Source organism: Molossus molossus, unplaced genomic scaffold (assembly GCF_014108415.1).
Source record: "Molossus molossus isolate mMolMol1 unplaced genomic scaffold, mMolMol1.p scaffold_m16_p_3, whole genome shotgun sequence".
Taxonomy (NCBI): domain Eukaryota; kingdom Metazoa; phylum Chordata; class Mammalia; order Chiroptera; family Molossidae; genus Molossus; species Molossus molossus.
The window spans coordinates 99,875,773-99,930,526 of NW_023425366.1; the positions used below are offsets into that span (position 1 = coordinate 99,875,773).

At 47.4% G+C, this 54,754-nt stretch overlaps 2 protein-coding genes and 1 non-coding gene across 6 annotated transcripts; 2 read left to right on the forward strand and 1 right to left on the reverse strand.

The window, feature by feature from the left end:
* Positions 1-458: 458 nt before the first annotated feature.
* Positions 459-31,188, forward strand: EIF4H (eukaryotic translation initiation factor 4H). Of its 2 annotated transcripts, XM_036280100.1 has the most exons (7): positions 533-620; positions 22,854-23,041; positions 24,799-24,863; positions 24,949-25,045; positions 25,349-25,408; positions 29,570-29,707; positions 30,006-31,188. In XM_036280100.1, the coding sequence occupies exons 1-7, from the start codon at positions 562-564 to the stop codon at positions 30,143-30,145; spliced, it is 747 nt and encodes a 248-aa protein (XP_036135993.1). In that variant the 5' UTR covers positions 533-561; the 3' UTR covers positions 30,146-31,188. The 2 variants fall into 2 exon arrangements, with proteins under 2 accessions (XP_036135994.1, XP_036135993.1); XM_036280101.1 differs by lacking the exon at positions 25,349-25,408 and having other exon boundaries at positions 459-620.
* Positions 9,797-9,987, reverse strand: LOC118642916. Its single transcript, XR_004961827.1, has one exon. It is a non-coding gene; the product is annotated as a U2 spliceosomal RNA (small nuclear RNA).
* A 7,812-nt stretch (positions 31,189-39,000) lies between the features above and the next one.
* LAT2 (linker for activation of T cells family member 2) lies at positions 39,001-53,470 on the forward strand. 3 transcript variants are annotated; one of them, XM_036280232.1, is made up of 13 exons: positions 39,001-39,149; positions 43,365-43,479; positions 43,906-43,945; positions 46,469-46,512; positions 46,677-46,728; positions 46,983-47,020; positions 47,272-47,307; positions 47,387-47,417; positions 47,967-48,022; positions 49,615-49,710; positions 49,960-50,031; positions 50,510-50,630; positions 52,502-53,470. In XM_036280232.1, exons 2-12 carry the CDS (start codon positions 43,386-43,388, stop codon positions 50,611-50,613), a joined length of 663 nt encoding a protein of 220 aa, XP_036136125.1. In that variant the 5' UTR covers positions 39,001-39,149; positions 43,365-43,385; the 3' UTR covers positions 50,614-50,630; positions 52,502-53,470. The 3 variants fall into 3 exon arrangements, with proteins under 3 accessions (XP_036136125.1, XP_036136126.1, XP_036136127.1); XM_036280233.1 differs by lacking the exon at positions 39,001-39,149 and having other exon boundaries at positions 43,386-43,479; positions 52,506-53,470; XM_036280234.1 differs by lacking the exon at positions 39,001-39,149 and having other exon boundaries at positions 43,386-43,479; positions 52,527-53,470.
* The last annotated feature ends 1,284 nt before the right edge of the window (positions 53,471-54,754 follow it).

Genomic DNA, 54,754 nt, shown 5'->3' on the forward strand with positions numbered 1-54,754 from the left:
CCAGCTCTGGGGTCTCCAACCTGGAGGAAGTGACCCTTTGGTGTTAGCCCGGAGCCCTTGGCCGGGAAGAGGGTGTCGTGGTGGGGCCAACCTGAGCAGGATTCCGGGTTCCCCCCAGTTCTGGAGTACGAAAAGCAGAAAGCACTGAGGGCCTGGCACCGGGTCCAAGGCCAGCCGGGAGGGTGGCCATCAAAAGGCGCACGGACCGAGCCACCGGAGGTTCCCAAGGGAGGGCAAGCCTCGCACCACGGGCGGGGCGGGGCGGGGGCAGGAGGCGGCTGCAGGTGAAGCTGCGGAGCTAGCACACAATGGGTCAGGGTGCGAGGCCAGGCACCGGAAAAACACGCCGGAGGAACACGTGCACCGCAGACCGCGCCGGGGCTAAAGCGCCCCGTCGGCCCAATCTGGGCGCGGCGCGGCGTACGTGCGCGCGCGCGCGCGTGCGTGCATGCGATTTGCGATCAGGCGGCGCTTCGGACAGCCCCGGCGGCAGGGCGGGGGGAGTTATATTGCGGGGTCCTTCTTCGCTCACCCTGGTTCCTTTCGGAGCAGAGACGGCAAATGGCGGACTTCGATACCTACGACGATCGGGCCTACAGCAGCTTTGGCGGTGGCAGAGGGTGAGGTGGCCGTGCGCGGACTCCGGCCGGGTGTGAGGGGCGAGCGGAGTCGGGGTCCCTTGGGCAGCGAGTGGTAGGGTCCCGGCTGGGCCGGCGGAGGCCTGGGAGAGACGCCTGGAGGGCTGGGGCCTGGAAATGGCGCGCTCGGGGAGGGGGCGGTTAGGCTCCCGGGGTCTTGCTCGCAGGGCGGATCCCTGGCCCTGCCAACGACGACGTGTCGTCTTCCCCCTTCCTTGGTCGCAAGGCCAAGCTGTAGCGGCACAGAGCGTCCGGAAAGTCGAGCTGCCGCTTCCAACCCCATCCCCCAGTACGGCAGAGCCAGCACGGGGCTCTGCTGCAGCACGGGATCCGGGCCGCGACCTACCCCGCTCGGGTCCCGGTCCCCGCCTCGGCCCTCCTGTCGTTTGCCTGCGCTGCAGGCGCCCTGACCCCCTTCGCCATGAGGCCAGCCAACTGGGTAAGGTCGGGAGGCCGAGAGGCGGACGAGCCCCTTCCCCTTACTTGTGAGGCAGGATTTGGCTGCTGCAGCCAGGGAATGGTCCGATTCACGTCGGGAGCGGGGAGACCAACCAAAACAAATACATCAGAGCATTTTTATTATTGACAGGTGCTACGTGCTTGCTGGCAGAGAATTTTATTTCTGCATGGTTTCTCGTTCTGACCTAAAGGAGGAATCGTATTTAGCTTCGTTCTGATTCTGGCCATATATAGATCATATATTTTTGAGGCGCCTTGTTTAAAAGAAACATCCTTGACTAGTGAACAAAAAGCTCGTGGCGTTTACTTCCAGGAACCCGCCCTGGCTTTTTTTTTTTTTTTTAAATACAGGTTACCTCATACAGAATTTAAGAAGATAGGCTATAAACATCTTCCTGTTTGTCAAGGACACACTTGGCCTTTGTGTGCTTTTACAGAAAGGATTATTTTCCCAGGATAATAGCACAATAGTACCTACTGAGGTGTCCAGTCTCCTGGGTTTCAATCCCAAAAGGATCTTTGTTTGTGTAGAATGATCTTTTAATGCCTTGGTTTGGGAATGGCTCAAACAGAGGCTTGTTTGGGTTTGGGAGTGTACCCAATATCATTCATTACACTATAACATGGAAGTGGAGCCACCTGTTATTTCAAAGAATATTTTATTTGCTAATAAAAAAGAAGTAGATGTTGGATGACATGTGAAATTGTTGCCTTTAGGGTAGGTATCTAGACATCAGATTTGTACTTGAAATTTAATAACTAGGGTTTTTTTTTTTTTCTACTTTCATTTAGAAATGCCCAGGGAAATGACTCTTTTTTGTTCGTTTATTTTTTAAATATATTGTTAATTGATTTTTAGAAAGAAAGGGAGAGAGGGAAAGAGAGAAACAATGTGAAAGAGAAACATTGATCAGCTGCCTGCCTCATACACCCTAAACCCACAATCTGGGTATGTGCCCTGACAGGGAACTGAACCGGCAAACCTTTCTGTGCTTGGGGGTGATGTTTAACCAACTGAGCCATACCAACCAGGGTGGGGAAACTAGTCTTAAACAGAGTAGTTCAATATGAGGCAGATCCAAGGAGTTTCAATTGGTTGGGGACTACAGTAAGTCATACTGAGGCTGGGGATTTTCTTTTTTTTTTTTTTTAATTATTCCTTTTAACTAATTTGTCATCTTTTTTGGTGACTTGACGTGTTCAAGTTTTAGTGGATGTCAGTTTTGGCATTTGGAATGACTTGAATAACACAAGTGATCAAAAGTAAAATTCTCTTGCCCTGGTCAGTGTGGTCCAGTGGTTAGAGCATCAGGCTGCGGAACAAAGGGTTGCAGGTTTGCTCTCCAGCCCTGGTTGGTGTGTGCATGTGGGAGGCAACCGATTGATGTGTCTCTTTCACACTGATGTTTTTCTTTCTCCCTCTTTCTCTTTGCCCCCAAAATCAATGGAAAAAATATCCTTGGGCCCTGGCCAGTTTGGCTCAGTGGTAGTGCGTTGACTTGTGGACCAATGAGTCTCAGGTTTGATTCCGGCCAAGGGCACATATCTCTGTTGAGGTTCGTCCCCAGCCCTGGTTGGGGTCGTGTAGGTGGCAACCAGTCGATGTGTCTCTCACACTGATGTTTCTCTCTCTCTCTTCTCCCTCTCTCCCTCCCACTCTATCTGAAGATCAATGCAAAAATGTCCTCAGGTGAGGATAAAAAAAAAAACAAAAAAAAACACCAAAACTTATGGAGACTGTGTAATTATAAAAGCCAAGTTTTTAGATTGTGACTGTACATTTCAAACTTGCATTCTTTTTACCTGTGACCCAAGTGGTTTAGAATTGAGGTATCATATCTAGCTAAGGTATTTTAGACTAGAGGGAAGGTGCCTTACAAAAGTACCAAACAAAGCAATATAAGACTGGCTTTCCATAGGTGGTATAATCTTCCATAATTCGTCAGCATTGTATCTGAACATAAGCAACAGCACCGAAACATTTGTTGGTGTGAACATACTCCAAATAATTAAAATTATTGTTAAAGATTATCTGGTCAACTATCCTACCATCTTGCTAAATTTCAAGAGATCCCAATAACAGGTAAAATTAAATTAATATTGGTGAAATTAAAATTACATTGACTCGCCTTGGCCGGTCTGGCTCAGTGGTTGAAGCATCGGCCTGCGGACCAGAGTCCCAGGTTCGGTTCCCGCTAGGAGCACGTACCAGAAAAAAAATTACACTGACTCGTCCTGTCCTGGCCAGTTTGGCTCAGTGGAAGAGCACCAGCCCACGGACCAATGAGTCTCGGGTTCAATTCTGGCCAAGGGCATGTACCTCAGTTGCAGTTCATCCCGGCCCTCTCTTTCCCTCCCACTCTATCCAAAGATAAATGGAAAAATATCCTCGGGTGAGAATTAAAAAAAAAAAAAAAAACACTGACTCTAGAAAAGGAAAGCTTTGGCACAGACTACAACACTACAAGTCTGGTCCTCTGTGAAGTTTCCAGACTCACTCCAGACACTATCTAAATGAAGACACAAATTTACCAACAGGTTTTTAAAAATCTGAGCAATGTTTTCTATGTACTTTTACATGAATATAAAGTCAAATGGAAAATTGCAAGGTTGTATGTAGAAGGTGCTTAATGGTAAAGGGACTTTTTAGTAAGAAGCTTAGCCCTGGCCAGTTTGGTTCAGCGGTTAGAGCATCAGCCTGTGGTCCAGAGAGCCCTGGGTTCGTCCCCAGCCCTGGATGGGTCGTGCGGGTGGCAGCCACTTGATGTGCCCCTTTCACGTCTATATTTCTCTCTCTCTTTCCCTCCCACTCCTATCTGAACAAAATGTGGGAAAATGTCCCCGGGTGAGGATTAAAAAAAAAAAGCTTAGGTAATATAGAATGCTAGCTACTGTTCTTTCATACCAGTTTTTTTTTTTTTTTAAATCCTCACCCGGGGATATTTTTCCATTTTTTGTTCAGATAGAGTGGGAGGGAGAGAGAGGAATGGAGAGAGAGAGAGAAACATCTATGTGAAGGGACACATCAAGTGGCTGCCACCCGCACGACCAACCAGGGCTGGGGACAAACTGCAACCGAAGCACGTGCCCTTAGCGGGAACCGAACCCGGGTCTCTCCGGACCGCAGGCCGACGCTCTAACCGCTGAGCCAAACTGGCCAGGGCTCATACCAGTTTTTGGAGTACATCTGGGCAAATGGCTAACATTTTCATTTGTCTTTTGATATTTAAAAATTAGCATCTTAAGATAATTTTACTTTTTTGTTGTTGTTAATCCTCATCCAAGGATTTGTTTTGTTTTGTTGTTCATCCTCACCTGATGCTATTTTCCTATTTATCTTCAGATAGAGTGGGAGGGAGAAAGAGAGAAACATTGATGTGAAAGGGACACATCGATTGGTTGCCTCCTGCATGACCCCAACCAGGGCTGGGGACGAACCTCAACAGAGATATGTGCCCTTGGCCGGAATCAAACCTGAGACTCATTGGTCCACAAGTCAACGCACTACCACTGAGCCAAACTGGCCAGGGCCCAAGGATATTTTTTCCATTGATTTTGGGGGCAAAGAGAAAGAGGGAGAAAGAAAAACATCAGTGTGAGAGAGACACATCAATTGGTTGCCTCCCACATGCACACACCAACCAGGGCTGGAGAGCAAACCTGCAACCCTTTGTTCCGCAGCCTGATGCTCTAACCACTGAACCACACTGACCAGGGCAAGAGAATTTTACTTTTGATCACTTGTGTTATTCAAGTCATTCCAACTGCCATTCAAGTGATTCCAGTCAGGGCACATGCCCAGATTGCAGGCTCGATTCCTGGTCGGGGGTATGCAGGAAGCAGCAAATCAATGTTTCTCTCTCTCAAAAAAATCAATAAAGCTCTAGCCAGTTTGGTTTATCAGTTAGAGCATCAGCCCGCAGACAGAAGAGTCTCTGGTTCAGGCGTGATCCCCAGTAGGAGGCAGCCAATTGATGTCTCTTTCTCACATAGATGTTTCCCTCTACCTCTCCCTCCCTTCCACTCTTATTTAAAAATTGATGGAAAAATATCTTCAGGTGAGGATTAACAAAACAAAAATCAATAAAAACATTTTTAAAAAAGAAAAGTTGATTTTAAAATTCTGTTTACCTATCAAATGGCAAGTTGTTTGGGTTTATTGTTATCCTTCTCTCCACTCCCCAGTCTCCCAGTGCTTGATTCCATTTCAAATCATCCTCTATGAAGAGTGTTACCACAAATACTTGGTTTTACCAAGAGGTTTCTGAGAGACAGTTCAGGCAACAGCCCTAGACTCAGAATCAAGCAGACCAGAGCTTGAGTGTAAGCTCAGCCATAATCTGGAACAACTTCCTTTACCTCTCTGAGCCTTATTTTCCCCACATGTAAGGTAGAAACTCTTCTATAGGGCTGTTGGGAATATCAAATGAGATATATCTAAAGTGCAGGGCACAGTATCTAGTACATTAAAAAATGTTTAATAATTGGTAGCTCTTGATTTATAATTTTTTAATTCTTAAGATATATCCTTTGTGGTTAATAGAGTGGGGAAAGTTCTGTTGATTTAACTGGAATGAGTTTTTACATTCCACTGGCTGTATGTGTAAATTCAAGTAAGAAATTTGTTCATCTTGGGTACCATAACTATTATAAATGAGTATTAAGGAATTCAGTCTTTTTGTTAATCCTCGGTATTTTTTATTGATTTTCAGATACAGTGAAAGAGGGGGAGGAGAGAGAGAAACATCGATGTGAGAGAGACATCTATTGGTTGCCTCTCACATGACCCCTTCTGGGGCCAGGGATCAAACCTGCAACCCAAGTACGTGCCCTTGACCAGAAATTGAACCCAAGACCCTTTGGTCCTCGAGCCAATGCTCTAACTGCTGAGTAAAACAGTCCAGGGCAGTAATTCATTCTTTGAAATTACTGGTTTGTTACAGAATCTGTGCTTGGAATGTTTAATATAAATGCCTCTGAGATTTCTAAGAACTTTCTTAGTGTATTTTTTACTTTTATATTTCTGTTTGAAATTAATCCTAGTATTCTATAATTCTTATAATTCAGTCTTCCCAGAAGCTTAGAACATCCAAAAAAGAATGTTTTGGGGGTTGTCAGTCCAAGATCAGATTTCATCTTCCAGTTTCCATCTTCCCTTAAGAAACGGAAGGAGCCCTGGCCGGTTTGGCTCAGCGGTTAGAGCGTCGGCCTGCGGTCCGGAGAGACCCGGGTTCGGTTCCCGCTAGGGGCGCGTACCTTGGTTGCAGTTTGTCCCAGCCCTGGTTGGGTTGTGTGGGTGGCAGCCACTCGATGTGTCGCTTTCACGTCGATGTTTCTCTCTCTCTCTCTCCCTCTCACTCTATCTGAACAAAATATCGAAAAATGTCCTCGGGTGAGGATAAAAAAAAACAAAACAAAACAAAAGAAACGGAAGGAGAGTTGGGTCAGAGAGCCTACTCTGCCTCTCAACCTTTTCATTAAAATCGTCTTTTTTTTTTTCTTTTTTTTTAATCCTCACACAAGAACTTATTTCCATGTTTTGTTCAGATAGAGTAGGAAGGGGAGAGAGAGAGAGAGAAACATCGATGTGAAAGGGACACATCAAGTGACTGCCTTCCGCAGGACCCAATCAGGGCCAGGAACAAACTACAACCGAGGTACATGCCCTTAGCGGGAACTGAACCAGGGTCTCTCTGGACCGCAGACCGACACTCTAACCGCTGAGCCAAACCGGCCAGGGCATCAGTTGCGTTTTTAGAGCCTTTTGAATATCTGGCTTTATAGAAGACAGTTGGTTTCTTATTCTTTCTTCTGAGAAAGGTTTTGATTGACATAGGTATATGAACAAAGATATATACATTCTGCAGCCTTAACACAGATAAGAAGTTGGAAAAGGGAGTAGTCCAGCCAGTGTTGCTCAGTGGATTAAGTGTCATCCCATGGACTGAGAGGTCCCTGTTTGATTCCCTGTCGGGACACATGCCCAAGTTATGGGCCATATCCTCAGTGGGGGACAGGCAGGAGGCAGCCATTTGATGTTCTCTCTCATTGATGTTTCTATCTCCTTCCTTCTCTAAAATCAATAAAGAAAAAAATATTTTTAAAAAGGAGTATTTTAATAGCCTTTTCAGGTTATTGTGGGTTTTTAAAAATATGTTTTTATTGATTTTTTTAGAGGAAGGGAGAGAGAAATATCCATGTGAGAGAGAAAAATGGGTCGGCTGCTTTCTGCATACCCCCTACTGGGGATCGAGCCCACAACCTGGGTGTGCGCCCTGACTGGGAATCAAACCAGGACCTCTCGGTCCATGGGACATGGGATGACGCTCAATCCGCTGAGCCACACTGGCCGGACAATTGTGGATATTCTTATTTGCTGCTATACCAAAACCCAACAAGTGTCAGTTTCCATTACTATCTCTATCGGTTTCATCTGGAAAATTTCAGGTATTGAGAGTCTATCAAGCTTATGTTGATGAATACAAGTTTGCTAAAATTCTGTTCTTGCTTGAAAGCCTTTATTTTATCTTTGGCAATAGGTACTCTTACAGTTGTTTTCCTTAAAGTAACAGGCTTACTTCATTTTCAAGAAAATGTCTGCCAAATACCAAAATCTGCATAACCAGTTTTTCAGTTCTTTCAGGTAAAAATTATGTTTTATGAAACGAATAGCTAGTTCAGCTTGTAACTCGCTTATGTGAGTACTTTTTCTGGAGATAACCATTGTGCTTCTACTGTAAGCAGCAGAAGTGCTTTGTCCCCATTTCATAACATGAGATATTAAAAAATGGCTCACAGTTTAATAAATAATTTTTACTGCTTGCCCATTCAATGTGCTCAGTGGTTAAGCATAGACCCATGCACCAAGAGGTCACTGGTTCGATTCCTAGTCAGGGCACATCCCAGGTTGTGGGCCTGATCCCCAGTGGGGAGCATGCAGGAGGCGGCCAGTCGATGCTCTTTCTCATCGATGTTTCTGTCTCTCCCTCTCCCTTCCTCTCTCTCTAAAAATCAATAAATAAAAAATAATAATTTTTGCTGCTTTATTGAAGCTGGCTTTTTTTTTTTTCTTTAAATACTGCAAGTGAAACATGAGTAATAATTCAGTGTGGTACCCCCTTCTTTATTCGTGCTAAGGCCAATTGTAACATCAGTGTAGGTCTCTGAAAAGGGAAAACTTAACAGGGTTACCACAGCTAGTAAGCCTACGGCACTCTTAAGTAGAAGAAAGGTATAGCTCTGGAGATCAGAGCTGGAACCAAAGGAAGTACATTTTTAGTACTCTTCAGAGACTGAAGATAGAAAGAATTGCTACTTGAGGTAATCTTAATGGAGGAACCTCAATTTGGTCTAGATTGGTTTGGAATTTACCAGTTGCTCATTTTACCTAACACTTAAAAATTAATCTGAACATTTTCATACATAAACAGAAGTAGAGACCCTCATGTTGCCCTTACCCAGTTTCTCTTTTGTGTTTGTGGTTTTATGTATAACGTGAAATTTACCACTTAAGTGTACAGTTCAGTGTCATTAATGTTCACAGTGATCACAATGATGTGTAACCATTACCACTCTATTTCCAGAACTTGTGCATCATCCCAAACAGAAACTACCCATTAAGCTAACCTACTCTCCATTTCTCGGATTTAACTTCATAAACATTTTTGCTATTCCTGTTTCATTTTATCTTCTCCATTGTGGGGAAAGGATGGAATATTTTAAAACCAATCCCAGCCATCCTATCATTCTATCTTAAAACCCTTGAAATACTTGAATATGTGTATCTAATTGAGAAATTTTTTAACTAGCAGTTTTTCTGTTACCCAGTTCATGTTCATTGTTTTTTCTGTTGTCTAAAATATCACTTCATATAGTTGGCTCGTTTGAATCTGCACAAATACTTGATTATAGAACACTTAAAACACAAACAAAAACAGAATCTAGTATAATGACCCACTTTATGTATCCATTACCCACTTTTTAAAAAATGGCCACTCTTATTTCATCTATACCTCTTTTCACCCTTCTCCCACATACTTCTGGATTATTTTAAAGCATAACTTAGTGTCATTTCATCTAGAAGTACTTCAGTATGAGTTTCAAAAGTAAACACTTTAAAAAATAAGTCTACAGTTTCACATCTGAAACTGTAATGTAGCAATAGCCCAGTAAATATTTAGATTTCTCTGATTAGTTCATATATTTTGATGTGCAGCTGATTTAAGTCAGGACCAGACAGGGTTTATACGTTGCATTTGGTCATTCTGCCTTCTAAGTATATTAATCGATAGGCTTTTCTCCCTTTTTTGGCTATTTGTGTGTAAAGAGGGGGCATGTATAGCTTTTTTTCCCAGGTACTTGTAATACATGTAATTCTTCTAATTCTGTGTGAGGTAGGTGTAAATTAAGATAAATTTGATGTTGGCATATATCAAATTATTAAGTATTCTTTTCCGTTTTTTTTTAGTCCTCACCCGAGGATATGATTTTTTTTCATTGATTTTCGGGAGAGAGAGAGAGACACGTTGATTGGTTGCCACAAACCCGACCAGAGCAGGGGATTGAACCTGCAACCTGGGTACGTGCCCTTGACTGGGAATCAAACCTGTTATTCTGTGGGCTGATGCTCTAAACACTGAGCCAAACCAGACAGGACTTAAGTATTCTTTTTCATATATATGTGTTTTAATACAACTAACTTAGGGTAGCTGGCTCGATCCCCAGTAGCGAGCATGCAGGAGGCAACTGATTGATGTTTCTATCTCTTGCTCTCTTCCTCTCTAAAACAAAAAAATTAAAACTTCTCTTTAAAGGAAAAAATGAACTATAGGTTTTAAACCGATAAGAGCAGATACTACACTTATTCTTAGTCAAAAGGCTGAGAATCACTTGAACTCCAGATTTTAAATGATGGTCTTTCTGTGACATTTTGTAGTTATCTAAATAATTGAAAATTTTAAAGTAAATTGTCTAGTTGTAAATTATTTGTGCATCATATATAAGCCAACATTGAATGAAAATGTGAAGTTTCATTTAAAATTAATTGGAGCTGGTTTGTGGAATGTCAAATCAAATAATAAGCATTCTAATTTTTTTTAAAAAAAGAACTTTTGGCCTGTAAGGTTCAGAACTAATCTGTAGGAATAGTTTCCACCAGTTTTAAGACAAACTTTTTTTGTGTGGCAGTATTCTCTGAGGACCAATAAATAGATCTGAGTTAAGATTTTATTTCCTCTGTAAAATCTGGGACTTTTGGATTGAGTAACCTTTCACCCACATGAAGTTATTAAATTAATAACCTATTTATTTGCTTTTATTAATGTCTGGGAATCCAACACTTTAGTATGTTATGATAAATGCCTTTTTCCTAGTAAGAAAATGTTCTAAAACACTATGTTAACCAGATGTCCCCCATATGTTCATTATTCATCTACAACAAGGCTTACAAACTGTCTATTGTGTCCTATTGGTCGATGGTGATATTAATTTAGTGGGTCCTGACAAGCATTTTTAAAGATGAAATAAAATAGAGAATAGTGTATATTTTACTGAGTTAGTGCTGTTAGGCAAGTTTTTATTTTTATAGTTAATATGTATGCATGTGTTAAGTCTAAATGTAAAATGTATTTCTTGGTGTTGGTCACAGCCATATTTTTAAAAAATACTTAAGTACCTAACTGGAGATGTCATCTAAATACATGGAACCCTCTGTTGTATTTAATTTTTTTTTTTTTTTTTTTTGCAATGCTGAAGTAGTTGCTTAGTCCTGTAACTTCATTGTTTCCACCCTGGTAAGTATTAGATAATATAATAGTTTGGGAGATAAAGCAGTGTACAAGACAGAATTCCTGTTTTAGAACTACTTTGCATTTCCCTGCTAGGCCTTTTTCTTATCTTACAGATGTGATTGAATTATTAAGATCTCACTCTGGCCGGTTTGGGTTTGGCGTAAGCTCAGTGGTTAGAGCAACAGCCTGCGGACAAAAGGGAGCAAAAGGGTCGAGGGTTTGATTACTGGTCAACGGCACGTACCTGGGTTGCAGGTTTGATCCCCACTCCCCAGGGGAGGCAATCAATCCATGTTTGTCTCTCTCCCTCCCTCCCACTCTATTTAGAAAATCAGTGGGGAAATATCTTTGGGTGAGGCTTTTTTTTTTTTTTTTTTTTAATCCTCATCCGAGGACATTTTTCCATTTTTTGTACAGACAGAGTAGGAGGGGGAGAGAGGGAGAGAGAGAGAGAGAGAGAGGGAAACATCGATGTGAAAGGGACACATCGAGTGGCTGCCACCCGCACGACCAACCAGGGCCGGGGACAAACTGCAACTGAGTGAGGTACATGCCCTTAGCGGGAACCGAACCCGGGTCTCTCCGGACCGCAGGCGGACTCTGTAACCGCTGAGCCAAACCGGCCAGGGCAGGGGTGAGGCTTTTAAAAAAATTAATAAATAATTTTTCACAGCAGAAAAGAGCTCCTTGAAATAGAGCACATGGAATAATTCAGCATAGATTCCCTCAACCCCCCCCCACACCACCCCCGCCGCCAGTGTTTACCAGAAACTTTCAGAGGCTTCCCTGTACATTCTGTAGTAAATGACAGTTATCGAGATAAAGGGATTTAATTTTTTTTTTTTTATCCTCACCCAAGGACACTTTTGCATTTATCTTCCCATAGAATGGGAGGGAGAGAGGGAGGAAGAGAGAGAGACACATCGACTGGTTGCCACCCATATGATCCCAACCCGGGCCCGGGTCAAACTGCAACCGAAGTACGTGCCCTTAGTGGGAACTGAATCCGGGTCTCTCTGGTCCATGGGCTGATACTCTAACCACTGAGCAAAACTGGCCAAGGCAGGGATTTAATTTTGAATGCTGATTGAAGACCTTGGAAAATGCATTATAGAGGAAGATTTACTTGGAAATAAAGTGCCTTAATCCAAGTTGCATTGGGCTAGTTTTTAAAAACCCTACAACTACAATTAGTGTGGCATCTTGGATGGGATCCTGGAATGGGGGGTTGGGGGGTAGGGGACTCTAGGTAAAAACTAAGGCAATCTGAATAGACTAAACTGTAGTTAATGGGTCAACATTGGTTCAACGATTATAACTGGTATATCTTATGTAAAGTGGTGTAAATGAAATAAGGGCTTGGCTTTTGAGAGCTTAACCTTTTTTTATGATTATCTGGAAACTAGATTACACATTTTGACCATTACTTTTCTTTTTTCTTTTAAGCATGCGCAGTGGGTTCTTGCTGTTGTTGGCTTGTATTTTACTCTTACAAAGGCAGTCTTAACTGTGATTGTTATGTAGGATCTAGCATAGTGCCACATGCCAAATTATATGTTCTAGTGTTTCTGGATGGCACCTGAAAGACTAGGGTTGTTCATCAGCCCTAATGAAATATTCCGTTACCACCTAGATCGCCTAATGATCCACGTACCAACGAGAGAAGTTAATACTTCTTGGTATCTCGGTATCGATCTCGAAGTTTTAATATTGACAACAACAGTGTGTACATTGTGTATAGTTTCTAATGCACCTAGAAATCTTTGTAAGAAATTATTTTCAGCCCTGGCTGGTTTGGTTTTGCTCAGTGGTTAGAGTGTCAGCCTGTGGACCAAAGGGTTGCAAGATTAATTCCTGGTGAAGGACACATACCTGGGTTACAGGTTCTATCCCCAGCCCTGGTTGGGGAGGCAACCAGTTGATGTGTCTCTTCCACATCAATGTTTCTCTCTTTTCTCTCTCCCTCCCTTTCACTCTATGGAAAAATCAATAGGAAAATACCCTTGGGTGAGGATTTAAAAAAAAAATTTTTCCCCCAGATAACTTAGTTATGTGTCCTTCATTTTTCATTAACTTTTGTAATTTGGAAATAAATCTTGAACACTTAATTTTCTCCTTCATCTACTTACTGCATCTAATCCCAGCCCTAATAATTTCTAATCTTTATATTTTTTCTTGTGGTCACCCTTTAGCCTCCGTTCGGTCCTACATATCTATGCTTATACACACATCATCTGGTTAAGAGTTCAGTGTTCTCCCTATCTACTATGTGGAGTCCAAGTTCCTAATGTTCCACTCTGCAGAGACTGCTCTTATGGCTGTCTCCTGAATTTTCTTCAGTCCTTTGTTTGGAATGGGATTTCTTCTTCCTAGATGCCTGGTCTCTTCAGTTGAATTATCAGCAACCTGAGGGCAGAAACTGAGTAGTAGGTTTGTGCCCACTATCCTGTATACGTCTTGGACATTCATATATTTAGTTGATCTGAGTGAAGAAAAGTGATTTGTCTGGAAAGGATTTTGATCATACTTAGTGTTGAAAGTTGGATTTCCTAATACTGAGGATATAATTTATTACCATAAAACTCATATATTGTTTTAAAAATCAATGTACTGTCCCCAAGGGACCATAAGAAGCAGTAATGAGCAGGGAGGATCATTGCTAAGTGGTGGGATGGTATAGCCTGGGAGTTTGCAGCACAGACCTTCAGGTGTCTATTCTGAGTGGGGAGGGGGGGCCTGCCACCTGTATTATCTGTTACCTGTTTCCTATCCCCTGCTGCTAGTCCACCTGCTTCTGCATGAATAGTATAGCCTTGAGCAGGTTTACTCTTCCTATAACACTTCAGAATTATAATTAAATTTTTAAAACTTTATTGTTGAATGTATTACAGATGTCCCCCCTTTTTTTCTCTATTGACATCCTTCTTTCCAATCCCACCCCCCTCCAGCCTTCCCCACACTATTGTCTGTGTCCATTGGTTGCTGGAGTCCCAGATATGGTGGCCTTCTGCTGCCCTGGGGAAGGGCTCACCAAAGGAACAACCGCCTCTGCCAGCATGCTTGTCTGTCTGGGAGAAACTGTTGTGGCGTGACAGAGTCAAAGAAAGACCACTGGAGAATTAAAGTCCAAATAAGCTGGCCGGCGTCTGATTCCAAACACCCCTGTGACAGAGTCTTCGGAATCAGCCCCCATGTGCTTTTATTACATGTGACTTTTATACCTTACAGAAAATAGGATCTTCTTGATACAATGTCCAGGGCCACAGCAATGCTGTATAGAATTAGTTTGCCTTACAGATAACAGGAACACCCAGGTATTTCAAGGTACATTGGGTCACACTTAGCCCCCAGCTGCACAGACACAGTGCAAGCCCGATTCCTTGAGATTGTGGGGAAGGTCAAGTTTCTGACTCAAGACCTCCAGTCTGTGGACTGTCAGACACGTAGCCGGCTCCCAACAATTTCTTGGTTCAGGGAGTATTCGAATTTACTGAGGTTATTTTGACTAAACAGGTTCAGCTAGAGGGCATACAATGACTTTCCCAATCATCAATTATGGAGCAGCACAGTAATTTACCAATCATCAGTTATGGGGTTATAAACATGCCAGCACAAAAGCCTGCCTCTCCAGCCCTCACCCCAATGCCAAATAACTCAGTTCTTCACTGTATGTCTCTGGTGCCTTTCAAACTGCCTCCCCAATGCTGGATCATGGAGGGTTTGAGTCCAAGTAAGTCCATCTGCGGGCCCTTAAAGAGGAGCTGCCTGGGGCTTCAGCAGCCTCAGCCTCCTCAGCCTCAGTTCCTGATGGTGTTTGCAGCTAGAATTTATGGGGACTTCTCTTCCTGGCACTGGAACCCCAAGCTGGGAACCCCTTACTCCTCAGGGAGGACCTTCGCAGCCGAAGTATCCTCCTGATTTTTATCTGCCACATGCGAGTGTGGGACCAGCCCATCCACGCCTCCACCCTTCTACCAATCTTGATGAGGCTGCTTCTGTAATTCCATAGTTGTAGAACTTCTAATCAGCTCAATTTCAGGAGGTTCTGAATGATGGTTGTTCTGTAGTTTAGTTGTAATTTTTCTTTTTTTTATCCTCACCCGAGGACATTTTTCCATTTTTTTGTTCAGATAGAGTGGGAGGGAGGGAGAGAGAGAGAAACATTGATGTGAAAGGGACACATAGTGGTTGCCACCCGCACAACTACCAGGGCCGGGGACAAACTGCAACTGAGGTACATGCCCTTAGTGGGAACCAAACCCGGGTCTCTCTGGACCACAGGCCGACGCTCTAACCGCTGAGCCAAACCTGCCAGGGCTAGTTGTAATTTTGATGTGGTTGTGGGAAGAGGCCAGTTACCACGGTTACCTACACCACCATCTTCACCAGAAGTCATTATTAAATTTTTTTAAAGTCATCAGTATTTATGAAGTATTTTTATGGTCAGTTTTAAACTTTATTATAAAATAAAGATTTGAAATATACCAGACATGGAAACTTGAGGTAGAGAGGTGATTTGGAAGAGATCCTACACCAAGCTAAGGTCTCAAATGAGTCTTCTCTCTGTGTTATTTCAGAAAGTGCTTTTATGTAATACAACTTATTTGTTTAGGTAGTAGTCCCCTCTAAATTTGAAATAGTGTCAAAGGTATCAGGAATTTTAATTCAAAGAATATTCTGATATTTGATTTTTATTTTTCATTATTGATTTTAGAGGGAGAAGGAGAGAGAGATAGAAACATCGATGAGAGAACATCAATTAGCCACCTCCTGCAGGCCCCTCACTGGGCCTTTGGCCCATAACCTGGTACATGGGTCAACGCTCAACCACTGAACCACACCAGCCAGGCAACATTTGATTTTTTATTTGGTTTATAATAAAATGTGTATTTAATTATATGCATATGTACTCTTGGATTTCTCAAGTTGTGGGCACACTGTAGACATTCTATAAATGTTAGATGAAATAAATTGAAATCTACCTAGATGGCCCCAGTCCCACTCCCCTGTAGTGTCTTCAGTGAACTGTCCATTGAAAAGCTAAGAATATTTAAGTCCGATAGAACTGACTGTGTCAGATAAGTATAGGGCAATATTTAGTACTGCTTCAGTAATTCTTGAAAGTGTCAGAGCAGTGATTTTTCAACATTTTTATCTCATGGCACGCATAAACTAATTACTAAAATTCTGCGGCATACCAAAAAAATACATTTTTTGCAGATATGACCCAAAAAATACGTTCAACTTTTATTCATTCATACTGGACAGCTATTGTTGTGTTGGCTGTTGTCATTTGTGTGCCCCGACTAAATATTTAGGTATTGCATGTTTTACAAATTCTTGCAACACACCAGTATGCCTCCTGCTGCACAGCTGTTGAAAATCATTGGTCTAGAGTATTAAGCCACTGGTGGTTTTGTGAGGCTAAGGTGAAATGAGCAAGTTGTTGGACTTGGGTTAATTAAGCTGTTGCCACATCTCTAGATCTTAAAGTACTGCTTCCCTAAAATGGGATTCTTCTATCTTCCCAAAGTTGGCTTCATATCCTACTACATTTTTACTAGCGTCCCCATCATCTTATTACCATTCATCTAGGTAGCAACAGTTTATCAAAGCTCTCCTGGCTCCCTATACTCGATCAGAGGTCATCTGACCCTATCTTTTCTGTTCTACATGGAGCACCCTCCATAAATTCTCATGTAAGCATTTAATTTGCCCTTTTAGCAAACCTTCTATTTTTCTGAAATTTTAAATATACATGTTGAATTTATTATCTCTGTATCCTCCTCTTTTTTTTTTTTTTTTTTTTTTATTTAATCCTCACCCAAGGACATTTTTGCATTCATCTTCAGATAGAGCAGGGTGGAGGGGAGAGAAACATCAATGTGAGAGAGAGAGAGACCCTCACGACCCTAACTGAGGCAGGGACAAACCACAACCGAGGTACATGCCCTTAGCGGGAACTGAACCCCGACTCTCTGGTCTGCAGGCCGACGCTCTAACCACTGAGCTAAACCGGCCAGGGCTCTGTATCCCCCTCTTCACCTTAAATTTTAAAGAAATCATTGTAGCTTTTTGCTTTTTCCACATACAGCAGCTTCTCAAATAATGTCATTTTGTTCTGCATGGGGTTTTTTTGTGTGTGTTTTTTTTAATCCTGACCCAAGTATATTTTTCTATTTATCTTCAGATAGAGTGGGAGGGGGAGAGAGAAACATTGATGTGAGAGGGACACATCTCCTGGTTGCCTCCCACGTGACCCTGACCCGGAATGAACCACAACTGAGGTATGTGCCTTTGGCTGGAATCAAACCCAAGATTCATTGGTTCATGGGCCAACGCTTCATCACTGAGCCAAACCAGTCAGGGCACAATTTGTTTTTTTTTAATCTTCACCCGAGGATATCTTTTCATTGATTTCTAGATAGAGTAGAAGGGAGGGAGAGAGAAACAATGTGAAAAAGACACATCGATTGGATTGGTTGCCTCCCTCATGACCTCCACCAGGGCCAAGGATCAAACCTGCAAATCAGATATGTGCCCTTGACCAGGAATTGAACCTGAGATCCTTTGGTCCACAGGCTGACGCTCTAACCACTAGCCTAACTAGCCAGGGCAATGTGGTTTCTTAATAGCAGGAGGAAGATGGGAGGACGAAGGAGGGCACAATGGGGAAAAAGGGGGACAGATGTAATACTTTCAACAATAAAAATAACAAATTAAAATAACATTGATGTGATGCTGTAGGAACTTAACTCTTGGTTTATATTAATTAGCCTATGGCACTCAAGGGCATTTTTCCATTTATCATCAGATAGAGTGGGAAGGAGGAAGGGAGGGAGAGAGAGAGAGAAACATTGATGTGAGAGAGATATATCGACTGGCTGCCTCCTGCATGAGTGGACTAGGGCCAGGAAAGAACTGCAACCAAGGTACGGGCCCTCGACTGGAATCGAACCTGAGAGTCATTGGTCCGTGGGCCAAAGCTCTAACTGCTGAGCCAAACCAGCCAGGGCTATATGTATATTTTTAATATTGTTTCTTATGTTTTTGTTTTTTTAAGAAAGATAGAAACATCAATTTGTTCCACTTATTTATGTTATTCATTGGCTGCTGCTGACAGGGATCAGACTCACAACCTTGGTGTTTGGGGATGATGCTCCAGTCAGCTGAACTATCTGGCCAGGGTTTGTTATGTGTTTTATTGCTTAAAGTCGCAGAATCTATCTATGATAAGTGAGAATTTACTGTATATGTACATATATACACACAAACACACACATGTAACTATATATAATTACTTGTGGTTTATAGGTGCTATTCAGTTGTGAGCTACATGAAAATGTCTAGCCAGTGTGGCTCAGGGAATTGAGCGGCATCCCATGGACTGGGAGGTCCCAGTTCAATTCCCAGTTAGGGCACATGTGGGCTTGATCCTCAGTAGGGGCCATACAGGAGGCAGCCTATTGATGTTTCTCTCTCTCCCTTCCTCTCTCTCTCTAAAACAAAAATCAATAAAAACATTTTTAAAAATGTTGCATAAATGAATTTAAAGTGTTTATTATTTTTCATACTCAATTTTGACATTTTTCTATATGTTTATACTGTGTCTTATGTATTCAGTATCCAGTTCCAAAGTATCTTATTGAAAATAATTTAGGCTGCCCTGGCTGGTTTGGCTCAGCTATCAGAGGGCCTGCAGTCCAGAGAGACCTGGGTTCGGTTCCCACTAAGAGCACATACCTCGTTTGCAGTTTTCCCCGGCCCTGGTTGGGTCGTGTGTGCAGGAGGCAGCCACTCGATGTGTCCCTTTCACATCAGTGTTTCTCTCTCTCTCTCTCTCTCCCTCCCCCCCTCTTCCCTCCCACTCTATCTGAACAAAAAATGGAAAAATATCCCCGGGTGAGGATTAAAAAAAATAATATTATAGGCTTATGGTTATTGAGATAACATTTGTGTTGGTTTTTTTTATCCTTACCCGAGCACATTTTTTTCATTTTTTGTTCAGATAGAGTGGGAGGGAGGGAGGGGGAGTGAGAGAGAGAAACATCGATGTGTAAGGGACACATTGAGTGGCTGCCACCCACATGACCCAACCAGGACCGGGGACAAACTGCAACCGAGGTATGTGCCCTTAGCAGGAATTGAACCTGAGTCTCTCTGGACCACAGACCGACACTCTAACCGCTGAGCCAAACCGGCCAGGGCGAGATAACATTTGTTTTGTATGCTATCAACAGTGTTAAAAATGCAAAATCAGTAACATTTGCTAAACTTTGAAGAAGGGGAAGTGGAATGCAATGCCCTTATAAACTCATATTTCTGGTGTTCTTAGAACAGAATGCAGAATAATAGTTCCTGTTGGGAACTAGCAGAATTCTAAGTTATTATTAAATTTAAAATTTTTAGTCATCTAAGAATTACATCATGGCTTGGTTCTTCTGCTTCAGAAAAATGTGGCCAGTGTGGCTCAGTGGTTGAGTGTCAACCTGTGCACCAAGAGGTCACCAGTTCAATTCCCGGTCAGGGCACAGGTTGTGGGCCCAGTCCCCAGTGGGGGGCGTGCAGGAGGCAGCCAATCGATGTTCTCATCCATGTTTCTCTCTCCACCTCTCTCTTAAGCTCTCTCTAAATCAATAAAGAAAAAAAAATATTTTTTAAAATAATATTTAGTGCCCTGGCCGGTTTGGCTCAGCGGTTGGAGCATCGGCCTGCGGTCCAGAGAGACCCGGGTTCTGTTCCCGCTAAGGGCGTGCACCTCAGTTGCGGTTTGTCCCCGGCCCTGGTTGGTTGTGCGGGTGGCGACCACTCGATGTGTCCCTTTCACATCGATGTTTCTCTCTCTCTTCCTCTCTCTCCCTCCCACTCTACCTGAACAAAAAGTGGAAAAATGTCCTCGGGTGAGGATGATTTAAAAAAAAAAAATTAAATAATACTTAGTCCTGGCTGGGTAGCTCAGTTGATTATAGAACGTTATCCCCATACACCAAGGTTTCGGGTTTGCTCCCCAGTCAGGGCACATACAAGAAGCAACTGGTGAATGTATAAATAAGTGGAACAACAAATGGATGTTTCTCTTTTCTTTTCTCTCAATAAATTAAATTTTTTTTAAATGGTATTTGTTACCAAATATTTACCTGGAAATTATCTCAAGGAAGATGTGGGATTTCTTTCACGATACTTTAGCAGTATATAGAAATCAGGCCCAGCCTGTGTGGCTTAGGGATTGCGCATCAACCCACGCACCAGAAGTCCCCGGTTCAATTCCCAGTCAGGGCACATGCCCAGGTTGCAGGCTTGATTCCCCAGTGGGAGGCGTGTAGGAGGTAGCCAGTCGATGTTTCTCTCTCTCTGTCTCCCTTCCTCTATGAAATCAATAAAAAACTTATTTATTTATATATATATATGTATGTGTGTGTGTATGGAAATCAGATTGCTTTCCAAGACTAGTATTCATCTTTCCCCTGCATAAAGGATTATTTTGAGCAGATCTTTGATTGTTGTGAGGAGACTCATTTGTTTTAAATATTTCTTTTAAAAGAAACAATACCTCCCTGTTTGTTTCCTCCTGTGTATGCAAACATTTTATTTAGAAAATTTTTCAAATCTACAGTAAAATTGAAGGTATGACAAGTGGACTCTAATAGATTATTAACAAGTTTTGCATTTGCTTTATATATACATACATGCTCACATATTCTTTATGCTGAACCCTTTGAAAAAAATGTTGGCTGTCAACACATCGCCCTTGAATACCTTAAGTATCTTGAGAACAAGGCAGTTGTCACTTGTAAGAAATTTAACATTGATACAGTAATTATGCATTCCATATTCAAATTTCTCCATCTGCCTTTTCTTGTATAGCTGTTCATATCAGGATCCAAAGATCACATGTAGCATTGGTTGTCATATTTCATTAGTCCCCTGCCTTTTTTGTCTTTCTTGACTGACGTATTTGAAGACTCCACACAAATATAGAAGGCATATAATGTAAGCTTGTTTTATTATTATTAGTGGTACTAAGTTCAGTTACCTGGTTAAGGTGGTGGTGGCCAGATTTTTCCATTTGAGAAGGAACTTTTTCCCCATTGAGATTGGTCATCTGTAGGGTGATAATTTGAGATCATGTGACTATCTTGTTCATCAAAAACCAGTTTATCAGTGGTTTTGGCATCCATTGATGAGCATGGCCTGAATTAGTTACTATGTTGCAGAGTAGTGATTTTTCTAATTATGTGATTCTTTCTACATTTATTAGCTGAAATTCTTACTGATGTAAAGAAGAGCTACCCTTCCCATTCATTCATTCATTTTAATAGACTACCTTTAGAGCAGTTTTGGGTTTATGGCAAAATTGAACAGAACTTACACAGTTCCTATATGCACCCTGCTCTTGCGCATGAACAGCCTGCAGAGTAGTAGTACATTTGTAACAATCAATGAATGTCTACATTCATAACGTCATTATCACCCAATGTCCAGTTACATTGAGGTTCACTTAGTGTCTTACATTGTATGGGTTTGGACAAATGTATAATGGTCCCACTTATTTTTAAACAGCTCTTTTTTTTTTTTTTAATCCTCACCCGAGGACATTTTTCCATTTTTTGTTCAGATAGAGAGAGAGAGAAACAAACATCGACGTGAAAGGGACACATCGAGTGACTGCCACCCGCATGACCAACCAGGGCCAGGGACAAACTGCAACCGAGGTACACGCCCTTAGCGGGAACCAAACCCAGGTCTCTCTGGACCGCGGACAGATACTCTTACCACTGAGCCAAACCGGCCAGGGTGGTGCCACTTATTTTTATATTATCTGTACAACTTTTTTTTTCTAGATAGAAAAAAAAGGGAGGAAGAGAAGGAGAGAAACATTGATGTGAGAGAGACACATACATTGGTTGACTTCTGCACAACCCTGACCAGGGCCAGGGATTAAACCTGCAACCCAGGTATGTGCCCTTGACTGGGAATCTAACCCAAGACCCTTTGGTCCACAAGCAGACACTCTAACCACTGAGCCCAACCAGCTAGGGCTGTAAAACATTTTTAACCTCAGGTTGTAGGTGGCAGTGATAATGGTACTTGTTACTCTATACATAGATTCTGTGTGTTAGGCAGTGTTTGAAGTATCTTCCATTTGTTACTTCTCAATAACGGAAGGTCTTTATTAGTATTAGCCCAATTTCACAAATAAATAAATGCTTAGAGAAGGTAAATGCTTAGTAAGTGGCAGAGCTGGGATTTACACTGATACCTCTGCAAATTGTCAGTGATGAGGCACAGTCAAGGTCCTGCCTTTGCCAATTTTTAGCTCTGTAACCAAGGACAAGTAGACTACTCTTGTTACATCTGAGGAAATGGCATTGACATTTAAATGGATAAGTAATATGCACCACATATTTGAGGACCCAGTGAAGTAATGCATGGGAAGTGGAGAATAGTATGTATGTAGATTTTGCTGCACAAAATCTAAAATTTTTATTAGTGTTATTTAGCTATAACTAAATAGCAAGAAACAATTGAATTGTGGATGTGTTAAATTTCAGCAGCTTCATTAACCCCTCCTGAGTACAACGCAATGACTAGACAGTCTGTTTATGTATGTATTAGTATTATGGGATGTGAGGGAAGGCATTTACTTAGGTTTTAGGAGATAAACATTTTACAGGTGCTGATTTCTAAGTGAATACAAGAGAACCATAGGAGCAAATGTTAATTTGATTTTCCATAGAAACGTATGTGTACATAGATTCTGTGATTCTGTGGACATTTCTGTCACTAAAAAATAGGCACCTTTTTCATAAAAAAATATTTGGAATACTCATAATTTCCAGGTGATGTTATTGTATAGAGTGGAGCGTTTCACCTGGGTGGTGTAGCTAACTGGAAGGCATTTTTATTGTTCCTGATGTAGAACAGGAACATATGGGCAGACTTGAATCCTGTCTGTTTCCCCTCCTAGGTCCCGCGGCACTGCTGGTGGCCATGGTTCCCGCAGCCAGAAGGAGCTGCCCACAGAGCCCCCCTACACAGCTTATGTAGGAAATCTACCTTTTAATACGGTTCAGGGCGACATAGATGCTATCTTTAAGGATCTCAGCATAAGGAGTGTACGGCTAGTCAGAGACAAAGATACAGACAAATTCAAAGGTGAGTTTGGGGGAAATTCCTGTACATTATTTGGGATCTAAACCAGAACGTGTTAGTGAACCGGGGGCTCTAATGTATTTAAATGTTTGGTTGGTCCAAGTAACTGAAATAACGCAGCACTGTAACTCTTGGGCCTTCAGTTCTACTTGGGGGAAAATGTTTTACACATCTAGTTTGTAGAAATATATGGCATATATCCAAGTAGACCTGCTGTTTGCAGTAAAAGACTTAACATGGGAGAGAAGTGAACAGATAAATCTAAGGACTTTTCAGGTGTATTTCACTTAAGCCAACCTGTGCATTTTTCTTGGTAGTTTTCTTATAATTTAGTTATTTATTATAAAATCCAAAAGATAACCTAATAATGTTATCACTAGACATTTGTGACTTTAGAGTATGTGTTTGGGAGAGGGTTGACTCAAATTTCAGATAAACTTAGTGTCTATAGATTAGTATCTTAAGGGCATTTGATCAGAGAAGGAGTAAGAATGAAGAATCAAATGACATCATCTAGCTTTCAATGTTGCCTGAAGGGAAATGTGCCCAGTAGATAAATGCATGGTGCAAGGTAAAGGGCATTTTGTTTACATTATTTATCCAGAAGTATGTTACTATGGTGACTTACAGAGGGGAGCTGTACAAGAAGTAAAAGTGTTGCTCGTCTGAGTGGTTCTGTGTATAGTGGTATTTTTTTTACTTTTTGAAAGGTTTTTTACTTTAGAACCTGAAGCTTTGTTAGCAAGTGATCAAATAGTGAAAACAAATATGTCAATTAAACTTGTGTAAGTAAATCTCAGCCAATTTGCTTGCTAATAAGCATTAGGAATTCAGACTTAAAGATAAGTAGGTGAAGCCAACCTTTGAGCTGAGTCAGTAGCAGCAGCAGGTTTTAGACTTTGGTCTCATAGAGGATCATCTTCAGTTTCAGCAGCTCTAGGGTGTGAGATGTGTGACTGGGCTGTTGTTGCTTCTTTGAACTTCAGAGTGGTTTTCTCAATTTCGCTGAACATTCAGTCCACTTAGGGAAGAAGGCTGGAGGGCAGGGGATACTCTGCAGTCAAGCAGTACATTCTTTGTGTAAGCACTTACTGAGCAAATGGTGAACAGGGAAAGTTTGGACCCAGGCCTTCAAAGCACTTGCGGTTTAGTGGGCTTTGAAGGTAAAGTATAATCATTACATAGGATGAGGATACTGTGGCAGGGGTGGGGGGGGTTGCAGGGTGCAGTGTGAGCAAATTAGGGCAGGGAAAGTACTTAACGCAGATGGCAAGGAAGGAACGTGGACAAGAGTGTTGCAAGTAAAGAGAACAGCTATTCAGAGGCTTTTATACCAACTACCTAAAGTAGTAGTAGGCACCTTCATCCTCTCCTTCAGAGCATGTTGGTATCGGCTTTGAAATCTCTCTTAAAACCCCAATTAGGGTATATTAAAGTCATTCAGAAATCAGAACCAACAACTCTCCAAGAAAGGTTTTATTATGGTTAAAACATACAAAAAGAAAGCTTTATAAAAACACAGCTGCTATTTTAGTGCCTGTTTGATTAGTACTTTCCGATAAAATATCACTGAGGGAAAAATACCAATCAGGTTCTATTTATTGAAAAATAAAACATGTTCTTTCAGGCTCTGCTAGCCTGCAGTCATCTAGATGCAACAAAAATGGTAGTTCTTATGTGGACAATTTGTACAAATAGGGATCCCACGTTATTTTTAACCCATAATTTCTTGAGGAAATAGAGTTTGTTTTCTTTTACAGGATTCTGCTATGTAGAATTTGACGAGGTGGATTCCCTTAAGGAAGCCTTGACATATGATGGTGCAGTAAGTATGTTCAGGTTTTCTCTGTCATGTTAGTGGTTGAGTTTTTTTCTTGCTAATACTTACACTGTTTTCCCCTTATCGTTAGCTGTTGGGTGATCGGTCACTTCGTGTGGACATCGCAGAAGGCAGAAAACAAGATAAAGGTGGCTTTGGATTCAGGAAAGGTGGACCAGATGACAGAGGTGATTGGTTCTTCTAAAACTGAACATTAAATGTACTGGTTACAACTCTGGAAGCTTACCAGTAGAACTCTGTCTTGTAGGTCTGATAGGTTTTTGTGAGCTTTTATAAACATAAAATCTTAGAATGGATGATGCTTCTGCAAGCCTGGGGTTGTTGGGTTTTTTTTCTGTTGGCAGCACAAACTCTTTAATTTTATTGAACTTCCCATCACATGAGTTGTACATCGTCCCAGTGAATTTTTCCATGTGTGTGCAGCAAGGTAATGATTCGACCTCAACTTTATCTTTTTTGTGTATCCTCAGGAATGGGTGGCTCTCGAGAATCTAGAGGTGGATGGGAGTCCCGGGATGACTTCAATTCCGGTATCAGTATTTAAAGTATCACCACTTAACCTTTTTCAGTGGCCTTGCTGCTGTTGTACATTTCTTGTGAGTAGCCGGCTTGGCTGGACTACTTCTTTAGTTCCTTTGACAAATGAAACTTTCCCAAAGGTACCCAGGCATGCAATAAGCCTCTATTAGAGCCTAAATATTTGGGGTAGGGCCTGAAAGGTTTTACACGGTGGGCAAGTTAGACTAATTGACCCACCTTGTTTTGTTACCTTTCCTTCGCCGACTATTCTTATTCTCTCGGTGCCTTTGTCTCATGCAATAGTGTTTCTCAGGGTCTAGCCTAATGAAACTCCTTGATGGCTCTTGTGTATATGGCACATAGAAATACTGTTCTAGAAATATAGAGAGGTTCTAGAAATGTACGGAAACCCATATAACTGGTTTCTGGTGGCTCCCTCAGAGATGGTAAGAGTCCTGGTGAACTATTTTTTTCCTGAGGAGCCCAGAACTCATGCCTTAATGACTTTACCATTCCTGGTTTTTCCTTTTTTTTTTTTCTTTAGAGAAAGAAAGGGAGGGAGAGGGAGAGAGAAACATCAGTTTGCTATTCCATTTATTTATGCATTCATTGACTGATTCTTGTATGTGCCCTGACCGGGGATCAAACCAGCAATCTTGGTTTATTGGGATGATGCTCTAACCAACTGAGCTACCCTCCCAGGGCCTACCATTTCTTTTCTTAACTTACCAAGGCAGGCCAATAGGTGCCTCCTTGGCTCAACTTAAGAAGCCAGTTTGCATGCTAGGCCTCTGCTTTGAAAAATCTCGTAAACAGTTCTTCATTTCTACTATTTGTTTGTTTGTTTTTAAAGCAATTCATATATGTAGTAAAAAAATATTGTAACAGAAAAGTAGAAAACCAAAAATGTTTTCTTTTCTATAAACTTATTTCTGTACTCTCCAATATATGAGAACATCAACACTCCCACCCACCCACCCTATCACCTCCCCCTATCAAAACAAAACTCAGTATAAAGTAATGGGTAAGTATGAGGGAACTGATGCAAGGTGTCTTGAAAGTCTGCAAAGTTTTAAAATTTATTTCCAGTACTGCTCTAGCTAAACAGATGACTGATTATATCTATTGAATAATTTAATTTTTAAAAGTCCTATAGCCAATTAGAAATGAGCTTATTCATAAAAGTACAGTATAATCCAGTAAACCTGTAATTTTATGTATAAGCTAGTCTCTGATTGAAACATGCAACAAATGTCTTCTCAAAGCCAATTCAGTGGCTAAGTGAGTAGTGGTCTTTGACCTGCCTGTTGTGCATTTCCTGGTACTGTAGAAGGAGCACAGTGAGCTCATAGCTCTGGACTGTGGAAGTTAACCAGTGCCTTTCTACTATTGGCTTAGCTTGGGCTTTAACTCTGAAGCAGAGACACATAGTGAACATAGCCAGAGAAACTACCTTGCCACCCACCAGTTTCAGTGTGAACTGCAATGTTTTGGTGAAGTTGCCCCAATGGTAGAGTAATGCCTATATACATTATTTACGAAAATAGGTCTTTTTTTACTCTTCAAAAGAATGAGTGGTGCTATTTTTTTAATGATATGTGCTGGTCAAAAAAAAAAGTTAAGCATTACCAGAAAGCAAATAAAAATTTTAAAGTCCCACCACCAGAAATGGCCAGTGTGTTAAACTAAACTTTGTAAAGAAAACTCAGAAGATTCTCATGAATAGTGTGCCTCCTGGAAATCTCATCAGATTGATTAAAAGATTCAGCCTTGCTTTTCTCATAACCTTTCCAATGCTCGTTATCATAAGATACTTTGAAATGAAGCCGTCCCTGGTAAAGTCCACTGGTTTTTTCTTCTATACTTTGTCTCATATACCTGGACAATGTTGCAGTTGTGTTTTATCTGCCTTGTCAATGTGGTTGTGAGCTGAACACTGGCAGCAAAAGTTATTAACCTCATTAAGAAAAAGTAACTTTACTTTCATACTCACCTGGAAAGGTACACTTCACAGTTTAGCTTAGTTTGGGAGAAGTGTCAGGTTAAAAGACTGAAGAATCTTATACTTGGACTATATGCATTCCCACTGTGTTTTCCCCCAAAGCAGTGCTGTTGTTTGGTGTAAGTCTTTTTTAGAATTATTTTTATTGCTTGTTTTGTTAACATGGGGATTATTCAACTCAGTCTCTGAACTGGATTTTAAATAACATTATTTCCAAAATCCTTGCCTCCCTTAAACAATAGGAAAAGTGCCACCATTGTAGATAGAGTTGATTCTCCATATATGCAGTAAGTAGTTAGGTTCCATAGAACCAATGAGAAGACTGAATTAACAAATACTGATCTCCTGTTTCCAGGGGAAATAACAGTCATGATCCTTCGAGCCTCTGATCACCGCATTTTGTCAGCAGATCAATACATAAACTTGCTTTATGTGTGTTTCTTTTTTTTTTTTTTTTCTTTATTGATTTTTAGAGAGGAAGGAAGAGAGAAATAGAAACATCGATTGGCCGCCTCCTGCACCACGCTGCCCCCCCCTCCCGGGATCGGGCCCACAATCTGGGCATGTGCTCTGATCGGGAATCAAACTGGCAACCTCTTGGTGCATGGGTTGATGCTCAACCACTGAGCCACACCAGCTGGGCTATGTGTGTGTCTTTTTAAAGACACCTTATTTAATGTATATTGTTGATTCATTAACATTGACTCACAGTCAATAGCACTGTAACTCCCTGAATTAAGCTTATCTATTGTGTAATTTCTCCCTAAGACACATTACAGCCTTCTTATGCTTGGGAACACTAGACATCTCGTCACTATTTGGGGGCCATTTTAAACAGAAATCACCAACAAAAGCCACAAGAGAAAAAAAAAAAAACTTGTGCTAAGTAAATCATGAAAAGGATCTATTTACTTCATGCGCTGAAACAAGGCAGAGTATTGCCTTGTTCCACCTCAACTGAGAACATGTGAGTCAAGAGATTCAAGTCGTTCACTGCTGTGTGCATGTCTGAATGGCAGCAAAAAAAATGCCACAGGTATTGATTTGGGGGTTACAAGTAAATTTCAGCAAGTAGATGAATTTGCAAATATGAAATTTGTGAATAATGGAGATCAACTCTATAGAAGAATGCCTCAGGCTTCTCAAAGATATGTGCCTATAAAGCTTTGAGCAATGTCACCATCCTTAGAGTGAGTAAAAGTAGTCACCTTTAGGAGCTTAAACAAAGGGAGGCAAGCACATTTGTTTAATTAATTAAAATCTTACCTATATTTTTATTGGAAGTTAACTAATTTCAATGGGCCATACTGTTAAAGGTTAATTAGCTTAAATCCCAGTAATTGTGATGGACTTTCACTTAAATACAAAACTAAATAAAGCCTAAGCTTCTTAAAAATCCAATGAGAAAATAACTCTCTTTCACGCACTGATGAGAATTGTAACTTATTCTTAACATTTGTAAATGAGATGCATTTTACTTCTGTTGGTAATTGTTTTAGCAGATACACAAATGAATGGGGGAGAGCCCCTTTGCAACCAGAGGCTATGAGATACAGGTTGGGTGTGAGGTGCTCTGCTCTCTTCAGTGTGCCCCCTTAGGGAGTGGGCCTTACTCGGATAACTGCTTTTTTTACCACACAGGTGCTTTGCTTTTAGAATGATCCACACTGAAACGCGGCAGGAGCAGGAAAATGGGGAGTGTCACCCAGAGGTGACTTCGTATTTTTATTTTGTCTTTGTATTTAGTTTTTTCTTGTGATTTTGCATTCTAAATTGTAACTTCTAAATTACAGGTTTATCTTTTAAATGTATATATTTATCATAGAAAACAGAATAAAATGTGCTTTGAGGATTTTCATATTGTTTTAAGCCATGTTAGACTATAGCCTCATGGTGTTTTTCACTTTTCCTGCAGGCTAAGAACTTAAACAGCTTATCTTATTTTTCTCTCCTAAGATTCTTTTTTGTTTAGAAAGTCTGTTAGCATTGAAATTACCAAACAGTTTCACATTTGGACTCATTTTCAATGCACTATACTTTGGAAAAACTTCAGATGCTGGACAAGCTAAAGCACTTAAAATTTTAAAGTCAGAAACAGTTTACTCAAGCTATGTAATTAGCTTTGAGACAGTAGTTTAAAAAGTAATTCAGTGTCATCTTCCTTCTTCAGGTTTCAGGGACGACTTCTTAGGAGGCAGGGGAGGGAGTCGCCCAGGTGACCGGCGAACAGGCCCTCCAATGGGGAGTCGTTTCAGAGATGGTCCTCCCCTTCGAGGATCCAATATGGATTTCAGAGAACCAACAGAAGGTATGGTGACAACTTGTAAATGGAGGGTACCTCTTCGTGATACTTTGATACCTCTTTATGATACTTTGTACCGCATGGACTTTTGCCTTCTTAAGCCATGCACAGTTGTTACTGTAAACCACCCTTAGTCTTAAATAGTATCCTTTACCTTTATTAGTATATCTAGGGATGTGATAGTTCTTCAGGGCTGTTGATTTGTAGAAATTGGCTGGGCTGTAGAGATCAGCATCCATTTGATTATTTTGCCCAATGGAGTATGGGATCCATTCTTTATAAGCCTTGTTTTTTTTCCCTGCAGAGGAAAGAGCACAGAGACCACGGCTCCAGCTTAAACCTCGAACAGTTGCGACGCCCCTCAATCAAGTAGCTAATCCCAACTCTGCTATCTTTGGGGGAGCCCGGCCCAGAGAGGAAGTTGTTCACAAGGAGCAAGAATGAGCTTGCGGTTGGGAGGGAATGGGGTAGGGGCAGTTAGAGCAAGACTGCGGCCTGGCTAGCCCCCTGGACCGGCAGTCCTGCAGTTACCATTCCTGCGCCTGACCTTTGTCCTCCTTTCTTACAAAGGAAACAACAGAGCTTGTGAGTGCATGTCAGCAGTTAACAAGTGGTTTTTAGTACATTCTTGGCTTTGCTGTATCTAGTGCCTGTTTCGTGCTTTTTATTTTTCCCCCCTGCCACTCCTTCCCCCATTTTCCTTCTGTCCTTTTTCCTTCTTGTTTCTTGTTTCCTTCCAGCACATGAGTTTCTCTAAAGGGACAAAGGCAGCCACCATGTGGGAGCTCTTTGGATTGAGGTGCTGTTTCATTTTTCTCCTTCTCTTTCTCTTCTTACTTTACACACACTGGCCAGACTCCAGTCACTTCCTTTGATTCTTTTTCCCAGTGCTTCTCTTCTGGCCTGCATGTCGAGTTCTGTATTTCTGTGGCTTTCACCAAAAAAGAAAAGGGGGAAAAAAACAGGAAAGAAGTCACAAATTGGATAGCATCTTGTTTTTATTCAGCTTTGATCAACATACAGATTATCAGGCACCTTGTTTTCAAAACAAGGATAAAATGTCTGTTGATGCCTGCAAATTCCTTCCCGTCCCTATTTATAAGTAGTCCTGTCTCTGATGCCCCCTCCCCAAATGGGTTATTTGAGCAGAATAAACTCAGATTTCAAATAGTGAAACCTAAAGGGTAATGTGGGATGTTGATAGGGAGTTTACGTGGAAGATTAGTTACATGCACTACTATGTTCACATGTTTTATTACTGCTTTGTCAAACCTGTCCAGACTGGTTCCCTCCTTTTACCAGCTGTATCACAGGCTCCTCTCTCGGGCTGGATGTAGTGAACTGCCTGCTGCTGGTTTTCTTTCTGCTGAGCACAGGTGCTGTGGGGACTAAAGAGTGGGGGTGGAGGGCCCTAGAGCTGAGCTGGGCTAACTTTATAGTGAGGACATTGCTGTTTCCAAATCCCTGTTGTCTGTGCATTTTGCACCCCTCCCTCGCACGTATCTGTTCCCTAGTTTAACATCCTTTAATTTTATCATGAAAATGGGCCTAGACTCTGGCACTTCACTCTGCTTCACTTCATGGACTGAGAATTTTACTATGCAGAGCTAACCAGACCCTTAAAGTAGTTGGTAGGTGGCTGTAAATTACTGGGTCCTATCTTTGGGACAAAGTTTATTGTTCCCACGTACAGTATTCAGCATTTACCCAGGGCTAGGGGGATAGGCAATAGCTTTTGAGCGTGAATGCCCATGTGTGGACAAATTAAATTCTTTAGCACCTGAGTCCCAGTCATTTTATTGGGAGAAATTCAGGGTCAGCCGCAGCTAGAGCCCTAGAGAAAAGAGACCCTCACCAGCACGACCAGAGGGCTGGGGTATCCTGGCCCGTGCAGTGCAGCGTGCTTAGCAGTTCTCACTAGCTGGCATCCGTGGCTTCCACTCTCTTTGTTACAAGGTCTCAGCAACTTACAGGACTCGTCCTTCTCTCCTTCCACCTATCATCTTTGCTTCTGAAATAAGAACCATTTGTGTAACACCAATACTTAACTTAAGACAGACAAGCATTGTATGGCTGTGATCAAACCTGATGCTTCCAGATAACGTGCTTGTATCTTTGATGTGGGCAAAGACTAAGAACAAAACAAATCCATCTAAACTTCTGGGCAATCCAGTTGACTTTTAAATATAAAAATGGAATTCCAAACGCGTAACACATTCTACTATAGGACAGAAAGTAAATCTATGGATATGGTATTCTGTGAGTGATCTTTTAAATAAAAGAAAACCTTACGTAATATTTAATGATTGTCTTTATTTTGAGTTCTTTTTAGCTGCTCACAAAACATTTTTAAATTTGGGAAGCAGTATCCAAATTTAGTAGAGTACTGTAATTTAACTGAGAAAAGCATCTTGCTTTTGAAAGTTACAGGATTAGTGAAATTATCTTAAAAAGAGCTAGTGATGATTAGAAATAGGATGCCAACCTCCCCTCCCCCCCCCCCCCCCCCCCCCCCGTTTCCTAAAAATTTAATTTTTCTAACACCAAACTTTATATAATGGTGTAGCTGTAGTCTTTGGTTGGGCAAAGGGACATTTTCCCCCAATATGGAAGAAATCAAACGCTTACACAATGTGCACCTGCTCTTTTTAACTTTGAGAGGGAATTCTAGGTGCTCTACATGACAGTGATGGGCGCTGCTCTGTGGCAAGCAGGGAGTGTTCTGGGGAAGTGCTGCTGTTTGGGAGAGGCCTGGCTGGCATGGAGGTTGGTGGCACCATGGACCTGGCACGGTGCAGTTTGCTTGCCTTAAGGCAGTGGTTCTCAACCTTCCTAATGCCACGACTCTAATACAGTTCCTCATGTTGTGGTGACTCCCAACCATAAAATTATTTTCATTGCTACTTCATAACTGATTTTGCTACTGTTACGAATCGCCATCAGAAATATGTTTTCCGATGGTCTTAGGTGACGCCTGTGAAAGGGTCGTTCGACCCCCAAAGGGGTCACGAGCCACAGGCTGAGAACCGCTGCCTTAAAGTGAGCCTTGATTGCAGCTTGATCTGGAGAAGTTAAGTGGACAGTGGGTGCTGTTCTGGCAAGTGCGCGAGTGACTACTTCAGCTGCTACCCAGCCAAGAAGAGCATGGTGGAAAGGACTTGAAAGAGTCAACTAGGTTTCCCAGGAATTCAGAGTTCCACCCCAACCAGAGATTGAACCCACAACCCCGATATGTTCCCGGACCGGGAATCGAACTGGCAGTGCACAGGATGATGCTCAACCAGTTGATCCACACAGCCTATGGCCAGGGGTTTATAGTTGAAATTCCTGTGCACCTGCCTTCCTGCTTCCCCCTAGATGTTGCAATAACTGCAGAGGTTGCTTCTCACACACACCTATTCCCTTGATTTGTAATATTTCAGTAACATTAAATATTACAGAAAGCATTTTATTCTTCCCATTAATAAGAAACTGAATTATGAGAGAAGGGTACATCTTTCCCCAAAGAAGCACCTAAATATAAATAAGGTCATTTTTATAAACGTTTGCACCTACTGCTGTGTGACTATTCCAGGGACAGGTTTAAGACAGTTGATCCCTGATTTCTCTGCTATTGAGTTGGCTTCAGAGAAATAAAATTTATTGAAGTTACAAATGAGGCTTATTTATTTGTTTTAATTAATTTATTTTTGTTAATCCTTACCTGAGGATATTTTTCCATTGATTTTTAGACAGAATGGGAGGGAAGGGGTCAAAGAGAGACATCGAGGTGAAAGAGACACATCAATTGGTTGCCTCCCACACAACCCCAACTGGGCCAGGGATTGAACCTGCAACCCAGGTACTTGCCCCTGACGGAGAATCAAACCTGAGGCCGTTCAGTCTGTGGGCTGACGCTCTAACCAGCTCTAACCGCGGGGCCAAACTGGCCAGGGCGAGGCTCCTTTATTTTTAATAAGGGGCTCGGGTTTCTAGGAATGTTCTTTCCTCAGAATCCACCTTGTCAGAGGCCAGCTTGTTTCTCCAGGTCCTAGGAAAGGAATTGTCTCCACAGTAGACTTCTAGAAGCTTGGGTTTTTCATCATGACTCAAATATTTGTCATGTCGTCGGAATTCTGAGAGAGTAGGAGGCAGAAAGAGGGAAGAAGGCAGGTGGACATTTGGGGAAAGGAGGGAGGTGGAATTGTTACCTAGTGTTCACTTTCAATTCGTGACTTAAGCAATAGCCTGATTTTCTCAATGAAGATTACTTGATAGCGATTAGGCCTAGAACCAGAAAAGCTAATTAACTTAAACTCAGAAAGCCACTGTGGCTTGAGACTCACTAGAAACAGCATTTCTTTGCCATGTGATGAAACTGCTCTGTGGTCTCCAGAGATTCCGTGCCTGTTGGTTTTTAAACAGCCTTATAATCTGCTCTTCTCACAAGTTGTACTTTAAATACACTTTTGTTCTTTCCCCTCAGTCCTCTTCTCAAATTTCAAATGACTGTTGAGGTCATGCAGGGTCACTGCCACTGTGACAAGGTTCACCCTGGAATGTCAACTGCAGTAGGACCTGGCAGGGCCCAGTGTCGTCCATGGTGCTGGGTCTGGTGGAGAGGGGTCTGCGGCCCATCTTGTGTTCATCCGCCTCTTGCTATCTTCCCAATGGAGCCCCTCACCAGTGCTCTTTCAGGGAAGTCGGGAGGGGAGACGGATGGAGTGTCATATCTCAGACTTTCTAAAAGATCTTTAGTTACAGGACGGCAGTCCATGGTGTGCATCGCAGGTGGCTGTCGCCCGGCTCCCTCATGTCCCTCTGGAGGGAGACTCACAGAGGGCAGGCTGCTTGCTCACCTGGGCTCCTCACGCTTGAAAGAGTGGCTGGCCTGGGCCTGGCACGTTGTCGTGGCCTTTTGTGGTGAGCTTTGCTCTGTTTCTCATGTTTTCTTGGTCAATGTTTTATAACGTCAAAATGTTTGAGTTACTTTATCATTTGTGTGAGGTTAACAGGCTTATAGACATATCTGGTATCTTAAAGTCTTCCTTTTGTAATTTTCTGTCTTGAAAACAATGAAGACTGTGTATTTAAGTGTAACCTACTAATTTCCTCACATGTAACCACCCTCTAACTGTAAAATATTAAATATACAAATAAAAAGCAAACTTTCACAGCAGCAGGCTCTTTGATATTCATTTTGGACACTGGAGAGGATTTGTTTCCTGTACCTATTCTGTTCACTGTGGAAGACAACATAACTGTTAATAAAATTGTCTCTGCCTTGGCCAGTTTGGCTCAGCAGTTGTAGCGTTCACCTGCAGACCAAAGCATCTCAGGTTTGACTCCCAGTCAAGGGCACGTACCTGGGTTGCAGGTTCGATCCCCAGCCCTTACTGGGATCATGCAGGTGGCAACCAACCGATGTGTCTCTCACATCAGTGTTTCTCTCATCCCCTTCCTCCCTTACACTCTCTAAAAAAAAAATCAGTGGAAAAATATCCTTGGGTGAGGATTAACAAAAAAATTAAAATTAAATCATTACTGGCCTAGAAGCTTATCTTTCTAAACAAGGTTGGGGTGGTGGGGGATGGGTCAGAGAAGCATTTTAGGTAGCCCAGAGTTTTTGTAAATAGCACCAAGATTCTTTGAATAGCACCAAGATTCTTTGGCATTGGTAGGATTTTTTTTTTTTTTTTACATGCATTATACTCTTGAAATTAAGAATATACTCATTAGATTTTTTTCTAAATGTCAAAACAAAAAAGGAAAGGACACGTGACAAACTTAATAAAAAAAGGATATATGAAGAATTTCTGCAATTTGGTAAAAGCCCAATAGGGAACTAAGCAAAATATGTTAACATGTATTTCACAGAAGAGGAAAGATGGCCCCAAAATTATATTCCACCTCACTAGTAATCAAGGAATTGTAAATCGAGACTAAAGGAATAAAATACCATTTTACACTCATTCAAATGGCAAGTCAGGAAGCCTGACTTGACAAACCAGTTGCTGGAGAGTTGGTGGGTCTTTTTGAGTCTTAGCAATGAGAGTGTAAATGAGTGCAGCTGCTTTGGGAATGAACTTGACATTTGAATGTTCCCATGCTCTATGGCCATTGGTTCCCTGCCCAGTATTTATCCAGGAAAACATTCACAGCAGCAAAACCTCTATTCAGATGATGGGATGTTGTGCAGAAGTCTCCTTAAAGGAATGAACTACAACCACTCACAGCAATGTGGATGGGTCCTGGTTATGGTAATAGGAAGTCCCAAAGGCTTACAGACAACATGACACTTCATATATATATATTTTAAAAAACTAAACAAAACAAAACCGCTTTGGGCCCTGGCTAGTTTGGCTCGGGGGTTGGAGCATCGGCCCTCGGACCAAAGAGTCACAGGTTCAATTCCAGTCAAGGGCACGTACCACAGTTGTGGTTTGGTTCCCAATCCTGGTCAGGGTCATACAGTAGGCAACTAATTGATGTGCCTCTCTCACATCGATGTCCCCCCCCCCCCAACCCTGTCTGAAGATAGATGGAAAAATATCCTCAGATGAGGATTTTTTTAAAAATGAACTTTGGAAATAACATGACAGCCAATTTTTATAAAACCAGTTACTTAGGGTGGGGCAGAAGAATGAAATATTCTAGGTTCCATTGGGTAGTGAGTTAATTATCAGAGAGAAATGTCATAAATAGCCTGGGATGAGGGGTGAGAGTAATGCTTATTTATAAGCACCTTGAGAGTTGGGCGTGGCAGTCAGACAACTTCACAGTGGGCTCCAGGAGCTTCTAGGATGTTGTATGTACTTCTCAGTGCATCTTTTTCTGAAGGCCATAGCTTCCCACTAGCCTTTAAGGTATATGTGACCCCAGGAGATGCTCATCCTTGGAACTGTTGAGCGTTCTGACTCGCCGTTGCATTACTAGCCAGGCATTTTGCTTCTGTAACAGGTGTGCACACAACTTAATCAGCTGCGAAACTCAAAAGCTACATAGTCCTGTTTGGAGTCATGAAAAAGTTTTGGAAATAGTTATGATTGTACAACATTGTGAGTATAATTAGTGCCACGGTTGAATTGCTTGGTTAAAACAGTATAGTTTGTTATATAGAATGCAATATACTAAAACCAATTGAATTGTTAAAAAAAAAAAAAAAAAGAAAAGAAATGCACCAGAGTTTATACAATTGGACATGAACTGTCTAGGTTTGCTCAATACTTTTATTGACTTTTACAGAGGAAGAGAGAGAGAAAAACATCACTGTGAAAGTGAAGCATCAGTCAGCTGCCTCCTGCACACCCCCTACCGGGATTGAGCTCCCCTGGCTTGTGCCCTGACCAGGAATCAGAATTGGACGGCAGCCTTTCTGGGCCTGACCCACAGCCACACCATCCAGGGCCTGTCTAGTTTTTTTTTTAAGCTTGTTTTCTAACTCACAAGTGAATGGTTTACAAATAAGGGTCACTCAGGTTCAAAAAGGGTCTTTGGGTTGACAGGCCCGTTTTTGTAGATGGAAAATGGGCTCCATGAGGGTCTGTGGTCAGACCTGGAGACTTTGCCAGTGGTCAGAGGTTACTTCTCCAGCACCGGGCATTGCTAAGGCCCGAGAGACAGCTGGAATGGAGGACGGAACTCCTTTTCCATTAGACGTGCTGGAGCCTCTGGCCATCCCTGCAGGGCACGTGGTCCAGGGATAGGTGGAAGCAGGCTGGTCCCAGTGCGAGGAGGGACCAGGCAGGCAGCCCAGCGAGGAAGGCTGCTGCCTTTGAGCCACTGAGGTCCCTGCACTCGGGTGGTGGAAAGAACGGGCTTTGGACGCTCTGGAGGTCTGGGTTCGAATCTAGTCAGCCTCTAGGAGCTAACGTGTCCTCGCCTGCGTAAGAAACGCACATTCGGCCAGCAAGAGTCCATGGCGAGTAGATGTAGCCTCGCCCACGTGAAATAAGGGGTTGGCAGTGGCGTGTGCACCGGCACAGGTTTGGGAGTCAGATGAGGTTTTAGTCCTAGTCCCACCACGTGCGGGGATGGGGACAAGCTCCTGGCAGTGAGGGCCACAGCATCTCCCCAAACACCCTTCTCCCCACCGGGTGGCAGCAGTGGGCCCAGCCCTCGGTTTCTGTTTCGGTTATAGCCGAGCCTCCCGTCTGTACTGGCCCCTCACTAGCCCTGGCTGGGCCTGGACTGCAGGAAGTCTTGGCCACCCCCACCAGGGTCACAGGAGACACTCAGCCTCAGGCCTAGAGCTGGGAGACCAGGCTCTGAAGTGCCAGACTGATAGGGTGTTAGGGGACCCTCGGGGGCTTCCTCGTATCTCTGGCAGTTTACTGGTTCCATAGCCTTTTCCCGTGGTTACCAGTCTCCCAGTGAGCTGGTGCCTTCCACACCTTACATCACACTTTCACAGCGACCGGCCAGGACCAGGCGGACTGGGGCCGTGGGCACGCCGCCGTGCTCCCACCCTGCTCTGCGCCTCCATGAGCCTCACCTGGAAAATGGGGGTGATGAGATGTGGCTCCCAGGACTGGAGAAGCTGTGATTGTCCTTCTGTCCTTCAGCTGGGCGGCCTGTCTTGCTCCCTCTAATGCCTGTGGCTGTCCATTCCTCTGTCAGCTGTCTTTGTCTCCAGTTGTTTGTTCTGTCTACCCATGTCCCATGTTCTGTGAGTGTGTGTGTGTGTGTGTGTGTGTGTGTGTGTGTGTACTGTATGCCTCATTCTTGAGACTCTGCCCTCTGAGTATCTGACTCTGGCTCTCTGTGTCCCTGACAGTCTGTGGGCCTCTCTTTCTCTGTCTCCCCGAGTCTCCCTCTCCCTCCGAGTCTGAGTCTGTTGGTTGATCTCAGGCTCAGTCTTTGCCTGTCTCTCTGTTCCTCTCTGTGACTGATGTGTGTGTGCTTCTCATCCTCATTCTCATTCTCCCTGCATGTTTACTGTTTTCTCTCTCTCCGATTCTCTGTCTTGTCTCTGGGTTTCTGTGTGTGCGTGTTTTCCGTGTTAGCTGTATTGCTTCTTTAGTGTGTGCTTCCCCGTGTCATCCCCTCTCCCTGCCCGTGTGTGTCCATGAGCACACTCTGTTTCACTCCTTCTCACTGTCCCTCTGTGTCTCTTACTCTCTGTGTGACGTGTTTACATGTGTGTATTTAGTGTGTCCATGTCTTCTGTTCTCTGTCTCATTCTGTCTCTGTATCTTTCCCTGTCTTTCTATCTCTCTGTCTCTCTCCGTCTCTTCTCTCTCTGTTTCTGTCTCTGTCTTTCTGTCCCTCCCTCCCCCCCCCCCCTACTTCTCTGTGTGCTCACAGCAGAGCCTGTCCGGCAGGGCAGCGGATGTGAGGTGACTCGGTGACTGACAGGAAGCCTGCCTCCTTGCTTGCTGCCCTCAAGTGTCTGTGGACTTGGTGTCAGCTCCAGCATGTGTGGGGGCTCAGGATGAGGTGGCCGCAGTGAAGAGCCCCTGAATCTCAGGTAAGCCTTCCCCAGGAGGGCCTGGAGCCTGGCCCTGAGGGCAGGGGTCCTGAGGCTGCCCCCAGCCCGGGCAGCCCATGGGGTTGGGTGGCCTCGCTGGCTCAGCTCGAGTACGCGGCAGCCCACCGGGCCAGGGGGGAAGATGTCAGGACGCCCGGCACCCCCTCCTTTGGCCCCAGTCCTGTCCCGGCGCCCCTGACTGGGGAGCCCTCACCCTGGACCCTGCGGCACTCAGAGACAACCTGTTTCTGGGGCTTCAGCCACTTTCCTGCCCTCACCTCCCTCAGTGGAGCCTGCAGACCCGGGAGGCCTCCAGGGTGGTGCCATCACTCCAGAGGCTGGCGAGGGGCCGGGTCGTGGCTCCCCAGATCCATGCCCATGAGCCTAGGTTTCTTCATGGGTAAAATGGAACTGGAACACCCCAACACGGGGCTCTGGGAGAAGGGGTGAGACTGCAGGCAAGCGCCTAGGTCCTGTCCCAGGCCAGGTGGGAGCATCTGTCCCTGCCGCCGCCGCCACCCAGCCCAGCCGCCAGCTCTCTGCCAGGGTTCTGAGAGGCTGCAGGCCCTGGGGGCTCCCTGTACGCGCCTCTCTCAACAGGGGGCCCTGGCCTTCACCATCCCCCACTCTGCCCTGGGACAAGGGCTGCCCAGGCCCTGCACCAGTCACCTGAGCACTGAGAACCTCCATTTAGAGCCTCTCGCCGGCCTCTTCTGAAGGCCAAGGCTGTTTGGGAAAACAAGACAGATCCCAGAGCACACCCCAGTGGCTAAAGCCTTGCTAGGGTTCAGACCAGGAGCTCTCACTCCACCTCCACCCCCAGCCTGCCCTGCAGCCCTGGTGGGCCTCAGTTTCCCCATCCACAGCATGGGAGAGTGGACAGGATCACCTCCAAGGGTCATTCTGGGCAGGAGGCTGTGACACAGACCAGGGAAGCCAAGCACCGAGGGCTTTTCCCACAGCCTGATTGTTGCAAACCTTGTTCATATGAAAACTGCCCACTTCCCCTTGTGCTATTTTGGCCTGCTGAGCCCCGGGCGGTTCGGCCTCCCTCCCTCCCCACTCAGCCCGGCTTGGCATTTTGGGGCCTCTGGGAGCTGTTGCGTCTACCTCTCCTGAGGCCCAGCCTCCTCTCCCTCCCCTCCCCCACCCCCTGCTCTCAGAACATGGCTGGAAGCAGAGAGACAGTGGATATATTCAGTGTTGTGGGGTGAGGCACAGGAGTTTTCCTCAAATCAGTCTCTTTTAAAAAATATTTTATGATTCTTAAAAATATAATATAAGAAAAAGGTAAAGGAGTGTGGCCCTCAGAGGCAGCTGCCTTGGGTTTTGGTCCTGGCTCCGTGACTGGAGAGCTGTGTGGCCTTGGACAGAGCACTGGCCTCTCTGGGCCTGGGTCTCCCACAGGGTGCCTCCGGCATCTCTGACAATTCATGCCGGGCCGGGCGGGCCGGGCTGGGGCGGGAGCCATGCTTTCTCCCACCCCAGCCCCTCTCAGCGCCCAGCAGAGCACCCACGGGGAGCTCTGGGGGGGCTCAGGCCAGCCTCTCCGGGCACTGGGCAGGGGAGGCTCCTGACCAAGCTGCTCCACACCGTTTGCTGGGCCCAAAGCCAGCTCTGGCCCCCACAGGCTGCGGCTACCTCTGCCCCTTCCCGGGACCATGATGATGGCTGGTCATGGTGGTCACAGCCAGCCACGCCCGCCTGCACTCCCAGGCCTCATGTGACAAACCCACGGAAGAGTGTCATTATTTCCCCCCATTTAATAAAGGGGCAACCAAACGCCTGTGACTGGGATTCAGTTTTTGTTCCTGGGCAGAATTTGCATTCTCATGCTCCCCTGCCTGCCCTCCCCCAGTGCCACGTGGGTGGAGATGGACCAGGGCAGGGGCCACCCCTGAGTGTGCTTCACCTCAGGAAGCAAGAGGGCTCTCCGATAGTCGGGGTCCTCTGGGGTGGAGGGCCACCCTTCCCCAGACATCGGCAGGGTGTGTCCCAGGGCTTCAAGTGACAGGCCAAGAGTGCGGACTTGTTTCTGGGCCTTAAGCAGCCCCTGGGGATGGCCGGTGATGGAGTCATGTCCCAGGGGCATGTGTGTGACCCATTCTGAATGTCCTTGCCCAAATCTCCTTTGGGGATAGAAAGAGTCACTGTCCTAACTAAATGACAAAGTTGTCGAGGGCCAGGAGCCTCGACAGGAGCCTCGAAGGAGCTTTCCAAACTAACCAGCTGCAAGTAAGACCTCAGTAGTTTTCTCTAAAGGAAATCCAGCCCTGAGCCTGACTGGATGTGATTGATCCCCATTTTACAGATCAGAAAACTGAGGTCAAGAGATGCTGGGGCACAGGCAGGCTTTGACCCCAGGAATCCTCCCTCTAAGGCAGGTGTTCCCAACTTCAAACATCCTGAGGTGGACTGGGACCGTGCCTGGGGTCTTGGAAGGGGGTCTGCCCCAGGGTGGCCACAGGAGGCAGAGCGAGCTGTGCAGACCAGGAGGGCAGTGCCCAGCCTCTGAGAGGAGGGGGAGCGGATGCCCCTCAAACAGCATCCTGCGTGGCAGGGATCCATCTCTCTCTTCACGTGGGGGCTGCTCCGTCACGAGATTTGGGAACTCTCGTGTTCCCACTGACTCACTTGGAGTTTTGGGGAAGGAGAGGTGGCTTCTCTGGGATGGGTCCCCAATCAAGGCTCTGCACTGCATGGAGTTTCATGTCATCTTTGCCACAGAGATTCGGGAAGCTTAGCCCTGGCCGGTTTGGCTCAGTGGTTAGAGTGTTGGCGCACAGACCAGAGAGTCCCGGGTTCGGTTCCCGCTAAGGGCATGAACCTTGGTTGCAGTTTGTTCCTGGCCCCGGCTGGGGTTGTGTGAGGTTGTGTGGGTGGCAACCACTCCATGTGTCTTTCTCACATCGATGTTTCTCTCTCTTTCTTCCTCTCTCTCTCCCTCCCGCTCTATCTGAAGATAAATGCAAAAATGTCCTCGGGTGAGGATAAGAAAAAAGAGAGAGGTGAGGGCGCAGCCGGGGCGCAGACCTCAGGGCAGTCCGGAGCAGGAGGCGGGCAGTGCAGTTAATCTCCCCAAGCCTCACCCTCCCCAGCTGTGAAGTGGGGAGAAACCCTTCTCCCAGGTGTGCAGAGTGGACCCTCAGTAACGGGGGCTCCGTGTGCCTGCCTGGGGCACAGCCCCCTCTGAGACTCCCTGCTTGCCCGCAGCTGTGTCCCAGCTATTTTGAGGGGGCTGAGTCTCTGTGTAGTTTCGATGCTTCTCCTTGGAAGTCCCCTCGAGAGGGCTAGATTTGCCTTTGCCAGACCCTGGTGAGTGGTTCTGATCGACAAGGCCTGACAATCACAGTGTAGCCCCAGGGCTGGCCTGGACCAGCCGGCAAGACAGCAGTCAGCACTCAGGGATCCAGGGCTCCTTGCCCTGCAGACTCTCCTCCAGTCCCACGTCCCACCAGCCACCATGGGCAGCATGCCAGGCCCCTCTGCCCCGAGTGCGCTTTTCCCATGCTCTTAAACCCACCACCTCCGAGAAGCCTTCTCTGATTTCCCTCTTCCCAGTGCCCAGGACAGGAGGAATCTGGGTGCACAGGTGTTTAATGAATGGAAACCCCACCCCCATCTTCCCCAGGAGGCTGGGGACAGGGTGGAGAAGTACACTAGGTTGGGTGAGGGCTGCTGTGCGCTCCCACGCCGAAGGGACCACAGACTCTGAGCTTGGGGACCAGAGCCGGGTTTACAGGAGGGAGGGGGTGCAGTGGGCAAAGTCGGAGTTTGGGTCTGGATGCTGAAACTTGAATCCTGTCTTTCCCCTTAGTAATTGTGAGATCTCTGGCCTCAGTTTCTTTATCTGTGAAATGGGACAAGCCTCCCCTCAAAGGGCGACTGTGTGGATGAAGTGAGGGTGTGTTAGGAGTGCACAAATGCATGATGCTGTCCGGTGGGTCCCCAGAACCTTCCAGCATTTATCAAGTGTTGATGCTGGCCCTGGGGACCGAGAGCACAGGCCGGTCAGATGGAGGCACAGACGAGAGGCCAGACCGGGTCCTGACGGGCCCTCCAGCAGGTTTGGGAGGGCGCTCACAGCCTGGACTCCGCGGTGGGGCGACCGGACAGTGGAAAGAAGAAACCCGAGAGTTGGGGCTGGGCGGGCTCCTGGAGGGACAGCCTTCCGGACCTCCCGCCCTGGCTCACGCCCGCGCTGTGGCATTTCAGGAACAGTGGCCAGGAGCCGACATGAGTGCGGAGACGGAGCTGCTGTGGCCCGGGGTGGCCCTTGTGCTGCTGCTGGGGGCAGTGGCCAGCCTGTGTGTACGCTGCTCCCGCCCAGGTAAAGGTGGGGTTGTCATGGGCGCAATGGAGAAGGCAGTGTACCCAGAAACCCTCGCAGACCCAAACCTGGCTGCAGTTGGAAGGGACACTCAGATAAGCCTCACGGGAGTGACTCCTCCAAGGGGTGCCCCCAACTGCCCCCAACACAATCTGTCTGCTCACTGTGGGGCTTTGGTTTTGCTGGGTCAAGGGGTGTGTCTGGGGCAGAGGGCTGCTCTGGACAAGGGGGGAGGCTGGGCTCCTGGGGCGTCCACCCTCTCTCCGCCCCACTCTCCTAGGTAAACAGGGAGAAACACCATGTCATTGTCAGCTGGCCCACAGTGACTGGCAGGGCACCGGGCAGCCCAGCCGGGATGAAGGGAGCCTCGGGTCTCAGTTCCCACCCTGGCCCGGGACACTTGCTAATCTGGTCCCGTTCTTGCAGGTGCGAGGCGGTCCGAGAAAATTTACGAGCAGAGGAACCTGTGAGTGCCTCAGGGCCCGGCCCAGTGACAGTGTGCCTTGGGTGTGGGCCCTGCCTCGGGCATCCCTGCTTGCTGTTCCTCACCCCCTTGCTCACACTTCCTCCATGCTGGGCCCTGGGTCCCCAGCAGTCACTCGGGGGCTGTCCGGGCCCTGCTCTAGCCTGGTCAACAAGGGCATCAGGAGGAGGGGCTGCCACTCTCCAGCCTGACCAAGGGCATCTCTAGGGATCCCCCTGTGAACCCGGCCCAGGCAGCCTGCTGTGCCGGGGGAGGGGTGGGTGGTGACAAAGGAATCCAGCCCTCTCGGGGCGATGGGCACTGGGGCGTGGGGCAGAGATGGGCACAGAGCAAAACGAGCTGTGTCTGAGTCTGCCCTGGAAAATGCTAAAGAAGCTCGGAAGGATGTGGGCATGTCCCTTGGGGGATTAAAGACGGCCTGACAGAGGAGGTGGGAGAGATTTTAAGAGAAAAAGAGGCGAAAGGGGACATTCCAAAGAGAGAGAACAGTGTGGACATCGCTAACAGAGGACCAGGGTGGACACTGTTTTCCGGGGAGGAAGTGGCAGGTAGCGTGTGTCTCGGGAGAGATGGGCTGGGTGACAGCCGCGACTATGGGGAGAGGTCTTTCCCTTTCTTCTAAGGGCCGAGGGGCCTCAGAAGAGCTGGAGGCAGGCGCTCATGTCCCCGGGAAGGAGGCGGGACAGAGGTTAAATGGGGTCAGTGAACCCAGCAGAGCCGGGGGACCCGGGAGATGAAGCTCCAGGCACGTTTAGGGCAGGTGGGCCTCTCTGGAGTCCTGAGAAGGTCTGCTGTGTGGGACACTGCAGACCAGGGTGACCCGACAACAACCTCAGGCGGGGGGCCGGCAGCCATTGGCGTCCTTACATTGAGTAAGAGAGAGACTGACGAGGGGCCTGGGGGACTTCTGAGGCTGCGTGTGCACATGTGCACAGGCCTGAGCGCCCACTCCACCCACACGCTCCCTGCACACTTGCTCATGCGTGCACTCCTCACACATGCAGCTCTGTACGCGCAACCGGGTGGCTACTCACGTACAAACGCGCACACACACACCCTTTCTCATTTCCTTTTGCAACTGAAAAACCACAATGAGATTTGAAAATAGAATGTCCCCATCCAGGCCCACCCCTGGGGCCGGGACTAGATCTCTCCAGGCATCTTCGGCTATTTGGCTGCCCAGATTGCCAGCCCACAACCTCCACCAAGGGTGGACTGGGCTCCTGCCCCCTACTCCTGCCCTGAGGCCGCCCTCCTCAGTACCTCCCCTCTGCCCTCCTCCCTCGCCCCTGCCCACTCAAGGCCCCTGACTGAGCTTAGAACTGCAGACTAACCCTCCTCACATAGGGGGAGGGAAATGAGGCCAGGGTGGAGGGGAGGCTTGGGTTCTCCCCGCCTCACTTGGGTTCAGTTCTATCAGCCTGTGTGAAAACAGCTGTGGGCAGGCCCGGCCCCTGCATCACCCCCTCCGGGAAGCCATGCCTGACTCTCTCCTGTAGACTTAGAACACCCTTCCTCAGTCAGGTCACCTAGACTCCCAGCACCCAGGAGCTTCTGGAAGGCTGGGCCAGGTACCCATATTAGTCCGGGGGAGGAGCCCAAAATGCTTTCATGATTCGCTCATCTGCTTCACCCTCTTTAGTGTGGCTTCCATCCAAAAGGGCACTTCATGGTCCAAAAGGGCAGGCAGGGCTCCAGCCCTCATCTCTGCGTTTCAGGCAGTAGTAAGAATGAAGGACAAGGACCAAAAGGCTGTCCCCCATTTGTCAGTGACTCCTTGAAGGAGCTTTTCTGGACCTCCCAACAACCTTGGCTTGCGTTTCATTGACCAGAGCTTAATCACATGACCACACTTAGGTGCAAGGGAGGCTGGGAAATACAGTCTTTTAGATGGGCATGTTGTTGGCCAAACAGAAGTCAGAGTTGTATTTCAAAAGGAGACGGGGACACGGGGCCGGGGTGGATACCTGGCTGTGTCAGCTAGCCTGCAGTAGCCCCACCAGTTATTTGGGAGTGGGGGTGAGTGACTGGGACACAGGAGTGGGGCAGGGGTGCTTGAGGGGTATGCTCTCTTGGGGTGGTAGAAGGGTGGGGCAGCCCCCTTGATGCTCTTGGTGGAAGTCACTGTGGGGTCCCTGAACAGTCACCCCAACCATCACACCCCAGACTCTCAGGGTTGCCTCCCCAGCCCTGCCCACAGACCCTCCTGACCATCTCTGGGGTTCCCAGGTAGGCCATGCTGAGGGACAGGTCTCTCTGGCAGCTGGCCCCAGGCCAGGGCCATGTGAAAAGGCTGGGCACCCGGTGCAGGGCTGGGGAGCAGCCCAGAGAATGAGGGCCTCAGGGGGCAGAGACTCAAAGGGGTGGCAGCTCCTTCTCCTCGCTCTGGCCCTGTCACGTCCCTCCTCTCTGTTCCGTGTCCCCTCTGTCCCTCTCTGCTGTCTCTCCGTCTCTTGGGCTATGGGAGGCCAGGCCCTAGCTCAGGATGGTCCTGTGTGTTTCCAGGCAAGAGAACCAGCAGAACTTCGCAGTGGCCCGGACCTATTCCTGTGAGTCCCCACGGCGGGGTCCAGGGCTGGGCTCGGGTTGCGGATTCATATCCAAGTCCCTTCTGTCTGCATTGCCTTGAGGTGGTGGCCACACCTGATCTGCTAGGGTGAGGGGGTCAGGGGGCTGGCAAGGGGTCCAGCCAACACCCCCTTGCTCTTTGCAGTGGCCAGGCCAGGGCTCCTGATGGACATGGCCTCTGACACGGCACCAGCAAGGTAGGAATGAGCCCCTTGTCCTGGGTCTGGGGGGGTCCCAGCTCCCACAGGAGGCAAGTAGCAGGACTCTGGGGTCCCCACCTGCTGAGCCCAGGCCAAGCCCTCACTCCTCCCTCAGACCTCAGAGTTCCAGTGTGGACTCTAGAGCCCCAGCAGGAGGCTGGAGGGTGGTGGCCTTCAAATCCTTCGAAACCCTAGGGCCACCCCTCACCCTGAGCCCAACCCCAGCACCTGCCTCCCCCCCCCCCTTGCAGGAAGGAGAAGCAGCTGCGGTTCTCCCCCAGCCTCGAGGGTGAGTGACTGGGACACAGGAGTGGGCCAGGGGCGCTGTGGGGCCCAGACATGTGACTACCTGGTGAGACAGGTACTGTGCAGGCTGCAGGGGAGGGCTGGGTGGGGTGCAGAGGAGCCAGGCCTGACGGGGAGACCTTTGCAGAAGAGCCATACAACCAGGCTGGGAGGCCTGAGGGCTGGCCTAGTGGGAGCGGGAACAGAGAGCAGGACAAAGCTGTGCAGGTAAGAAACCTTTGGCCTTTCTTCCAGATTCTGCATCCCCAAGGTACCAGAACTTCAGCAAAGGTAGGTGGGCTCCGGGGAGGCGGGGCTGCGGTGGGGGCCCCCTCCGCGAGCTTAGGTCTTATTCTGCCTCCTCCTGCAGGAAGCAGACACGGATCAGACACAGTCTACATGTGAGTGGCTTTGCCCAGCCCTGGCGCCCCCTCCCACACCCTCCCCCTGCCCTGCACGTCTTTATTTCCGATGGCCTCATGCCCTAGGACCCAGCAGCCCAGGCCCAGGCCGGCTCTCAGCAGCACTGTTTCCCTTCAGGTGGCTTTGTGGGAAGGGGGACGGTGACTTGGACATGGCCCTGCTCTGGGGAGGGCCCGTGTCAGGAAACCCATCTTGCCTCACCCAGGCAGAGACAACTTACAGGGGCACCTGGAAGCCCAGGGAGGGCCCTCAGATGCCTCACCTCACAGATGGGCAAACAGCCCAGGGTGGGTGAAGACTTGCCTAGGGTCACATGGCAAGGTGGCTAGTGCCAGGTGCCCCCCCCCATCCCAGGGTGACTCGGGGGTCAAGGGAAGTGGGATGGAGGGATCAGGAGAGACCCTGGCCCAGCCCCGGGCCACTGGGGAGTGATGGCTGCAGCAGCCCTTGCTCACTGCCCCGGTGAAGCCCCGACCCCAGCCACAGGCCTCCCAGCAGCTGGTGTCGTGCTTGTGTTTTCTTGCCAGAGACCCCATCACCATGGACTGTTACAGCTGGGGGCAATCCCAGAAGCCCTGGGAAGGTGAGGCAGGGGGCGGAGGGGGCAGGGAGGAGGCGCCTGGGAGCTCGGCTTCACCGCTGGGACCGGAGGCAGTTAGGACTCAGAGGAGGGGACTGGGCCTCGGTTTGGATGGACTGGGGAGTGGGGGGAGATGAGGGAGCTGGCCCCGTGGACAGCAGCCCAGGTGCGGAGGTGGGAAGGGATGTGTGGGAGTCAGAGGTGGGCTACAGGTGAGGGGGCAAGAGAAGGATCCCTGGACAGGAGGAAAGCGGGCCCCTTGTCACCCAGGCCCCATCTAGGGCTGGGTGCATATGGGACCTCAAAGGAAGGCCCTGGATGCGGCAGACTTGACGTTGGATGCTGAGCCCCGCAGGCTCTGAGGGAGCGGGAATTCTAGGCCCATAACCCCTCTGCTGTACGGAAGGAGAAACTGAGGGCTGAGGGTGGACAGTGCCTGCCGAGAGATGCACAGGCCTGGGCTCCTGCCTGGGCCGTGCTGGGGCGGGGGTGAGGCTCCATGGTGGGCAGGCAGCGGGGTCCTCTTCCTTCCCCCTGCCACCTCCAAATTGGGGTGGGGCCCTTATTTCTCAGAGCCTTTTTTTGTTTTTTATCCTCACCGGAGGACATTTTTGCATTTTATCTTCAGATAGAGTGGGAAGAAGAGAGGGAGGAAGAGAGAGAGAGAGAGAGAGAAACATTGATGTGAAAGAGACACATCGACTGGTTGCCACCCACACGACCCCAACTGGGGCCAGGGACAAACTGCAACCCAGGTACGTGCCCTTAGCGGGAACCCAACCTGGGACTCTGGTCCGCGGGCCGACGCTCTAACCACGGAGCAACCGGCCAGGGCTCTCAGAGCCTTTTTGATTCCGATGGACGCTGGGTGGGTGGTGGTGAGTGTTCAGCTTCCCAGTTAGAGTAGGGAGCAATGCTGGGGTGCCAGGCTCTGATCTGCCACACCTAGCCGAAGCCCCTGCCCAAGGGGGTTTCCTTCCAGATAAGCTGGTTCCTGGCCCTGCTGGGCCCCCAGAGTCTCTCATTACTTGATAGAGGTGGGCCGCCCTCCAGCCAAATATCATGCTGGGTCTGAATGCAGCTGTCCCCCAACCTCCCCTCCCCGGTACATTCAGAGGTCACCATGAAGGACAGAGAAGGAGCCAAGAGGTGGCAGCTGCCGAGCCAGGCCAGTGCCCGTTAAGGAGTTTGTCTAGGCCCTGGCCGGTTTGGCTCAGCGGTTAGAGTGTCGGCCTGCGGTCCAGAGAGACCCGGGTTCGGTTCCCGCTAAGGGCACGTACCTCGGTTGCAGTTTGTCCCCGGCCCTGGTTGGTCGTGCGGGTGGCAGCTACTCGATGTGTCCCTTTCACGTCGATGTTTCTCTCTCTTTCTCCCTTCCACTCTATCTGAACAAAAAAATGGAAAAATGTCGTCAGATGAGGATAAAAAAAAAAAGAAGTTTGTCCAGGAAAATGTTCGAGGCCCTGGGGGACCCAGAGGCCTGGGGGCTTAGCAGGACAGGTCATCTGCCAAAGGAAGGCTGGGTGGAGGAAGGAGGAAGAGCCAGGCTTGATGGACAGAGCCCACCATAACGAAGCCTTCTCCCCTGTCCCCAGATGATGATGATGCTAATTCCTACGAGAACGTGCTCATCTGCAAGCAGAAACAGCCAGACGCAGGCGAGGCCGCCAGCCAGGGCTGGGCAGAGACTGGTGAGCTATGAAGTGCCCACGGCTCAAAGCATGGCCCGCCTTGAAGCCCGCAAGTCCACTGATACCTCCAGTGCCTTTGGGTCAAGCACTGCCTGGTGTCCCGGGAGGAGGCCCCGTTGTCCTGGGCCTCAGTGGGAATGCTCTCTGGGTCCTACCCCGAGGGGCTGCCCGCATGAGGGCACCTCGCTGGCCTGAGGACGAGCCTCGGTGGCTCCCCCTGCAGCCCCTCCCTGGTCTCTCTCCCTGCAGGTGACGAGGAGTCTGAGGATTATCAGAACTCCACTTCCATCCAGCAGTGGCGGGAGTCCAAGAGAACCATGGGTAAGTGGCCGGAGAGCAGGGGCTCCTGGCGGTCAGCTGTGGCAGGCTCAGAGAGGCCTGGCCTGGGAGGGTGGGGAGGGGAAGCAGGAGTTGAGGGGTCTGGCCTGGGGGGACCAGGCTGGGGTGGGCTCCCCGGCAGCCAGGTCAGCTAACTTCACAGCGAAGCCTTCAGCACACCAGTGGCTGTATTGGCCTTGAACCAGGCCAGGGCGCCACTCAGCAGCCACGGCTTCCTGAGGCCGGGCCTCCTGGGCAGGCTGGCCACCCAGCGGCACGGACGGAGTCCCACTCACTCTGCTTCTCGGGCAGGACAAATCTCTGCAAATCCCCAAACGGGACAGACATGCCGTCCAGAACAGCCCTTTTCCTTCAGGCTGTTTTGTGGCATCAGGGGTTTGAGCCCTGGGTGGCATTCTAGCTTGGGGGAACAGGTCCGGCACCATGTGAACCAACTGACAGTTTGCCTGCTGGTCCCCAGAACAAGTCCGGAGAGAAGCACCTCCCTCCCCTGCAGGAGGCCCAGATGAGGATGACGGAGAGCCCGACTACGTGAACGGGGACGTGGCGGCCAGGGAAGCCTAGGGCCGGCCTGGGAGAAGGTACAGTGCAGGGGGGAGGCCTCACTGGCTGGAGGGGCCCATTCCAAGGGAGGAGGAGCCGTGGTGGGGGCCAAGGAGCAGCACCCATGGGTGCTGAAGCAGAGCAGCTCTGCAGGGTGCTGGGCCTCTAAGCAGTCCCTGCCCACCCTGCCCGACTCCCATGGCAGGCTTGGTGAGGCGACAGAGTCCCTGCGAGCACAGGGGTCTCAGGCCGGGAGGGTGTCAGGCAGGGAAGGTTGGTGAGTCATTGGATGAAGGTGGACTCTGGGTGGGTCTCTGCAACATTGGGGGAGAGACTTAACCTCCCAGATCTATTTCCTCACTTGAAAAATGGAGCTAATGGGACCCGTGGCTTAGACAAGATATCACATAAAGCAGGAGCCCAGCAGGACTTGGCCAGAGTTGGACGCAGGGACGAGGGGCAGGACTGGGGGATGATGGTGCTGATGACAGTATCAGTAGCCACTTTGCCAGCCAGCAGGGAGTCAAGTGCGCACACACATCACCTCTGCCACCCCAGAGGCATCTTGCACTCAGCCAGCTGCCCAAGGTCACACTTAGAATAAGTGGAGGAGGGTAGCAGGATCCACCCGTCCTCTGGGGGGCGGGCGGGGCTGGTCCGGAGCTGGCCAGAGCTTCACCAGCTTCACCACACCTGCCAGGGGCGAGTCCTGCCTTTGGTGCTGGGGCACAGTAATAAACACAATATACAAAATGCCTTGACGTTGTGGTGGGAGATGCCACAGATACTCGTGAACTAAGAGAGAGAACAGAGGAAATACGGCGGGATGGCGGTCACAAACCCGGCAGGGAAGAGGGGTACAGAGGGGAGTTAAGCTGGGAGGTCAGGGAGCCTTTGGAGCCCCTGCCTCAGCCCTCTGGGGAAGGACACCCAGGCAGAGGGACCAGCAAAGGCACATTCAGAGGCTCTGACGACAGAGGGAGGAGGGGGTGATTGGGGTGGGGTGGAGGTGGAGGCCAATCACAGGGGCAACACCTGAGTTTTTTTTTCTGAGATTTGGGATGGGAAGGGGAAACATGGGAAGGTTTGAAACATGATTGTGATTTGATATTTCTAAAGAATCTCTGGCTACAGAGTAGAGAAATGAATAGTCAGCCCTCTGAATCCATGGATTCAAACAACCCCAGATGGAAAATATTCGGGAAGAAAATCTCATAAAGTTCCAAAAAGCAAAACTTGAATTTTCCACACACTGAGCACGACCCTGAACCCACACAAATGATATGTAGGCATACCCTGCTGTCACTGATAAGGGACTTTAGCATCCTTGGGTCCTGGTATCTGGTGTGTGTGGGGGAACAATCCCGGAACCAGTCCCCTGAGGGGGACAAACGTGAGAGCAGGACAAGTGAGTTGAGAGTCCAGACAAAAGAGGCCACCTTGGCCCAGGGAGGCAGCAGGCAGTAGGACTCACCGGTGCCCTGGGCATGGGTGCAAGGTAGGGGAGTTGGAGAGGATGGCAAGTGTCTGCCTGAGCAATGACAGGATGTGTGTCGGCCACTGAGATCTGGGGGCTACGGGCAGAGCAGCTTTGTGGGCCTGCTCACTGCAGAGGCCCCTGCAGGGGAGGAGATGAAGAGGGCGTCGGATGCGCCTGGAGTCGGGGAGTCGGGCTGGAGATAGACACTGAAGACAGGTGGGAATAATCCAGGCTGTGGCCAGGACCAAAGAGCAGTCAGGATTTCAAAGGAAAAGTGGAAGGTCTTGGAAGGAACAGCTCGATAGGCGGCTCCCTCCTCAGCCTGGGAGGGCAGCTGAACGCTGACCGCCACCGAGTCCCTCCCCTCACGGCCCAGTCACTCCGGGCCAGGGGGACCGAGTGCTAGCCAAGCAAACCTTTTCCTTTTAGCCAGCCGTTTCCGTCTTCACCAAAGGAGCCAAGGAAGCCAAAGCTCACAGGAGTATTTACCGTCTCCCAACAATCACTTCTCCAGAGCTGCTGGACTTCCAGACCCCACCACGGTTCCTCGTGGGAGGCGCACCCTGTCCCAAGGACCACCCCTCGGGCCATGTGGGACCAGCCTGGGTAAAAACAGTTACTTATGGAACCAGCTTCCCCGGGGGCTGGGCAGGAGCCTGGTGCCAAGGGCAGTGCGGCTTCCCCTGCAATCGCATGCCCGGCACTTAGGGCAAACTGCTCCTCCACCAGCTGAATCGTACAGTACTGGTATCCATGTCCTTTCTCTGGATTTGGATCCCGTTGCTTATCAATGTTGGCTGTTGGGATTTGTGATCCATAAGCTTGTACAATTATTTTATATAGGTGGAGCCATATTTAATATTCTACACTCCAGGGTAGATTTTGTCTACCTAGTCTTCTATAAGCATTACATGTACTAATGTCAGCAGATTCTTGGGGAGCCCTGATGCTCCCTTCCTTGGGCCTCAGTTCAGAGGAAGAGATAAGGCCACAGTCACCCACATGCTCCTTCAGTGGCACGTCCTGGGGACAGAATGTGTCACTTCTGCCCAAGGGGCAGGCGGGGTGGAGCAGTGGCCCTCCTCAGTTGCCCTGAACACCTCCCGGCTGCAGGGCTGGCCCAGCTGCTGACCGGGCAGCGGGCTGTCTCATGGGAAGGGGAGTGGACAAATGGGACCTTGAGTCAGAAAATCCAGCCAGGGAAAAATGCCTCCTCCAATCCAAATTTTTCATCTCAATAAACCTTTTTAGTTTAAGAGTAGTAGTTCTCCAGTGTCTACTTTCCCCGCTCCGTCAAAAACCAAGGGAACTGCCTGCAGGTGTGGCTCATGGTTGAATGTCGACCCTGCACCAATAGGTCACTGGTTCGATTCCCAGTCAGGGCACATGCCTGGGTTGTGGGCCCGATCCCCAATGGGGGGCATGCAGGAGGCGGCCAGTCAATGTTCTCTCATCGATGTTTCTCTCTCTAAAAATCAATAAAAGAAAAAAAAAAACAAGGGAATGAATCAGCCTGTTTCATGGAAAGGGTCCCTGAAGCCTGGAGGGAGGGAGGGCTGGGGGCAGGACCGTGGGCCCCAAGCCCAGCTCTTTCCAGGATGCAACCCCAATTCTTTCCAGGAGACATCAGTACAAGTTAGGAAATTAGAGAAGAAAGAGCCCGAGCATTCGAACACAACTATGGCCACCTGTCACTTCACACTCCGAAGCCTGACCTCAGGAGCTCAGAGGCCTGCTCAGGCTTGCGCAGTGGGGGTGGGGTGCCGCGGGAGGCTCCGGGCGAGTCCCTCCTTGGTCACAGGTGTGGAAACCCTGTCTCTGGGGCCCCTCACCTGCACACTGGGCACGATCGCTCCTTCACCTCACAGGGATCCCGAAGCTCCGGACAAAAAAGAAGACGGAGAAAGTAGGTGTATTTTGTAAAACTTCACCTTGCTGTTTTTGAGGACCTTAATTTTTCTTCTTCTTAGTTGAAAACCAAATCCCAAAGCCAGTAATCTATGTCCCACCAACAGTGGGGTCTGAGCAAGGGCCGCAGCCATGCCAGGAGGGACAGCACTGAGCAGAAGTGCCAGCAGGCCGCCCTCTCCTGCTGCGTCCTGCGAGGTCCGGGCTAGGGCACCCGCGCCGTGGGGAGCCGAGCCTGGGCAAGGGGCCCAGGGGCCGCCCGACAGCCAGCACTGTCAGCACGGGCACACCGGTCACACAGCTGTGGCCCTGCTCCGGGAACCACAGGACAGGAAGAGCCAGCACGTCACACAAGTGCTTTTCACGAGACCACTAGCCACAGAACCTGAGTCACTCCCACCCACTGCCTTGAAAACACCATCCTAGCCCCGGCCAGTGTGGCTCAGCTGGTTGCAGTGTAGTTCAGTACTCTGAAGGGTCTTGAGTTTTGAGTCCTGGTCAGGGCACATACCCAGGCTGCAGGTCCCATCCCTGGTCGGGGTGTGTGGGGTGCGTGTGAGAGGCAACCCATCGATGTTTCTTTTTCTCCCCCTCCCTCTCTAAAATCAGAAAAAAACAATAACAACGCCCAGCCCGTGTGGCTCAGTGGCGGAGCGCTGACCCATGCACCAAGAGGTCGCCAGTTCGATTCTCAGTCAGGGCACATGCCCAGGATGTGGGCCCGATCCCCAGTGGGGGGACATGCAGGAGACGGCCAATCGATGTTCCCTCTCA

What these genes read in the sequence shown, in the direction of transcription:
- EIF4H (XM_036280100.1), top strand. Translation starts at nt 562, where the DNA reads ATGGCGGACTTCGATACCTACGACGATCGGGCCTACAGCAGCTTTGGC. An exon ending in CCTTGACATATGATGGTGCA is followed by an intron (nt 24,864 to 24,948) that starts GTAAGTATGTTC and finishes CCTTATCGTTAG; the next exon opens with CTGTTGGGTGATCGGTCACT. An exon ending in TTTCAGAGAACCAACAGAAG is followed by an intron (nt 29,708 to 30,005) that starts GTATGGTGACAA and finishes TTTTCCCTGCAG; the next exon opens with AGGAAAGAGCACAGAGACCA.
- LAT2 (XM_036280232.1), top strand. Translation starts at nt 43,386, where the DNA reads ATGAGTGCGGAGACGGAGCTGCTGTGGCCCGGGGTGGCCCTTGTGCTG. An exon ending in TGTACGCTGCTCCCGCCCAG is followed by an intron (nt 43,480 to 43,905) that starts GTAAAGGTGGGG and finishes CCGTTCTTGCAG; the next exon opens with GTGCGAGGCGGTCCGAGAAA. An exon ending in ATTTACGAGCAGAGGAACCT is followed by an intron (nt 43,946 to 46,468) that starts GTGAGTGCCTCA and finishes GTGTGTTTCCAG; the next exon opens with GCAAGAGAACCAGCAGAACT.